Source organism: Phyllostomus hastatus, unplaced genomic scaffold (genome assembly GCF_019186645.2).
Source record: "Phyllostomus hastatus isolate PE091 unplaced genomic scaffold, TTU_PhHast_1.1 phas_scaffold_182, whole genome shotgun sequence".
Taxonomy (NCBI): Eukaryota; Metazoa; Chordata; class Mammalia; order Chiroptera; family Phyllostomidae; genus Phyllostomus; species Phyllostomus hastatus.
This window is the reverse complement of record NW_025334013.1, coordinates 9,663,906-9,725,557: the sequence shown is the minus strand read 5'-3', so window position 1 is coordinate 9,725,557 and position 61,652 is coordinate 9,663,906. Positions and strand designations below refer to the sequence as shown.

The following is a 61,652-nucleotide window of genomic DNA, read 5'->3' as shown; positions in this document are numbered from 1 at the left end:
GGAGGGAGAGAAAGAAGGAAACACCAATGCGTGAGAGAAACATCCATTGGCTGCTTCTCACACGCCCCCACTTGGGGACCTGGCCAGCAACCCAGGCACGTGTCCCAACTGGGAATCGAACTGGCGGCCTTTCGCTTCTCTGAACGACCCTCAACCAACTGAGCCACCCCAGTCTGGGCAAGACATATTAACTTGCCACAATGGTGAAGATTCAAAAGATTAATAATACTCTGTAGATTTGGGGGAGGGGGAACTTCCATTCGCCTTTCACGAGAACGGGAAATGGTGTCATCTTCCTTTGGAAAGCGACTTCTCAGTACCTACTGACAGATAAAATAGGGTAGAATGGCCAATCCTATTGTTAGACCTAAGCTTTTAAAATGGACATAATTCCAGACTAATAGGAAAGCTGCAAGAATAATACAAAAAATTCCAAGATACCCACCACCTAGATTAGTAGACACCCCAAACATTATCTTACTGCATTAGTGTTCTCTCTCTCCTCCTCCTCCCTCGATATTTTTACATATTTATATTTTATATTACTCGATATTTTATCTATTTTTCCCAAACCACTTAGTGGCAGCCACGATGTCCTTTACCATAAATCCTTAAGCACGTATTCCTGAAAGTATGGCAATCTCTTACACACCCACTGTACCATTAGCACTGATACGACGCTGCTATCTAATCAGCGGATCTTACTGAGGTTTCACCAGCTGTCAAAACAAGGTCAGGTACAGCCACAGAGAAGTCAAGGTCACAGGTTGCATCCCGCCATTGTGTCTCTTTAGATTCCTCTAATCCGGAATGGTTCCTCAGACTTCCTTCGTGTTTCAAGACACTGACACTTTTCAAGTTTTTTCGTAGAATGTCCCTTGAGTGGGTCTGTCCAGAGCTGCCTCATAATGAGGCTTGGGTGACGCAGTTTAGTAAAAACCTGTTTGTGTTTCTCTTCCTTCTGCCCTCAATGTTGTTATCTGGCTTTTTAGCTGCTTTCCTCTCCTCCTCCTTTGAGCCTTGCTTCAAACGTCACCTCCTCCAAGGAGCCCTCCCTGGTCACCCCTTGTAAATAGGTCTCGTATCTTTTCTCTATGACGGCATCCTGTTGATTTCCTTCACAACACTTCTAGTAACCCATAATTATTTTTACTTATGCATTTGTTTGCTTATCTACTCTGTCTCTTTGCAATAAAGTAGCTCTATCTGCGCAAAGATCTTGCCCAACCTGTTCCTTGCCTTATTCCAGAGCCTAACGCTGTACTTGGCATGCAGTAGGTTCTCAATAAATATTTGCTGAACAAATAAATAGTGATAGTGAATAAAAGCAACTTGTAGAATAATACATATGCTATTAGCACGATACCATTTTGTTGGAAAAATTCATTTAGAATTACACGTATTTTAGGGACGTTCTAGAAATAGTCACATGACAAGGCTAAAAATGGTCACCCTTGGGGAAAAAGATCATGGAGGAGGGTGAGCTTTCGCTTTTTTACTTTATAAAGTTCCGTGTTGTTTGATTTTCTACAGCAAACGTGTATTATCTTTGTGATAAGAATTTGTAAATGTTTCTGAATATAAAACAATGCCCTCCCTCTGGGAAGGGGTCCCCCATCCATTCTCCCTCTGGCCCCTCCCTGGGGGGCAGTTCAGGCCGTGCTGCCCAGAACCTGTGCATCCTCAAGGCTACCCCCCTCCTGCCCCGCCCGGGTCCTCTCCCGCCCTACTCTCCGAAGATGCTAAATACGTGCATGGCTAAATGAGCCGGGCTAGCCCACACCCACTCCGTGGAATCTCCTGGACTGCTCACGTGTCCCGACTGCACATGCCACCCCTCCGCCAGCAACACCCTTCTCGCTCTTCTGTCTGGCAAACCCCTGCTCGCGCTTGAGGACCTGGTTCAAACACCACCTGCTCTGGGAAGCCTTCCCAAACTCCCACCTGCTGTCCCTTCCTTGGCACTCCTCCCCTCTCCAGCAGGTACTAGTCGGAGCCTGTGCTGGCGTCCCCAGCCGGAGCTCCTTGCGGCTGTAAGCTGCCTCCCTGTAATTCTGGATCACAGGCCTCAGCCCCTGGGGGTCTCGGATCTTCTGCCAGCATCCGTGAAACTATGACAGGTAGCATCTTAGCTCCGAGGTAGGGGAAGATCTCTGACCCTTCACAGGGTTCACACAATGGCCAGCACAGGACCCAGCACACAGTAGGTGCACCCCCAGGGTTCGGCACAGAGCCCGTCAGAGCGTTAACCGAATGAACAAGTGTGCTTTGACAGTGATGATGAGCTGCACCTCCCAGGGAGGGGGAGGGGGAGCCACTCTGAGAAAGCAGACTTGATATTCTCCCGGAGTTCAAGAACAAGACGGAGAATGCCTGTCCCCTTCTTCCCCTCCCAGGGAGCGCTGCACCCGTGTGCATCCATGTCACTCTTAGGAGAGGCCGTGGGTCTAAGCGTCTCCGTGCCTTCTTATGGGGTTTCCTAAAGTGCAGAGTCCTGGCTGCTCCTCACCCATGCCGTTTCTCAGGGCTGGGTGTGAGGCAAGCAACCTGGGAGGGCGGGGTCACGTGGGCAGGCTCGCTTCCGCCGGCTGGGCCCCTCAGAATCGGGGTTTGTCCACTGCAGTGTGTGCCCCTCCCACTTCCTCTGGGACCCCCCTGTGCAGCCCTCCTACCCCCATTCCTCACCTCAGCTGCTCCTCCAACCACCCATCTCTGCCCTACCTTCAGCCAACTGGCTCTCACTGAGAAGGAACAAATAAAATCATTTACTCTGGGATGTCTGGCTCTGATAATTTCACAGCTGAGGCAGATGGGATTGGACTGGGAGGCCCAAAACCACCGCCCTGGAGAGGGGCATCCGTGAGCTTCTGCCCCCGGCATCCGAGAGTGTACACGGTGAAGGGCTGCTCGTTGGAACACAGCCCTGAGCCACGCCTAGCCCCTGAGTTCCTCCCCCAGGAGCTGACCTGGGCTGCAGCCTCCCAGCTGGCCGAACACGGAGATCCCCCGAGACTTCTGTTCCCTGAGAGAGAGACATCAGTCAGGCAACGTGGCACCTGAGGTGGCCCAAGTTCTTCCCTGCTTACCGGGAGGCAGACCGACTGACTGATCTAGAACAAACTAGAAGTCACCTCACCCAATGACGGGTTCTCCGAGGAAGCCATTCACCAGATTATGGAGAAGCGTCATGTTTTAGACCAGGGGCTGGCAACCTACAGCTTGTGGGCCAAATCCAGCCCATGGCTTGTGTTTGTGCAACCCGAGAGCTAAGAATAGTTTTAACTTCCTTAAGTGGCTGCGGGGAGGGGGCGGGGGTTGGGGGGAGGGGTGAAATCAAAGGGAGAACATACCCTGATACGTGAAAATTAAGTGAAATTCAGTTTTCACATTCACAAACCAAGTTTCATGGGAACATAGCCCCACCCACGTTCAGCGGCCGGCCACTGGCTTTCACCCCACGAGGGCAGAGTTCAGTGGTTTTGCCCCTCGTCACTCTGGTCACTGCGCACAGCTGCGCGGCGCACCGGCCGCAGTGGCACAGCTGTGTGTTGGCAGCGTGCACAGCACCGTGGTGCCGCCTTTTCGTTTATTTCTTATTGCCACGGCACGTCCATCGCGTCCAACAAGAAACGTGGGCTTCAGACGCTGCCGTTTTGATTGCGGCGAAACACACACGGGGCCCCGTGTGCCGTCTTCACCACTTTCGAGGAAGACGGTTCAGGGGCACCGAGTACAGTCACGCTGTTGTGCGACCATCGCCACCATCTCTTTCCAGAAACTCGGTCCCCATGAAACAACCACTCCCCAGCCCCTCCCCCCAGCCCCCGGCAGCCGCCACTCTGCTTTCTGTCCCGGTGAACCTGGCTACTCCAGGTGCCTCGTAGAAGCGGAATCATGTATTTGGCCTTTTGTGGCTTGTTTATTTCACTGAGCACAATGCCCTCTGACTGCACCCCTGTGGTCGCACGTGTCGGAATTTCCCTCCTTTCTGAGGCTGAATAATCCGTCCATCCATTGGTGGTCCAATGTCGCACTTGTATGGTACGGTGGAGTGGGAACTATCTCGTTTCCAAATCCAACTGCAAAGCGTCCCATCTCTTCTGCAGTGACACTCCTCTGTGCTGAAAGAATACATTTATTTATGTGTTGGTCCACAGCGCCTAAAATACTTCCTCTCTGGCCGTCTAAGGCTGGCTGACCCCCGATGTCGGTTCATCCTGGCTTCACCGCAGCCGTGGGCTGGACTGCGGGCCTCACCAATGTCGGCATGGCTTCCATTTCAAATGCAAGCTCCAACACTCAACATTTTATCTGCAACTTTGTGTGGGCTTCCCATAGTGCACTTGACTCCTTCCTCTTAACTGGGCCAGCGCGAGCCCTGCGCCTGGCCCAGAGCCACCCCTGGCCCCAAACCCCACCCCCAAGCCAGCCCTGTCCTTTCTTGTCCAAATAGTCAGTCATTCCGCAAATACTTCCTGATTCCTCTTCTGCACCCAGCCTTCGGGAAGTTGACATTTGAGGGGGGTGTGGGGGTGATGCTTATACGCCAGACCTGTCCCTGCCTTCTCCGCCTGCGTGCCCAGCGTCTCCTTGAAATTAATCATAGAATCTGCAAATGACAGGGCCTAAAACCAAAGGCTCCTCAGGGGCGTGAATTATAGAACTTCCGAGCATTTAAGCTCTTGGGTTAGTAGAATCTAGGGAAGACATGCAGGACACCGAACCATTAAAATGTTAGGATTAGGAAATCTTAATTGTTAAATTGTTTTTTTAAATAACCAGCTTGTGTGGCTCGGTTGGTTGGAGCGTCACCCCACAGACGGAAAATTCACGGGTTTGATTTCCAGTCGGGGCACCTGCCCAGGTTGTGGGTTCAATCCCCGGTGAGGGCGCGTGCGAGAACCCAGGGACGGTTTCTCTCACGTCCGTGCTTCTCTCTCTCTCTTCTTTCTCTTGCCCTCTCTTCCTCTCTCTCTAAAACCAACGAAAAAAATGTCCTCAGGTGAGGATAAAAGAGTAAAACTAAAAAAGACGTTAAAATGCTGACCTTGTTTAACCTGGGGATGTTGGAGCTGAGGTGCTTAGGACAGTGGAACACCAGAGTGTTCGGGTGGAAGAGACCTTCTAGAATCTACGGTCAGGAACCTGCTTCTCACTTGGGGCGGGAGCCCCTTCCCGACCCCAGCAGCCTTCCTCTCCCTGCCTGGCTCGGTCCCAGGGTCCCACTGCGCCGTCACTGTGAGCGGCCACCATCAGCCCTGCTTGCCACCCGCCCTCCGTGCGATCCGTGGGGACACCCCGAGCCATGCAAGTCTTCAAGCCTCAGTCACTCCGGGCCGCTGCCTGGCTCACCCTTCTCCTCTCTCCCTCCCTCCTCACCTCTCCCTCTTGGCAGACAGCCTCCCGTCAAGGGTCTCCGCAAACGCACCTCCACCAGGATGTGCCTTTCCGTTGCCCTGGGCGGAGGTCATGCCCCGCCTCCATCCCAGGTTCACCTCCAGCTTATAAGTCACTTTAATTCTCAGAGCCTCGGTCCCCACGTGTGCAAAATGGCAAGAATGAAAGTACCGCCCTCTCAAAGGGATGTTGTGGGAATGAAAATAGAGATCTCGGGAAACACTTAGCCCAGTGTCGGGCACCCACCATTAGCGGAAGGTCCCAGCAGGACACTCTGGCTTCAGGGCCCTTGCTGGGTGCTCCCGGCACCTGGCCTGGCGGGACAAATGCAGAGCCACTTGAACATGGTATTGAACCTGAGCCCAGGAGGAAGGGAAGAGTGCACCGGGCAGGAAGTGCCCATCCAGGAAGACTTTCTGACAGAGAGTGGCTTGCCTTTGCCAGGGACTACTCAGATGGCGGTGAAAGGTGAAGGTCAAGTGTGGGGTGACACACACCTGCTGGCATGTGATTTCACCCCAGCATTGGATGAGTGACAAGTTAGAGGGAGGGGCTGGGGCAGGGATGGGGGAGTGCTTTGAGCTGGTCTGGACAGAAACATCTGGGGGTACCCACCTGCCCCCCACCGTGAGCTTCCGCAGACATCTCCCCTTTCTCAACCAATGTTACCATTGGACCAGCGTTGTGGTCTCACTACAATTACAGGGCACCCTCAGCAGTAGCCATCAGGAAACTGGAGGGGAGAAAAGCAGCATTACTTACAGGGTCTGGAAGTTCCGGGGCATGCCTGGGGCCACCCAGCGAGGTCACAGGTACAGAGAGGGCGCGCGGGCCTGGGGAGCCTGCTTTCATTGGGGTGGAGGTTGAGGGCGGGGGCCTAGGGTTCACAGGCTCACTATTGGGGAGTGGCGTAAGAGTGGGGACTAGTTCATGGACACGGACAGCAGTGTGGTAACTTCGGGGAGCAGCGGGGTGTAAGGGGACGGATGGTAATGAAAAAATGCAATTAAAAAAGTTAAATAAAATAAAACATAAGAGTGGGGATTTAAAGTGCAGAAAGAGAAGCAAGTAGTCCCAACGGCCAGTGGTTGAAATCAGCCAAGATTTCTGAAACAAAGACGTCTCGGTGCAGGGAGGCACCCCGCTCCCTGTCTAGGGGTGAGGTGGGCTCTGTGTCTAGTCCAGACGGCTGTCTGTGAAGGGGGCTCCTCGGCCACCAAAGCTTCAGGCAGGCGCTCGCATCGCAAAAATGAGAAAACCTTCACTGACCGTCAGGGTTAGCCATGTAACCTGGTGGGGTGTAAAGATTTTAGCTCTGACAGAGGTCACTGCAGCAAGCAAGGAGAGGAACAGAGCATGGATTGAGCACTCGCTGTGTGCCTGGTGCTGTATGAAAGACTTCATGTGGGCCCTGGCTGGTGTGGCTCAGTGGATTGAGTACTGGCCTGCAAACCAAAGGGTCACTGGTTCGATTCCCAGTCAGTGCGTGTGCCTGGGTTGCGGGCCAGGTCCCCAGTAGGGGGTGCACAAGAGGCAACCACACATTAATGTTTCTCTCCCTCTCTTTCTCCCTCCCTTCCCCTGTCTCTAAAAATAAATAAAATCTTGTTTAAAAAATGAAAAGTGCAACAGAAGAGCCAAGTGGGTCCAAATCCATCTCTGCTACTCCGTGCTGTGTGACCTTGGGCAGGTCACGGCCCCTCTCTGAGCCTCAGTTTCCTCATTGGGAGCACAGGGATAATGCCCATAAGTTCAACCAAATAAATGTATCAATATTTGACCATTTTTGGCCTATAAAAATGACGATTTCACATAGTTTGACCTAAAATCTATCCTGGCAAGTTATTGGAAAAATTGAATAAATTAATTCAGTGAATTTCCTTGGCCCAGTGTCTGGCACATAGTACGTGCTCGATAAACAGTAGCTCGTCTTATTTCATTGTTCCCCCTCGATAGGGGGGTAAGGGGTAGAAGAGAAAGGGAGACTGTCTTTCTCTTTCTTTTCTTCTTCCTCCATTGTAGCCTTAGATGATTACTAATGGAATTGTAACCAATTATTCAAAAGGGTAGGTTTAACCTTACGTTCTGCCTGAGATTTACTTGCAGTTAACAGTTGACCAGGAAAGAACAAAGGCCCTTTTAACCCGGCCCTGAACCTACACGTCTGGTCACCAGGAATGTGGAGACTGGCCGACCGCACCCCAGCACACCGGGGTGGCGTGCACCAGCCCGCCGCTGGCCCGGCTCTGAGATCCTTATGGGAGCGTTGGCCACTCTGGGCCAGAGTCAGTAACCAGGATATTCCTCAAGGTCTCAACCCGCACAGAGACTCAGATGCCAAAGACTGCGCATCACCAGGACCCCTCTGTGCTCTCTTCCCCATTCCCTTCCCGCGCTTCCCCTGGAGAAACTTACCCCCGACACGCTCAGGGGAAGGTGGGTGTCAGGGTTTTTACCTGCCACGTTCTCCGATTTCCGGCATCTGAAATCATTAAACGCTCACTTACAACCCAATTCTTGTCTCTGCTTTTTGGCTGGTGGTGACAGGCAGTATAAGCCCCAGACTCGGTTGACCTCCCATTTCAAGATGACGACACTGAGGCTCAGAGAGGTTAAGTCACTTGTCCGAGGCCCCCCAGCTGGCGGGCAGCAGAGCAGACCCAAACCCAGGGGCAAACCCACTCCTCCCTGGAGCAGGTGGGACAGGGAGCAGTGCCCAGGTCTTCTCTGCACCCCCTCCAGCTGCCTCCCCACAGGGGCCTGAATCACAGTCGGCTGGCTGAGGCTGAGCAGCAGGTGACAGCCCCGGCCCAGCCCAGAGGGTGCCCTGGAAGAGCGTGGGGGTGGGGGAATCAGGAGATCTCAGCAGGCAGGGCTGAAGGGAGAGTGGGGTCAAGGCCAGAGCCGGCTCCTCTAGACTCAGCTTCCTTTCTTGGCACAAAGAGCATGACTCTGCAGCACAGGAGTGCCTGGGAGAGTGTGTGCGTGCATGCCTGTGCACACGCATGCATGGGTGTGGGCAGGCCTGAGCGAGGACGTGTCGTCTTGTGCAGAGGGACTGGGTGGGTGCGGCGTAAGCATCCACGGGAGCCTGTGTGTGAGCTGTGCATTTCTCCTGCGTGTTTCACATGTGTGTCCAGCTGTGTGCAGCTGTGGAGGTATGGAGGGCGTGCGTATGGGGCTACGATGGCAGAGCTGGAGTGCAGCTTCTGCAGCGGAAGGCCCAGGTCTGAACCCTGACTCTGCCTCTTGCCACCTGCGTGACCTTGGGCAAGTCACTGTCACATGAACCACCCCCCCCCCGCCACACGCAGACGTGGTAAGGAGAGCCAGTCTCCGAAGCACTGTTGCAGGGGAGGAGAGGGGCGGGGGCTGTGGGGGTGGGGGACCGCGGCAGGAGGGAGACCTCTCTGGCCGGGAATTCTGCAAGCATCATGAGAGTGGGCAAAAGCGGTTTTCTGTTATCGAGAGGAGTGAACCAGGCTGGGGAAATCAGGCGTGGGGAAGTGGGCTGAAAGAGTGACTGATGGAAAGGTAGACAAGAACTGTTTTACCCTAAGCCCCACCCCTATTTTCAAGAGGTGCTGCCTGCTGGCTCAGGCTAAGGGGGCCCTGGAGCTCGGGGCCCCGGAGGAAGGAAAGAGGCTTAAGATGGGTGAACAGGCATTTTGTTCTGATTGGCCAGTGGGGACAGCTGTTCAGCGAATCGTTCACCAGGCAGCAAGTGGGAGTTTGGAGTATCTGTGTCTGGCCTTGTCATGAGGACACTGGGGGGGCGGGGGGGGGCATCCGTGAGTCTCAGCTCACAAGGGGGGATGGTGTTTAACCTTCACTGACTGCCAGGCTCCCGGGACTCAGGCAAATTCACCACTACCCTCTCCTAACCGCTCTGTGCCTCAGTTTCCTCTTCAGTAATGGGAGGGCAATAGTAGCACCCACCTCATAAGCTTATTGAGAGCGCTCAGTGAGTTCACACCTGGCACAAAGTAGGTGCTTAGCACTTCACTTTGTTGCTACGTGGGGGCAAGGTCTCCGATCTTACCCTTCAGTCGATGGTTACTGAGCACCTCCCAGCCCCGTGCCAGGCGCTGGGGACAGAGATGGCTTCGAGGTCCCTGAGCACCAGGAGCTCACTGTCAGGGAGGGGGCAGACACACACACGCACACGCACACAGTCTCTCTTTCCCTCCCACACAGGTTCAAGCCCATGAACCCCGTGCTGGCCCGCCGGAAGCCCACTTGCGCCCCTTCCCCCAGGACCCAGCACCCTTCTAGGAGGGCATGCCTCACCCCGAACGGCAGTGGGGGTCTGAGAAGGCCCCGGGTGGGACTGGGAGGTGGCTCGTCCCCTCCCCCAGACTTGGGACGCACTCAGCCCCGCTCTGAGTGGCCGTCTCCTGGCCTCAGGATGTCAGAACCCAGGGGCTCCTGGGCCAGCATCCGCCACTGGTCCCCACCGTGAGGAGCATCAGAAAATACCACCACTCCCAATCCTGAATTCCATCTCAATACACTGGAGCACCCAGCACCAAACATGTGTCCAGGATGTACCTTTTGGGGTCACACCCAGCTGGGACTTAGGTGGGTCCAAGAAGAACATTCAGGGTTAGGCTCAGCCTGAGGGGCTCATCCCGATTTCTTAAGAGCTCATCCAAGGCCATCTCCAGGAAAAAAAAAAAAAGGGCCAGGCCTGAGTCCCAGCAGCTGCCCAGCCTCCGGAGGCCGCTGGTTCCTCCACCCCCAAGCAGAGCACTACCCTTGGGAAAGGCCAAAATCCACCTACCCTCCACACTCACACCCTTTGGCCCTGGCCCTGCCACCTGCCAGCCTGAGCAGACACCTGTCTGAGCTCCTTCATTCATCCATTCATTCATTCAGCACCTCCCATGAGTCTGGGCCGGTGCTGGGCACCTGGAACACAGCAACGAGCCAGCCAGGGGGGCTGAACCCCGCAGGTGCACAGCATAGTTGGGGCGAGGGTGAAGGACAGGTGACTACCAACAAAATAAGTAGGTTGGTCCGATTAAGTACAGGACACCCAGTTCAATGTGAAGTTCAGATAAACAGTGAGTAATTTCCTATGTGCTGAGCAATATTTAGGACCCAAGATCATAATTTGCTGCCTATCTGAAACTCAGATGTAATTGGTCCTTTGTTTCTATCTGCCGACACAAGATATTTTCAGCTGGTGACAATCGGAGGGAAAGAAGGAGGGTGATCGGTGTAACAGAGAGTGGGGGTGGGGGGCAGAGGGGGTGGTGCGGGGGCAGGGGGCGGGATCATGGACGCTGAGCCCCGACTGAGGAGGAAGACCCCACCCCAGACTCCACCTCTACCCCCACTCACCTGGGTTTCTTAAGTTTCAACTCATTGTCACTACAGAAACCTTAGAAGTATCCCCAGGAGCCAGACCAAAGCTGACTCAGCTGGGAGTAATTTAAACGTCTGCGCCAGGGAGGCCCCCACAGGAAGCCTTGGAGCGGAGTTCAGAATGGAGTCAGGCAGTAAACCCATCAGCTGAACCCAAACACTTTAGCCCCAAATCTGACTTGAAAAATCGGGGCTACCCAAGCTGAACCCACGGGAGACAGGCTACATAACCACACACTTTCAGGCGACGGGAAGTCTTGTCCAGGTCACTATAAACAGGATTCGTATCCCGTCAAGGTCATGGGCAAAGACCTACATCCAAGCCCGAGGTCTCTGTGAACATTAAGAAATACCAGAGCAGATGATAAGCCCGAACATGGCTCGGGAGGGTGACCCCCAAGTTTGCTTGGGGTGACAAGAGCATTGCCCATGGCTTTTCAGCTTCATAAGAACTGAGTTTTAAAAACTGTTTAAGAGAATCCAACTTTTAGTAGTTACATATTTGTGTTACAAAAGTCACACATGGTTGGAATTTTAAGCATTTGTGATATCTAAGAGAACATGGTCCGTGGGAAAAACAGATCAGCCGTCAGCTTCTGATTTAAAATGCACAGATGAATCCTTGATTTAGGCTTGTGATTTTTAAGTTGAAATCTCACTAAGTTTGTCAACAGCATTAGAAGAGTTCCGAGAATTCACATTCACCGTATTTGTAAGTGCCAAGTCGTTAGATCTCTAAGAACTATTCAAGTGCTTCGGAAAGTTATGTTTGTCACTAAGGCAAGTGAAGTATTTTAACAAGAAACTTAACAGATGATAACACAGTAAATGTATAAGTGCAGTTTAAAATGTTTCAACTCGTTTAAGTAACCAAGATTGTAAACAGACATTCATCCAATTCCCCTAAAAATTATTTTAAAAGTTTCTATATTTATCAAAAAAGTATTTTTGACCTGAAATCAAAGGCTGAAGTGGGATTATTGAATTTATAATTATAATAAATTGAATATTAAATTTTAAAAACCAAAGGAGACTCTTACTAACTCTCTCTAGACCCTGGCGGGTATGGCTCAGTTGATTGGGCATCGACCTGAGGAGGTGGCCAGTTCGATTCCCGATCACGGCACATGCCTGGGTCACGGGTTCAGCCCAGTTAGGACAGGAATGATGTTTCTCTCCCTCCCTTCCCCTCTCTCTAAATAAACAAACAAACAAAACTTTTAAACATCATCATCATCATCCTCTCTCGGCAGAACAGCTCCCCTCACAGGCACCAAAATCTCACGCTGACACGTAACCACAGCTGGGGAACTTCAACTCCGGTCCCCTGCTCCCACCTTCCCAGGGACTTGCAGGCTCCCCGGAGTCACGTGACTGGCCGCCGGACTGAGCGTCCCGGGGCAAGGCGCCGGGTCTCTGGCCTGCTCCCAGCTCCCTCTCCGGACAGCGCGGCCTCTGGGTTCCCCTCCTGGCCTCAGCCCTCAGGGGCAGTGGCTGGGTCCCGACCCTGCCCACCAGCAACCACGCCACCACCTACCTCCCGTTTTCTGAGCACCTGTACGGTGCCAGGGGGCTGTCTGGGCTCTACCTCATTGCATTCGTATCACAATCCCACATTTTACAGCTGGGAAAATCAAAAGGTAAAGCGACAGAAAGATAAAGGCAGTGCTAGGTTCCCAATCGAGGTGCACCCTACTGTAGGGCTCTTCTCCTGGCTGTGTCATGCCAGGTCTCACGTCGTCCCCTAGAGAACGGAACCCATCGACTACCTCCAGCAGAGCCAGCCCCTTCTCGCCTCCCCTGTGAGCGTGAAGAGGCTGTGAGCATTCCTTGTGTCTGTGGCGCCACCTGCTGGAATCTGAGCACATCGCACAGCCATCTCAGGCGCTCACCTGAGGTCTTCCCAGGGGAGGGTCAGAAAGAGCTCCAAGCTCCAGGATTCCTAGGACCCACCCCAAAAAGTCACTTAACCTCCACTTCGACTTACTCTAAGGTAAGTCCCACTGTCCCACGTGGGCCCTCATCACCTGCCACCTAGAGCACAGACTTCCCCCTGCTCTCAGGGACTCCTTCCCTCAGTTCCACCTTCCCGATGGCTCCCTACTGCCCCCCAAATCAGCCATAACGCTCTATGGCCTGGCACTCTAGGCTTCCTGGCTTAGCCTCGTTTTCTGGGCCCTAGCCCCCAAATATCCCCCCCCCCCATTTACCCACACTGCCTTCACTCCCATAATCCCCTTCCTTGGCTACGCTCTGCCTCCTGCCAGGAATGCCCTCCCCCACCTCTGCTTGTCAAACTCCTACCCCTCCCTCAAAGGTAAGCCCAAAGGCCACCTCTTCCATGAAGCCTCCCCTTCTTTCCTGAGCTTGAATTAACTTTTCCCTCCTCTGTTGAAGCAGAGGGCGTACAAAGCTGCCAGACTTCCAACAGCACCTGTATCTCTTTGCTGAAGGCAATAGGACAGAGGGGCCTGGAGAATTACCCCCATTTCCACCCAGGCCTAACCCTCAACCCATGATTCAATTGCATATAGAGGAAGCATGCCCAGCTCTCTCGCCCTGGGCTCGGGTAACTCTGAGCTCATGCTCCACACTGCCTCCCAGAGACCCCCGGGGGCTCGGCCGCCGCTGCGAGTAGCAGTCGATAACTAGTTACTGCTGTCCTCATGAACGCCCTGACCGTTACCGCCTCGGCTCCTCACTCCCCCGCTCTCTCCCGGGACTGCCTCTCGCTGAATTCCTGTTGCAGGGTCCATTTCCAGGGGGCCCCCCTCCAGCCTGTGCACTCCCCCGTGGTGTTTCGCTGATGCTCTTGACTGTAGCACTGGTCAGTGGAGGACTTGAGTGATGACCATTAAAGCAGAGGGAAGATAAGTCAAGCATTTTCGGCATGCCTGGCCCTTTATATTTATACCCCATTTAAATCTTGTGACAAGCTGGGAAGCAGGGGCTGTGGATGCCCCCATTTCACAGGTGAGAAAATCGAGACTCAAGTGAAATGAGTCACCCACGGTCTCCAAGGCCAGCAAGTGTCAGGGCTGGGGTTTAAAGCCGAGAAGACTGATTGTAGCGATGGAAAATTTGACCTTTTTGTGGATGTAGTAGGAATGATCAGAGCATCTGCCTCTCAGGCAGTTGTAAATGCCTGCGAGGTATTTGCAGAAAAGGGGTCCTGTGTGTGTGCACGCACATGCACGCACGTATGTGTCACCCCTGCTAGTCACTCGTAAGGATGAACCACGTCTCAGGGATCTACGCCCCTCCCCCTGCCCAGCCAAGTACCCGGCACATGCTCAGTGGTTGGGTACTCATCAGAACAAATCAACAACTCCAATCAACAACTCCGGCTCACGGGACCAAGGGGTTAAGGCCACAAGACAGGCATAAAGGGAGAGACTCAAAGAACCCAGCTCTGCTACCAACCAGCTGCGTGTCCTTGGGCAGGTCGCTGCCCCTTTCTAGCCCTCGCTCCCCCTTCTCTGGGCCTCAACTGCCTCTCTGTCCAGGGAGAGGGTTCCACTTTAAGGGACTCGACCGCACACAAATCGAGTCCCTGAACCCCGACCCCAACTACCTTGGAAAGGGGGAAGAGGTCCCAAAAGCTAAAGGAAGGTGCTAAGTGAGGTTGGACAGAGACAGAAGGCATCCTTGATCTCTCAGGATCATGCAGGCAAGTACCTTCTCTCCCGTGAGAAAACCACCAGCTTCACGGCTTCTGATTTGGGTATCTGGCGCCACCTTGTGGTCACCACCTCTTCCAGAGCAATTCCACACTCTCCACCAAGTATTTACCTACAATGCCCAGACATCTAGGCTCAGCCCAGGAGAGACTATGCTGAGCAAGGAGGCCACAGTCCCTGCCTAACAGTTTATGAGAGTCCGGACCAGCACTTCCAATAGAAATATAATGCAAGCCACAACCACGGAGTCTCCGCCAGGCCCTGTCCTGCTAAGCATCACACCGGCATCATCCCGCTATTCCTCTCCACCCTGTGGGCTGGTGCTGCCGGGGCAGGAGCCCCCTTATGTGCGGTTCCGCTTTCCACAGTTCCAGCTGACCACGGTCAACCATGGTCCCAAACCACTAAACTGAAGTTCCCAGAAATCAACAGCTCGTGAGCTTTAAGTTGTGCGCCATTGGGGGTGGTGCGGGAGGAGGATTTGCCATCCCCAGGTATGACTTGTCGAGCGTTTTGGGTGTGTTAGCTGGCTACTTGGGAGGAAAAAGAGACTCAGGAAAAAGCTTTCACCTTCCCTATTACTGCCTAAAAGAATCTAGATAGAGAACCTGCCTCAGGAAGGGAGTTATAATTACAGATAATGATCTGTATGTTTCATATGAACTAGGTGTCACAGGGAGGAACCCAGGCAGGCCTGTCGGAGCCCAGTCCTCTGTGGGTCCCTTCGTTAAAGGGCCCTGCCAACGCTGGTCTGCCAGCACCCGCCTCTCCATCTGCTTCTCTGTCTCCCAGTGAATTGCCATCCTGCCCTTTGAAGTCCCAAAGCACCACCCTCCCTTTCCCCCCAGGGTAAGGTGGCATCTGAGCTTCCACTGCCCCATGGTCTTATGGGGCCTCTATCTGTACACACGTAAACAAATTGTGTTATTTTCTCCTGTTAGTGTCTCACATCTGTTTGATCATCAGCCCAGCCAGAAACTAAGAGGGGAAATTCCCCCTGCCCCCTAGCACTGTGAGATAGAATCTCACACCAGCCTGTTCTGTCCTGCCTGGGACAGGAACCCTCCCTGGGTGTCTGTGGTACCTCCATCCCTGTGTCCGTGGTGCTCCCGTTCCCTGTGTCCGTGGTACTCCCATCCCCGTGTCCGTGGTATCCCCTCCCCGTGTCCGTGGTGCTCCCACTGTGCCCACTGCCCACCCATTAGTCACTTAGCAGTCACCCTGCTGTCAGATCGACTGTCACAGTATCACAATGCTTATGTTTAAGTAACCCTCGTTTTACTTCATAATGCCCCTTTCACATGACTTTTATTACAATATATTGTTATAATTGTCCCATTGTATTATTGTTGTTCATCTTTTACGGTGCCTAATTCATAAATTAAACGTGTCCTAAGGATGTATGTCCAGGAAAAATTATAGTACATACAGGGTCTTCTCCGTGTTTTCAGGTGTCCACGGGGGGTCACGGAACGTGTCCGCCGTGGGTAAAGGGGGGCTGCTGTGTCTCCCATAGGGAGGAAAAAGCCGAGGCCCCCCAGCCAGTGAGGGGCAGAGCCAGACCCGACCCCAGGTCTGCCAAGTCCAAAGACCGTGTAAGCTCTTCACCACCAGGCTGGCCACCGCCTCTGCACAAATTGGGGATAATAATAGCTCCCACCTCACAGGCGTGTGAGGCGGGATTAAGGGAGCTGAGAGGTGCGAAGCCCTGAGAGCGGTCCCTGGCACAGCCTCAGGGCTCAGCGAGCGCCGGTCGCCGGAGAAGCACCGACGTCTCTGGGTGGCCGCTGCCAGGTCACACTCGAGAATGTTCACAGTGGTCGTCGCTGGTCCCACGGTCACGGGTGATGAGATTTTTAGAGTCTTTCCACCAAGGTCAGGTATTTCTCGTGTATCTCTTTGTTTTTAAATTCTTGCTCACGTGACACCCTCAGTGAGCGGTCATGCTCCGCCAAGCAGGCCCGTGGGGTGTCGGAGTCACCCTCCAGGTTCCCCCAAGGCCTGGCCCCCAGAGACCCCCCGGAAAGGATCAGAGCAGGGGACAGCTCCAAAGAGCCCCCCCGAGCCCAGGCCCCCTAGTCACATGCTTGGCCGCAGCCAGAGCGGGGGTCTCGGGGCGCAGGTCAGTGCCAGGGACCTGCCCAAGCTAAGCCTGCCCTTCGCTGGCATTTCCCAAAAGGCACAAGGAGACGCCTCGGGTCTCTTCCAGGCCCCAGGGGATCGGAGGGGGAAGCGGCCGTGATGCCTGAGACCTCCGGCCCTGAATCCCCCGACAGCTGTGACCACTTCAGCTATTTTAAACCCTTGGCCTCAGGAGACTCCCGCCACACCCACGCAGCCCTGCAGCCCGACACTGCGGTTGCCCCGAGCCAGGGGTGGAGCCCCGAGCACTAGGCAGCAGGTCCAGGCCGGACTGTGAAAGAGAGGGAATCTCATTTTTGAGCTCTCGCTTTGCGCCAGACCCCGCACTGGCGGTTTCCATACATCATCTCATTTGAGGTCATCCTTACATCCATGCCGAGAGATTAGTGGTTCATTCATCCATGGGGGGCTGCGAATGGCAGGGTGAAGTGTCCAAAGGCTCCCCAAAGGCAGGGCTGGGAGTAGGACCTCCTCATCTGCCCATCAAGAGACAACATCCCTCCTCGGCTCTTACCCACTTAGCGCCCCACCGCCCCCGCCCAGCCCACCCCCATGGCCGTGCCAGTTCCTACCCTGGCTCTGCCACTCTCAGGAGCTATGGGCCAGAGATCATTCTTTAATCTTTCTGCAGCTTCCCTTCTTCCTCTGTAATGTGGTGGGGTTGTTGGGGGGTGTAATGATCCCATTCTGATACGGGAAAATTGCTCCCGGAAGAGAGTGTAGCACATAGAAAGAACGCAGTAAGGCTAACTTTCATTCCTCCCTCCTGCCAATCTCCCGGCCTTATCACTCCCCTGCGCCTGCGTGACCTTGCCCGGGCTGGTGCAACATGCAGTGTTCCACCCCGACTCTGGGCCCCCCTTTCCCAGGGGGGTGAAATAAGGCTTCTGTACTCTGTGATTCTCAGGAAAGTGGGAACCCTGGCTTATACCGGGTATCTGCCACATAGTAGGGGCTCAAAAGTAAGTCCTGGCAGAGCAGCGGCCACCGCAGGGGCCTCAAAGTTGGCTCTGAGCTGTACCGGTCTCTTTCCTCTTTAATGAGTGGCTGCTGGCTGGCTGCGTCCTCATTGGATGATGCACTCCACCGCAACCAGGAGCCAATCAGAAGTTACCAACACCTCCCTGGGTCTGATGCCTTTTGGGGCAGAGGTCCCCCCTAGCTCAGACTCAGCTTTCCCCCTTCCCCGCCCACATTCCTCCCAGATCCTGGCCACCCGCGAGCAGCTGGGCTCTTCACCCTTGGGCCACTGGGGTCAAGGGTGTGTCAGCTCTTCGAACTTCTGAGCCTCAACCCTTTAGGGCTCCCACCCCCGCCCCCAGAAGAGCTTCTGGAACATTCCTCACTTCCAACCTGCTCCTTCCCTCTTATAGCCTCTGCCCATTCAACCCCCCACTCCAGTTCCTGTCCCCAGCAGGGACCACTTGCTCGGGCATGGCTGAATTATCTGAACGGGCCCTGGCCTGGCTTCAGAGCTGGAAAGGTCAGGAATAGGGTTGGGGCTGGCTCAGGCCCCACCTGGACGTCGTCCTGCACCTCAGCCCCCAGAAGACACAAACTGATGTCTGCAGTGGCACCCGCCGGCACCCCCCTTTTGCCCAGTGACCCAGGCCAGAACGGTGCCCCCTCACTGTCCCTCCCCTGGAACATCAATATTTCAGCTCACAACCACTGGTCTGATCACCCCCTCCCTCTCCAGCCCATCCCAAAGCCCCAGCTGGGGTCTTCATTGACCCTCTCCAGGGGCACCTCCATTCACAGCAGCCGGAACGGCCCCTTTCACTCCCCCTGACCAGTCCTCTCTGAGGGAAGCCAAGCCGCGGTTCCGGTCGCCCACCCACTTGTGCCTTGGCTTGGCATCGTGGCCCTGTAGGCTGCTGGGTTCCCACTCCCCATTCTCCCTTTGCTGACACCGATCTGATTGGAGGGTGCAGAGGGGTGTCAGGCTGTATCTGGCTTCCTGCCCGTGCTCAGGCAGCTCCCTCTCTCCCCTTCCCTAGTTTGCAAACGCCTCCTTTAAAAAGGCTCAGGTCCCGGACCCCAGGCTGGGTTAGAGCACCCGCTCCCTCTGGGCTCCCACCACCTCCTGTCCTGGAACAGTGCGCATTTGCGTTATCTGCCCCTCAATGCTGGGGGCGCCTGGAGGAGATACTGGTCCTCCGTCCTGGCTCCCGACCGCTGGGAGCCCACTGAAAGTATGTTGAATGAATGAATGAACAAGTCAACCATGGAAAGGCCTCTGCTGAATCGCAATGCAACCAGAGGGCGGCGCTGAAGAGTTGAGGGCGTGGTCGTATTTAAAAGACAGGCCGTCAGCCTACTGCGCGACAGGGCCCGGCAGGCAGCCCCGCCCACGCCCCGCCCACCGGCCCCCGAATAAGGGTGCGTCAGGCAGCGGTCCGCGGGGGTTGCAGCAGGCTCACCTGCCTCAGGTGCTTCCCGCGGACCTGGACGAGCAAGCACTGGCGCTGCGGGAAAGATGCTGCGCGATCGGACGGTGCGGCTGCTGTACGGGAGCCGTGTCAAGGCGGTGTACGTGCTGGGCACGCACCTCTGGATCGACGTCTACAGGTGAGCAGGACCACGGCGTCGAACCGACACACGCCCCAGAAGCGAGGCTGGCTGGAGATCTCCGCCCCAGACATCCCGAGACCCTCCTGGGAGTCGGGGACCCGGACAGCCTTGCTCCAGCCCGAGTTGCCCTTCATCCCGCTCCCAGAAATCAAAGAAGCTCACCCAGAAACCAGACAGCCCCAAGCCTGGTGTCAGCCTCCCCGAAATCCCTGAGACGCCCCCAGACACCCTAACACAGCCCCAGCCCCCTCACCGCCTCTTTCCCAGGCCCCCTCCCCTCCACCCCAGGCTTCCCGCCGCCTAACCCTCTCCCAGGGCAACCTCAGCACCCCTCCTCTTCCCCGCCACCCTCTCCCCTTTCAACTTCCCCACCCTGCCCTCAGACCCGCCATCCTCCCTTATGCTCTCCCCTTCCGCTCAGCCCCTCCTGGTTCACCCCCACCCCCACCCCACCCCCACCTTCGCCCAGCCCCTCACCCCACTCCCAGATCAGCGGAACTCGTCCAGGATTTGCTGGGAAGCCGCCTGGAGGTGGAATCTGGCCCCGGGGGTTGCTCAGGCTCCGGTTTCACCCTGTGGGGGCTGCCGGTGGTTGCCCCATCCGCAGACACTGGCCGTGAGCGCCTTGTCCCCGAATGCCTTCCCTTGACTTCACCCTGGGGTCAGGGAGGGACCTGGCACCACCCAGCTGAGGGCTGAGGGCTGAGGGTGCAGTGCGGAGGTGGGATCTTTGTCTGAAGAGTGCCCCTTATTCAGGACCATTTCTCCACCTTCTGTCCATGCACTTGGTGGGGTGCAGGATTTCTGAGCCAGAGAATGTGGCTGGGGGGATTGAGGTCAGGGCCCCACCACTACCCCCAACCCTCAGGAGGTAGCCAAGTCCAGTTTGGAGATCCACCTCCCTACCGTGCATGGGCCGGGGCAGGGCGGGCCGTGTGGAGGTGTGACTGGTGTGAACGGGGCAGTGGAGAGTCCAGGGTAGGGCCATGCAGCCTTCTAGTCCAGGAATTTGAAATGTTCCCCGTTGACAGATAGGAGGGGTCTGCACTGAGAGGAGGGAGCATGTGGGACTGAGGGGGGACCCGTGCCAATAGCTTTGGGATGGTACCCTTCTCTGTGCGTTGAGCAATGCTGGAAGTGACAGTGTGGCTTCTTGCTCCCAACTCATGGTCACCTGGAGCACCCTGCCTCACTCAGTCCCCTGCCAAACTGTACCCCTGTGTCTTCCCACACTCCCTCCCCAGTCCATTCTCTCTGTCCCCTGCAGTGGCCCTGGCCACACTGCCCAGCCATTCTCCTGCCACCTCCTCAGCGGGCATTGGCCACCGCGAGGATACCATCAAGCCCCAGGCTCCCTCCCCGAGGGCAAAGGGCCGGCCGGCAGGGTCACAGCAGACCAGGAGCCTCTCCACTCATCTGCCCTGGCCTCAGTGTCCCACATGTAAATCCCGGGGGGGGGTTTTCTTAGGGTCATAACACCACAGTGATGTGTGGTCCAGTCCTTGGTGGCCCAGAGAGCTTCCCTTCTTCCCCCACCCTCCCCCTCATCCCGTCCTAAACTGGGCACTGCTAGGGAGCTGGCCAGGAGCCAGGGCGCTCAAGTCTCTAAGCCTCTGCTGTCACCATACCCGCCTGTTTATTCCCTGGGCGCAGCCTGAATAGCTGGCGGGGGGGGAGGGGAGTAATGGAGAGGGGCATCCCCAGGCCCCCTGCCCTCCCTCTGCCCCAGCAGAGAGAGGCCCAGCCCTGCTGGGGGCAGGGAGTGTGGGAGAGTGTCATCTTCCATCTAGCAGGGGGCAGAGATGTGACGAAACCCCTTTGTCCTTTCTCAAGAAACCAGTCACAGCCACAATGACCCACACCCCCCACTTGCACGTCACGTAAGACTCCGTACCACCCCCTGCAAGAAGAAGCGCGGTCTCACCCATCACTGTCCAACCGAAACAACTCGAGCCTCCATCAGAGCCCCGTGTCATTTGCAATTTTCCAGTCGCCATGTTTTTAAGGTTAAAATAAACGGGTGACATTGATTTTAGTCATATCTTTTATTTAACCCAATATATCCAAATTACTCGCATTTCAATTCAGAATCAGTATAACCATTTTTATTGGGTAGTCTACATCCTATTTTTCGTAGTAAGGCTTTGGAATGCAGTGGGCATCTTATACTGGCGTCAGGTCCCCGTGCGGGATGACCGCGGTTCAGACGCTCCTCGACCCCCGCAGCCGGCGGCCCCTGCACTGAACAGCGCAGGCCTGTCTCCTGTCCTCTCTCCGTGGACCCGGAGGTCCTGCTGGCATCCACCCTTTCCTAGGTGAGGGAAGCGAAGCTCAGGGAGGAAGCCGCTGGCCCTACCTCACAGAGGACTCAGGTCCAGCCTCCACTCTGTCCTGCGTGGCCCTAAGGCCAGCAGGTTGAACTGAAGGACCCTCAGCCTGTCCCTTCCACCCTCCACCTGGGCTGTGATCCCACTGCGCTGATCCCAGAGACTCCACCCACCTCCCTCCAACCCTCCACCTCCCACTGTGTCCATCCCTTCCTCAAGACCCCATGGGATGCCCCCCAGAGTCTCTGAAGGGACACCAAGGGACAAGACCTGGTAGGCCCTGGACCCAATTAGTTAGGGACGGGTATCTTGACCCTTCACTCCTTCCGAGTCACAGAGGTGACTAAACGGGCTTCACTCAGCACCCGCTCCCTTTCCCAAGGGCCCTGGCCCCCCTCTCCTGCGATGCATACACGGCTTCCCTCCCCTCCAGACACAGCAGCGGCCTCGCCTTCCTCATCCCCAGCAGACCCCATGCTGGGCCCACACACCTGCTCCCAGCTGGCCTGGCCCTTCGGGGATGGGTGCCCTGACCCAGCCACGTTCTGAGCGCGGGCCTCCTGCAGGCCGTGGGGAGCTGCACAGGAAGGGGAAGTACAGTTTCCTTCTGGAGATTTACGTTGTGATAGTTGCTCAGGACACAAACCGTCCCCTCTACCCTCATGTGTGTTTATCTCGGTCTGGCACATGTGTGTGCCCTGTCCACACAATCTCCGCCGCGGTCTCTTTCCCTGGCAGTCGCTTCTCCCCTGGGACTGGCCTGGGCCCCCACCCGATTCTGGCTGGAAGCTGGCGAGGAGGCTCGAAGTGAGTGGTGACCGAGGTTGGCTTCACCTCCCCTCTGCTGAGGGATGCTGTCCCTTCCCTGGAGCCAGGGACTCCCGTAGAGTTGGGAGAGACTGGAGAAAGGGCAGCCTTGGAGTAAAGTGACAGGGGATCACCCACTGGCCGACTCTCCCACTGACCCACAAACCGGCCGGCCGTAGGGACAGCTGCTCCCTCTGTCCAGGCAGGTGAGAGCTCCCGATGGGGCCGGCATCCCCCCTGACCCTAGCGGAGAGAAGCCAGCACCTGTATCCTGAGGTCTGCAGGCGCTGCAGGGCAGAGGTGATGCGAACAGCGGCCCCTTGCCTCTGCAGAGCAGTGTCCTGGCTACGTCCGACCCCATGATGAGCCCATGAGGCAGGAAGTGGGGGGGATCCCCACCCACTTCCCCAGGAAACTCCAAGACAGGGCTGACCAGCCATTTTTCTCAGCAGGGCCTTGCCCCTCACTCTCTGGCAGAGACGGGAGAGGGTACCAGGGCAGAAGTTCCCAGGCGCTGGCCCAGTAAGATCCTGGGGAAGCCAGGCATGGTGCAGACGTGTCTCGTGTCCCCGTCTCCCTCCCTCGACGCCCTCCCAGACTGTCTCCCTTCGTCTCTCGGTTGGTGTGTGTTTTAGAAAGCATGCTTGGGACAAAGGCCAGGGAGGGTCCACGGCCCAGTCTGAAGCAATGTGGACTTGGGGCGCTATGACCTCCCCTTCCCATCGAGGGCCAGGCCCCACCTCACTGATGTTTCTCCTGCCGACTCCCCTGTACACACTCCTCTCCGGCCCATCGGCTTTGGGACGCTGCTGGCCCTGGAGTGCGCCACGCTCACTCCCACCTCCGTGCCTTTGCCGGTGCTGTCCCCTCCGCCCGCCGCCCCGACCCCCAGACTCCACACGCCTGACATTCACCCACCGAGTCTCAGCCCAAATGTCACCTCCACCAACGTTCCATGGTGCCCCCTCCTGAGCTCCAGGCACTCTCTCCTTCATTAGTGGGTTTTTTTCTACCTAACATTTATTTTTTTTAAAGGTAGGACTTCCTTCCTTTTTTTTAATGATAATGTGGTTTTTTTAGATTTTATTTATTTCTTTTCAGAGAGGGAAGGGAGGGAAAAGGAGAGAGAGAGAGAGAGAGAAACATCAATGTGCGGTTGCTGGGGGTCATGGCCTGCAACCCAGACATGTACCCTGACTGGGAATTGAACCTGCAACACTTTGGTTCGCAGCCCGCGCTCAATCCACTGATCTACGCCAGCTGGGCTACCTAACATTTATTTAATACCTGTTTTGTATCAGGTCGCCTTCTCAGCACCTTGCATATTCATCTCACGTGTATTCAGTGACTTACATGTGTTTTAACCTCACAACAACTTTAATGAGTTAGGCACTATTACTGGCCCCCTTTTGCAGTTGGGGAAACAGAGGTAAGGAAGGTTTGTCCAAGGTGACACAGCTGGCCAATGGTGGCCGCACAGAGCCCAGGCCCCTGACTGCCCTGCCAGCCGGGCTGCCTTTGGGGACTTGTGCATTAGGGGTGTCCTCCTCCGTGTCACTACCTTCCTGTCCCTGTGCCCCTCATCCCTCAAGACAATGAAGGGCTTCTTGGTTGAGTGAATGAGTGAATGACCTGTGGACTGGCATATCAGCGGACTGAGCTCTCTGCCCCCAGCCTCAGGGACAGGCACCATTGGACGGGCCGGCCAGTAGAAGGTCAAGGGCATGTGGCCAGACTTGGCCAGAGCAGCACTTGCTGCTGAGAGAATGCCGGTAGCAGGAATCCAGCCAGGTCAGGTGGTCCCATAAATTAAAATAGCAGCCAGAGCCCTCACCTTTAAAAAGAGGCCCTGCCAGGAGCTGCTCGGGTTCCAAGCCAACTCTCAGTGGCAAGGCCCTAAGGAGGCCCGGGCACCCAGTGGTTGGAGCCCACAGCCTCCCGCACAGCTGGGGCCCCGAGCACCCTTCCTCCCTACCCGCAGGGCCCTGAGCCATGACAGCGGCAGGGGCCCACCCCCCAACTGGACAGGCCCACCCGTTAGACTTCAGGGCAGGCCAGTTTTCAGAGGCGGCGCCCTCCTACCCAGCGGTGCCTGACCCTGGGCTCGGGCATTTTGACTGGACCAAGCCTCAGTCATTCCCCCAAGAGCCCAGAGCCGGCAGCCCGCCTTTGCTGTCCCCTTCCTGGGCCTCTGACCCCACCTGAGAAATAAGGAGAGGGCTCTCGAGGCTCCTAGGAGCTTCTCATTTGACCCTGTCCTGAGCCAGGCTTGCCACTCGGTCACCAGGTGTCCCTTCCCAGAGGACCTTGAGAGAGCACTGTAGCCCATAGACCCTCTCCCAGGATGGAGCAGCCAGGCCCGAAGCTCACCTCACACTCTGCCATTACCGTCCCCAAGACGTGGAGCGAGTGTTTGCCCTCAACATGCTCATCTGTGAAATGGGACAACGTTAATGCAGGCCTCGTGGGGTCGTCGAAAGGATGGACTAAGATCATGTGGACCACGGGCTGGCTCAGGGCCTGGCACCTAAGAAGTACTCATAAGTAGTTATCATGAGTTAGTATTGGGTTCGTTATATGTTATTAAGACAAATAATAATGAGATATAGCCTCAAAGAGTTCATAGTGCTCATGGGAGAAAAATGTTGAACAATTTTTGAGTGTTGTTTGAGGCAACAACAAAGGGAGGAAAAATGAGTCCCTGACTGATAGAATCAGGGAAGACTTCCTGGAAGAGGTAGCAGCCGAGATGAGGAGTGGGCAGGGGTTCACAGTGTGACCAGGACATGCTATGCAGGAGCAAGTGTACCCAGCAGAAAAATTGGGACACGTGGGGGCTGCAAGGGCACAGTTGCAGTGTCCTGAGAGGTAAGACTAGAGAGCCAATAAGCTCAGACCGGGGCTTTGAATGCCAGGCTCAGGTAATGGACTTTGGTCTCTAGGCAGTGGGGAGTCATCAAAGGTGTCTGGGAAGAGAGTGCCCATAGTTTACATGGTTTCGTCCTTAGCAGAAGACCCCAGGCAGAGGAGGTGCCAGTGCCCAGTGCGAGAGGCTGCTGGGGTCACCAGGCAGGGAAGGGGCAGACGCTGCAGTTGCCCGCACCGACCCGTGTCTAGAAGCAGCCGCCTACCTCACAAAAGCAGGCACCACCACGCCAATAGGGAGGCCCGGCCTCCCGCCCCTGTTCCTCCCCGTCAGGGCACCCACGATGCTCCCCCTCCCCTGGAGGCTCTGCAAAGAGCGGAGGACAGGATGTCGTGCTCAAGCGCCAGAGATGGGGAGCCCGCCGGCTGTTAACAAGGCTCAGAGCAGGTGGACAAGCTGAGAGGGCCAGATGCCAGCGAGGAGCAAGCCTGTCATGCCCTCCGGCCCGGGGCAGAGTCAGCTGCCCCGCCTCTGCAGGGCCACGCTGGGGACGCTCCCCACTGGCTGAGTGACAGCCACCGAGACTGGATAGCTCCCCAGCGTCGGTGAGGCCAGGCAGATGTGAGGTCACAAAGCCCAGGATCCCCTGGGGTTGGGCTCCGAGAATGTCCCTCTTCTATGTCTGAGACTGCTTTCCAGTCTTGCTCAAAGACCCTTTGACTCCAACCACACGGCCATTTCCTCTCCATGGCCACGGCCACCACCAGGTCCCAGGTCGCCGTCAGCCGCAATCACCTTCTCACTGGTTCCCCCTCTCCCAGGCTTGCTCTCCTGAAACCCAGTCCCCACCCTGCACCCTGGTCATCTGTCTGCAGCGCAGACACAACCATGCCTCCCTGGTTTGAAGCCTTCATGCTATCAGGGAGACGGCCAGCTCCTCACCGCAACCCAGCCCTCCTCCCACCGACCCCTCCCCCTCGCCCACCAACTGCAGCCACATGCACCTCCTCCCAATGTCTCCAACGTGCTGGGCAAACGTCCACCTTAGGTGGTCTCCCCAGCTGCCCTTGCTGCTTGGAAATCTCTACTCTGCTCCCTCTCTAACCATGCTTCTCTGACGGTGGCCCCCAGACCAACAACATCAGCACCTCCAGGTGATGCTGATACGCATGCAAATTTAAGAAACACCAATCTAATTAACTCTTGTCTGTCCCTCAGAGTGGAAAGTTTAGATCTTAGCTCAGATGCCACTTCCTCCAGGGACCCTCCCTTGACTCCCTGACCAGGACCCCGTGGCACACCATGATGCCCCTCCTGTACAGCCCTTCCCAGCTGTGCGCGCACAGTTAGTTGTGTCATTCGTGGGAAGGCTTTCTCTTCCACCAGAACATAGGCTCCATGTGCCCAGGAAATACATTTTTCACCGATCTAGTCCCAGCCCCTAGAACCGTGCCTGGCGCATAGTGAGTGACTAACAGCAGAAGCAAGCCCTCCGCTCCCAGCCCGTCCTGCAGCAAATATTTATATTTACCATGTACTCATTCTGGGCCAGGTGCTGAAACAAAAAGGAAAGGCAGCCCCTACCTCCAATGAGCTACCTGCCACAAGGGAAAATAAACATGGGGACAAATGGACTGAGTTGCGTCTTCAAGTCGAGATGGACAGTCCCCAGTCAGAGAAGTCAGGGAAAAGTATCACGGGTAGAAGGAACAGCATGTGCAAAATGCACGGTGACTTAGACGATGCAGGGAGTTGAGCGGTTGGAAGCAGCTGCAGAAAATGAGGCTGGAGAGTCCAGTGGAGACGCAGTGGTTAAATGCCACTGAGTGAACACTAGGCTAAAGGGTTTGGATTTCATTGCATGGGTAGGCACTGAGGAGCCACTGAATAATTTCGATGAGGCAAGTGACCTGATTTTTTTTTTAATCATTCCAGCAATAGAGTGTGGGAAGCCAAGAAGAGAGACTTCCTTAGGTCATTTATTCGCCAAGTATATAGCGGGCATGGCCGTGTGCTGGGTGCTGGAGCACAGACGTGGCCCCAGGAACTGCAGCCTGTCCTTCCGTCCACACCGTCTTTATCTTTGCCTCTTTCCCAGAAGAAGGAGATCACAGCTACCTCCAACACCCCCACTCTCTTGCCCTCGATCCTGTCCCTGGGCCCCTCCCTGCGGCCTCCAGGGACAACAGAGGTGCCCACAGCCCCCGGCTCTGGCGAGGTTCTTCCAGGGGAGGGCAGGATCCGTCTGAGACAATGGGCGACTTTGTTGCTTCTGCCAGGGCCGCTCCAAGAATAGCTGTTTGCTCAGCTCCAAGCAGGGCTGGTGCTGGGCGGTGGGAGGGTGTGGGGCCCTGGAGCTTTCCTGTGGCCCAGGCATTAACCCCCTGAGCCTCGGGGCCTCCTCCAGTTTCTCCCTGGCGGGGAGCAAGGAGGGCAGCAGGAGGTATCCCTTGTAGCACTATTGTCAGAGCCTGGGTCGTCAGCAATCACCCTGCACTGTGAGTTTGTGAAGCATTTTTTTTCTAAATAGAATTGTATGCAGAAACCCAACATATAAAACCAGTTGTAATAACAGGGGCTCTAGCTGAAGTGGGGATGCAGCTTTTCAGCACCTCCTCCCCACCCCTTAGCCCAGGACCTGCCCCCTCTGTCCTTTCCAGACTCCGGCCACCTCTGACCTGGCCCCAGGCCCCCATGTGCCCCTTGATGAAACAGACAGAGCAGAAGCGCCTTGCTCGAGGCCACCCAGCAAGTTGACGGTCAAAGCCGGGACTTCCACTTAATGTTTCCCAGCTCTTACGATTTTTTCTCCAAACTTCATTTCACCTATATAATACTATCAACAGTTTTCTTTAAATCAACTCACATGTTCCTTCTAACTTCGTTATAAATGGAGACCTTACATCATTGCCATAAATGGCAGGTCTTTACAATTGCCATAAAAGGATAACACATTTAATAAATACATACATCTTTTAAATTGTTCATCCGCATGCCACTTAAAAGCATCTTATGCGTGTCCCCACACCTGCCTTTGGGAACTGCTGCCTAGTGCTTCTAAAAGGCTCACTGCTGCCCTGCTCAGCCCCACACTGACAGCCCCCTTAGTAAATAGCCCCCAACAGCATATTGGGCTCAAGGCACATCTGCACACGTGCCTCTAATCCAGGGTTTTTGCTTCGACTCCTGGTGACGGATGTGGACACAGGGCAGCAGGCCCCGCCCACAGGTGTGTAGCCTCAGGTCAGCCCGGGGCTCCCCTGGCAGGCTGAGGCATTTAGAAGGGCACAGACAGACGAGAATCTGCGTGGTGCTGGAGCTCCCCCATGGAGCTCCCTTCCCAGCAGTGGGCATGCGCTGCTGGGTCCCTGCCCACACACACTCTCCCTGCAAGGGCCCAGAGCCAGTGAGTGGTCTGTGGCCTGGATCAGAGAGACCCTGCGTGGTGGCCTCTACGGCTTCACACTCACAGCCTTGGCCTCCCCGGGGCTCTAACCCCCAGGGAGTACGGCTGAATGTCTGGACCAGGGATTCTCACACTGTAGCCTCTGGGACAGCAGCTCCAACAATTCCTGGAAACGTGGTAGGAATGCCAGTTCTCAGGCCCCACCCCAGACCTACCACATCTGAAACATCTGAAACCCAGCAATCAGTGTTCTAACAGGCCCTCCAGGTAATGCTGCTGCTGCTGCCACTGCCGAACTTGGAGAGCCATCGGTCTGACGCTCTTGTTCCACCCTGGCTCCTGCCCACATCCTCGGCTGCCCCAGCCGCACCTCGGTCCTGCCAGCCAGACTCTCCAGATGGGGTCCGCACATCTGGATCTTTAAAATAAACCCTGAAGGTTTAAACGACACCCCAAGGCTTGGATGCCCGGCCACAGTGGAACACTGTTCCAGAACCCGGGAGCATCAGGCCATCCAAACAGCCGACACGCCCTTGAGGCAGACACGTGTGCCTGTCTCAGTCCCAGATCCCCTGGAATCCCACCTCAATCCCTCTTTGGCCTTGGGAACCTTCGGGCCAGAGCCGTGGGATTTAGCAAACCCACGAGCCTCGGCCGCGTTCTCCCCTAGCCTCTCTGTCCTTCCTGTTTGCTGCCTCCCCTTAAGCCGGTGTCTTAGGCAGCTCAAGCTGCTATAAAAAAAGGATCATGGCTGGGTGGCTCAAACGCAGACTTTTATGTCTCAGTTCTGGATGCAGGAAGTCTGAGGTCAGGTTGCAGGCACGGTCAGGTTCTGGTGAGGACGCTCTTCCTGGCTCGCAGCCAGCCGCCTCTCACGCGGCCTTCCTCGGGGCACGCGGACGGAAAGATCTCGCTCCCTTCCTTGTCTTATAAGGCAACAAATCCTATCAGATCAGGGCCTCATTCTCATGACTTCATTGACCCTTAAGTATCTTCTAAATGCCCAGTCTTCAAATATAATCACATTGGGCATTAGGACTTCCATATGTGAATTTGAGGGTGGGGGGAACGCCAGAAAACTGTACTTGAACAATTTAAAAAATGTGGAAAAAAATTTTTTAAAGATTTTATTTATTTATTTCTAGAGAGGGAAGGGAGGGAAAAAGAGAGAGAGAAACATCAATGTGCGGTTGCTGGGGGCCATGGCCTGCAACCCAGGCATGTGCTCTGACTGGGAATCGAACCTGCGATGCTTTGGTTCACAGCCCCAGCTCAATCCACTGGGCTACGCCAGCCAGGGTGAAAAAAAATTTTAATAAAGAATAAATACATAAAAATAGGTGAATTGGGGGAAATACAAACATTCATGCCACATCACCGGGATCAAATCTGGTTTTTTTTTCCCCTGCCCCAAAATCTTGAGGGATTTTCAAGAACTCCGAAAGTGTCTGCCTTTCCAAAGAAAGCCACTGTGGAACCCCAAGGCATGACTCTCCGAGGAGGGGATTCCAAGCTGCAGCGGGAAAGGGGGAGCTCTGTGGCGGAGCCGGCCCACCCCTGCCCCTTCAGGACCCGAGTTCCGGCCTCCACGCGCCCGTGCAGATCCAGCCCTGGGGTGACTGCCTCCTGCCCTCCAGCTGCTGGGTCCTCCTGCCCTCCCGCTCAACACCAGGCGGGAGGTGGGACACGGGGTCTAGGCTGAGCGTGGCCTTGGCAGCGAGTTTGTCCCTCTGTCTGGGCCTCCGTCGTCCACCCTACGGTACCGTGTATCCCCGAGAGCTGGCTGCCCATCAGAAACACCAAGAAGCTTGTTAAGAATTCCGATTCCCAGGCCCCGCCCTCAAACAGCCTGACTCAGTAGGTGCACGATTGGCCCTGGAATCTGTATTTTCACAAAGCGCCCTCTTCACTACCAGGTGATTGCAGCATAGCTAGGTCCTTCGGAGTCCCCCAGGCCAGACAACCTAGGAGGAGCCTTGCAGTTTTCAGGGGTCTCCTCCTGAGCCTCCTTGCCCCACCTGCCCCAGGGACCCCCCTAACCCGCTCCCCTCTCTCCCTACAGTGCCGCCCCCGCCGGGGCCCAGACCTTCAGCCTGAAGCACTCGGAGCTCGTGCAGGTGGAGGTGGTGTGCGACGGGCAGGCCGAGGAGGTGGTCACCAACGGCAAACAACGCTGGCCTCTCTCGCCCAGCACCACGCTTCGGCTGACCATGAGCGAGGCAAGCACCGAGGCCAGCAGCGACAAGGTACCACGGCTGGGGACGCCCCCCCGCCCCGCGGGCCCTGCCGGAACCCAGGCAGGCTGGGCCAGAGCAGTCCCACGGAAACAGAGTCAAGCCACATGTATCATTTTCAGTTTTCTAGTAGCCACATTAAAAGAGAGAGAGAAAAAAGAAGCAGATGGACTTAATTTTAATATCTTTTACTTAGCTACACATATCAAAATATCACATAGACATGGTGTCAACATAAAAACTACTAATGAGACAGCTTACACTCTTTCGTTACACCGAGTCTAAATCTGGTGTGCGTTTCACACTCACGGCACACCTCAGTTCGGACGCGCCACATTTCAGGGGTCGACAGCCACCTGTGGCTGGTGGCTACTGTGCAAGACGACTCCGTGTTAGACCGAGGAATGATGGCTGCGTGGAAGGTTAAATCTCGGGCTGCTGAATGAGGGAATATTAGAATCTCTGGAAGTTACAGCTACCGGTGCCCTTGTTTTTGTCATATACAAAACGGGATGCTGGGTACCCGTGCAGCAAAGGGATTTGCCCAGGTGGTAAAGGCAAGGCCAGACTCTCCTCACTGGGTTCTCTAACTGTGAACCTCAGATGCCCCACAGCAGTGATGGGCTTTATCCAAAAGTAACAACCTCAGCCCTGCTCTGGCTGCTTGGTGGGAGCTAGACTATGGCCGGCCAGTATGGGGCCCGGTGGCAGAGTACCCCAGGGGTACAAGCAGGCAGTCGGCATCCTGGATGCACTCTGCGAGGATGGGAGTCCCCTGTCTAGTCTGATCATCTGGGTGAAGTGGCCCAGCAACCCAGGAGTGCTTCCTGGAGGAGAGGGTTCAGCTACCAGGAGAAAGCTGGCCTGACAGGCTGTGAGGTGAAAGACAGGACAGGTCATCACCCATCACAGATCTTCCTGCCTGTGATAAGTGACCTCTGCTCTTCTTTCCCTCCCTACCAAGGTCACGGTCAACTACTATGAAGAGGAGGGGAACGCCCCCATCAACCAGGCTGGGCTCTTCCTGACAGCCATTGGTGAGTGGACAAGGCCATAGGCTGGGTGCCTTTGTCCCCCAGGGCCTGGCCTCGCCACGTTTCTCAGTGGCACTTGGACTGTTTTCAATGCTGCGGGCCTGGCACTCACAGCGTCCTCTGAACAATGCAGGACCACGGAGGGATGCCGCAGGTGCAGGTGCCCGGGCCCTTCTCGACGACGGTGGGGGATGTCGTACAGGGGGAAGTGTGCCTTGGTCTGCAGGCAACTCACCGCAGTGTCAGGGTCTCCATCCCAGGCTCCGTGGGTAACAGAGGAGAAGGGGCAAAGTCTGCCCCTCCCCCACCTGCCCCCTGCAGCCAGGAGAAGAGCTCGCCTCTCAGAGTGAGGGGGAAGCCTGTGCTGTGCCGTCCAGCCAGTCCTAGCTACGCCCTGCCGTTCCCTGGACCCTTCTGCTCCCTGGGCCGGGAGACGCACACAGCCTGGGGCCTTAACTCATGCAAGCCCTTCATTTAACTCGTGAGGGTAGTGAGGCCAAGAGAGGTTAAGGAACTCGTTTGTAGTCACACAGCGGAACTCAGGATGATTTCTACCCCCGCCCCAGGCTCTTCCCCTCACACAGCAGTTCCCCGCCCTGGTGGAGCCAGCCTGGCTCAGCAAGGCCCAGAGATGTGGTTTCCTGAACCTTCTGTCATTCAGCTCTTCTGTAGTTAAGGTGTTAATTGTATATGTGGTTTTCTTTAATGTTTAATCGTAGAATGTGGTTATATTTCAGAGGATGGTTAGTCCATCCAGCCTTAGTTTAACATTGACAGTTGCCATGTGGTTGGGGGAGGGAACTACCCGTTACTGAGTGTTGACTACATGCTGAGTGCTTTAAAAATGATACTGATATCTCCCCTTTACTGAACACCTACTCAGGGATCAGGGTTGTGCTGGGTGCTCTGAGAGTGTCTTCCTGTCGGATCTCAATCTGTTCTTGCCACAGCTCCAAGGATAGACACTACTGCTGTCCCCATTTTACAGATGAGAAAACTGAGGCTCAGGCAAAGTAAAACAGCCCTGACTGGTGTGGCTCAGTTAGTTGGGCATCATCCCCATATCCCAAAATGTAACAGGTTCAATTCCCGGTCAGGGCACATGCATAGGTTGCTGGTTTGATCCCTGTTCAGGAGACAGCCAATCGATGTTTTTTTATTCCCTCTCTCTCTCTGCCCCCCTCCCCCTCTCTCTAAAATCAATAATCATGTCCTTGGGTGAGGATAAAAAAAAAAGTAAAAGAAAACCTTGCCAGAGGCCACACACCTGGAAAATGGTTTGTGAGACACCAAGTCATTCCAGTCCTCTCATATCCTCGGGGGTCTTGGAAATCCCCTCCCCCCAAAACCCGGCTAGTTCCAAGCCAGCCCCTCCTTCTCCAGCCCTGTGCTTGCAGCGGCCAAAATGGACTCAACAGCAACGCTCTTCCGCTTCTCAGCTTATTCCCAAAGGGCTTGGTGGCTGGTGCCCCTGCTCCTCCTTCTACAGGAGGGGGTGCCCAGCCCGGGGCGGGGTCCCCAGGACAACCTGGGGGGCCTTCAGAGAGGAAACCAGAGCCTCCCGAGCTGCAGCCAAGGGCTGGCATGGGCTGGACCTCACGTGCACACCCAGCCCCCAGGTCATCTCGGGTGACGACTGTCCCTGAGGAAACCTGATCCCACAGAGACGGGACACCTGAAGACTTGAGCAGGAAGGGCAGCGGCCAGAGGCCCGGGATCACCGAGGGTGATCGCCGAGGGCCGGCTGTACCCCGGGAACAGGAATTCCACAGAAGCCAGCCAGACTTAGGGTAGATGGCAAATCCCGCACTGTGAGGTGGCGAGACCAGACGCCCCCCCACACCCCGAGAAGACAGCAAAGCTGGTGCCGAGTCCCCAGAAGAGACCAAACATGCCGTGGGGAACGGCCAGGCTCCGCCCTCTGAGGCTCAGCCGTTGTGCGTTCCCTGGACACTCACTTAGTGAACTGCTACCCATTCCAGATATTTAGGTCCCATGGACCAGTAAAATGTCCCGCCCCCACCAAAAAATAATAATAATAAAATTAACATCTTTAATGCTTGGCCCCAAAACAGACATCAATAATTTATCATCAATTATCACCATCTGTCAACATTCACGTACCCACAAAGTAGGCGGGGCATAATCTCAGAGTAAAAGACCGTCTTCACGTTGCGGAGATAGAGCTTTCTGGAAATCTCACCTCACCGAACTCTCGATTCCTGTCCCACCGGGGTCCCAGGTGGAAATCTGATTACGTTGGGGGCCTGTCTGACTTTTCCGGGTCTTGCCTTTTCTCACGCATCTGCCCCAGGAGCACTTGAGGCCTACATCCCTAAAACCCCTCCTGGCAGCGCCTCGGAGGCAGGGACACCCCAACATCCCAAGATGTGGGGGCTGTGCCCTGAGGACAGCTCTGTGAGTCTGTCTCACCCAGCTCTGCCCTGAGCCCGCACAGAGCAGAAAGAACCCTGGCTTCAGAGTAGACACAACCAAGTGTAAGTACTGGCTCTGCCCCTGCAGCCACATTGTGACCATCACCCCCCTGCTCCTCAGTCTCCTCATCTGCAAAGTGGGTTCACAGTGCACGGTACTTGCAAGGATTCGGCGGCACGCGGTGTGCAGAGAGCCTGGCTTGCAGGAGGTGCTGGGGCAACACTCTCTCTTCTCCCCTCCTGGGGGCTGTCTCCTCTCTCCGCCCGGGTGGAGTGGAAGAACTCTACTGCCCTCAGGCTTCTTCTTGGTGTTTGGGAACAAACCCGTGGTGCCCTTGGCCAAATCAGGTTCTAGGTCTGGGTTCTCAGTTCTGCCAAGGACTTGCTGTTTGGCCTTGACCAGTAGCCCACCCCCTCTAGACCGCACATTTTCGCAGCTATAAATGAGGGGTTTGAGCTCATTGGCCCCCGAGAGCTTTCAGGACTCCAATTAGGGCTGACTTGCAGAATTCTCCTGTTAAGGGAGAAAGTGGGGATGGGGAGGAGGGAGGCCCAGAGTCCCAGCCTCTTCACTGCAGACCTGGCGACGGGAGCAGTGCACCCACCCAAGCCTTGAGAAGTTTCAGCCTCAACCTGGGGACCTCGCCCCTTGTGGCCCCTCCCCAGCACCTGGGGTGGCTGTGGGGGACAGAGACCTTCTCCCCCACCACGCCCCAGGCCGCCCAGTGAGTCAAGAAGGCCAGGTACAACGTGGTCACTGTCCACGGGGGCTGGCGGCCCACCAAAATGCTTGAGGCTCCGTGTCCAAAGCTGAGGCCTCGGCGTCTGGGTTCTCACTCAGGGCGGGCTGCCTTGAACCCAAGTTGACATTTCCCGTTAATCTGCCCCACACCCCAGGCGCCACCCGACACCTTGGGGCTATTCCCAGGAGCTGAGGTAGGACTCAGAGCCTCTGGGACATGTAGAGCCCTGTGGCCCCGAAACACGTGTCCCCTCCTTCCTTTCCAAGATGACACAGACATCCCAGCAGGGCGGAGCTCTGGCCCGGTCACACCAGCCCTCCTGTCCAACCCAGGAAGGAGCATCCCATTAGAACCCAGTTAAACTGGACGTTGGGAGAAACTTTGAAGGGGAGCAGTCCTCGAGGGATGGCTCATAGCTTGGGGCAGGGGGGACCCCTGCTGGGGAAGGGGGATCCCGAGGGAGGGAGGAGGGGAGGGAGGGCCATTTGCAGTTGACTTTGGAGACAGCTCATGAGTCAGAAGACAGAAAATGTGCAGCCCTGGGGGAGGTTGGAAGGTAGGTGACAGAGGCGCCCAATTACGTAATGCCCGAGTTGCGTAGCAGGAAGTCAGTGAAACCTACCCACGTTTCCTAAGTCAAGGAAGAGCAATAAATGTATCCTTTAGTGTTCTGGAGGTTGCTTTCAGGCAGGTAAGGGGACAGGCCTAACAGGGAACTTAGTACCAGACAGTTCCTTTAGGACTGTCTGGTACTCAGCGACTTCTTGTGCACGATGTGCAAGCGTTTATAAAAGGTTTAAATGTAACAAATCGTAATGAAGGAAAGCCCAGTCAAGTGCTTATAATTGATCTCAGGGACACACCACAGGAGCCACAAAGCCGTGCCAGCTTGCAGCCCGGAGACAAAGGCCACGGGGCTGCTGCGGGTGGGGGCCAGGGGGTCTGTGGCCATTTCCTCAGGGGATGACGTGTAGGGGAGCAAGTCTTAGGTTTCTGAAGGTGAGCTTGGCTTCTGGACGCAGCAGCCCAGGGCAGAGGGCAGCCTGAGTCAGCGGAGGGAACGGCCGGGCAGGGGGGGCAGGGGTCTGGAGTGGGGACCCTGTGGGTTGTTGCCTGGCTTCGCACTGTCTGAGGACTTCCTGCTCATTCCCCTGAGGGGTGCCTCGGTTTCCTCATCTGCATGGAGGGGGCGGCTGGGCGGGGGGAGAGCACCCCCCTTCTGGCGTGACAGGAGGGCATGCGCAGGACGTGCCTGCCGCTGGCAGCGTAAACTCTACACACAGGGGACATGATTGTCCTAAAAAGCGAAGGCGGCAGCTCCTTAAGGAGGCTGGGTCCGTGGCTGGTTCCCAGGGAGGAGCTTCCGTAGGGAGTGTCCAAAGGAAAGGTCGTGAAGGTCTGGGAGCCAAAACCAACACGGTTCTGCCATCGGAGCCTCCTGCCTCTTGAGTGGTGGCTGGTGGTTCCCCCTCTCCCGCTTTCTCCCCGAAGACCTTAGTGGGCTGCAGCCTCCCAGATGCCCAGCCCCATTTTCTGACAGGGGACGTCTCTGAGACTGGGTTTGCCCACCTCAAAGAACGGGAACAGTACTATTTATCTCACAGGACTGGGGATTCCTCGAGAGCAGGCTGTGCACCCCAATACCCCACCACTAGGTCTCTGTCCCCGGTACGGTGTGTGCGACACAGCAGATGTTCACCAGTGACTGGCTGAGTGGGCGGGGCCAACGGGAGGAGTGACTATCATTACGCCTCGCAGTATCTGACAGCGGGGCTGCAGAGGGGGGACGCGGGGGTGCTGCCTCTCCCAAGAGCCAGGTGTCCTCAAAGCCTCCCCTCTCCTGCCTCCTTCCGGACCCAGAAAAGCCACGTTCAGGGGTGGGAGGGAATCGGACTGTGCACAAAGGGAGGACTTGAACATAATCCCCAGACTGAGGGTGAGCGGCCTGAGGGGGGGTGACATCAGCACGCTCCCTGAGCCAGGATCCTCTTCCCCACCCAACCCCGGGAGAGGGCATGCCTGCCAAAGGGACTTACCAGGAATCCATTCATTCCCACCCAACTCCCTTCTCAGTCCAAGTCATGCCCAGCGTGTGGCTGAGCCACCGGCAGTTCCCGGGCCTGGACCCGGCTCCTCTCCGTCTGCGTGATGCGCTCCCATCACCTCCCAACGACTCCGCTGCCCCGCCCTGTCAGTCTCTAATGCAAGGGGTCAGGTCACCTCCCAGGGACATGTAGCAATATCTGAAGACATCTTGGTTGTCACAGCTGGGGGATGTCACTGGCATCCAGGAGGTACCACTAAACACCGTACGAGGATGCCCAGGGCGACCCCCTCCACACAGAAATGTCCGGTACAAGCCTCCTGTAGTGCCCGCTGTTGCAACCGGTGCATCTCCTCAAACGGGAAAGGGCCCCATTGTGCAGGCAGAGAAACTGGGGCTCAGAGATGCCGTCTAACCTGCCCAAAGTCACACAGCATGTCAGTAGAGAACCAGGGTTTGAACCCAGCACTGCCTGATGCTGAGTCTTGGGCTCATTTTGCCGCACAGTTTCCATGAAGCCTGTTCCCACGGCGGGCCTAGTTCAGCGAGGACACCAAAGGTCCCTTCCCCAGGAGGAAGGGTAAACAAGGACCCCGCCCTGCAGCCTCTCTCTCACAGCCTGGCCTCCCAGGTACCCTCAGGTCCAGAAGGGTTGGAGACCCAGTTTCCCGCCCAAAGTAAAGCCTCAGTCCTTGGCGGTGGGACGCGGGCCACCGACAATTCTGGAAGACGCACGTGCTCAGACTCACGGGTGCGCAGGTGCCCCGGACAGACGGGCTGGGAAGGCAGTTCGGGAGCCCTCCGGCAGCTTTCACAGTAAAACCTTTGAATCAGACCAGCTGCAGTGTGTGTCCCAGGTCGCTCAGGACACCTACGTGGCCCTGGGCCTCTCTGACCCGAGGCTCCCAGGTCTGCACAGTGAGAGGCTTATCCCACTCGCCACCCGGGACTGCCCGAGGAACCAGGAAGCGGTGCCTGATCGGGGCCTAACTGGCAGCACCTCTCAAAGCCCTAGCAGCAAAGTCGGCAGCGTCCCCGAGTTCTCCACCAGGAGGTGGGGTATTGAGATAAGGGAGCTGGATAAGAGGACCTCCTCCAGGCCCTCTCCTTCTGGGGACCCAGCAAGGGGCGAGCCCCACCCTGCTCCCACAGGTCTTCCTCCTGCCCCTGCCCCACCCTGTCTGGCAGGCTCCGCAGCTCACCCGTGTGTCTGTCCCCAGAGATCTCCCTGGATGTGGACGCAGACCGGGACGGCGTGGTGGAGAAGAACAACCCAAAGAAGGTACCCAGCTACCGGGGCAGAGAAACAGGCGGGGGGGGGGGGGGGCATCGAGAACAGAGCCCCAGGCTGGACCCGGGAAGCAGCCATGGCCCTCCCCGCAAACAGAGGTGACTCTCAGACTCAGAGGGGGAGATGGGGACGCGAGACAGGCTCCCAGGCCCACAGCGCGAAGTGACAGACCCGCAGAGGAGACAGACCCCCTACGGGAACAACCTCAGAACAGGTTCCCAAGTCTCAGCCCCACCCCTCAGGATGGGGGCCCCCCAGTTCATAGAGTTGTTGGAAAAACTAATGTCCTGCCGCAGAGGAAGTGCTGCCAAGGTATTTGCTCTTATTATTTTGCCTTTTTAAAAAAACGTTTAAATCTGAGTGGGAGAGACCACCAAGGGGCAGAGGCTGCATTCAGCAGCCGCAGTTCAAGGCGCGTGAGCTTGAGTGGTGCGTGCACAGCCCCTCTCCTGCTACTTATTCATTCACCCATTCGTCATTCATTCATTCACTCATTCATTCATTCACTCATTCATTCCTCCTCTTCTGTCCTGCATTCCCCATTCCTATTCTGCTCCCCCACAAAGGACCGTGCTAATGGGTTTCATGTGTCTCTTTCGGTTCTTCTGGTTCTTGCAACGCCTGTGGTCCGGCTGGTATGCAGGTATTTTTAACCCGTGCAGAGAGCACCGTGTTCCCCATCTCATTCCGTTCTGTGCTTTTTGCCTCCAACCCAGTGTTCAAGCTCCTCTGGCTTTGCTCTGTTACGTCCTCTAACTATTTCCCCGTAACAATCTAAAGCCTGGTTTAAGTTACACATGCGTGGATGCTTTTACAAGTTAAATAAATACGCCAGTGAGGAGCCTGGGTACTTACTAGCCGCTGGCCGCAGACTCCCTGCCTGTTGCTAAGGGGGCCTCAGGGAGCCCTTTAGGGAACCCTTTCTCCCAGGCTCCTCAGTAGGTCCCGGCCCTGGCCCTGCCCCTGCCTCCCCGAGGCGGCTGAGTCAGCCTCACACATCCATTCTCTGTGCCGATGGCCCCAAGATGTGACAACAGATTGCACACAGACCTCTGAGGCATCAGCCCCGCCCAGGGAGCTCCGCAGCCTTGGTGAAGTCACCCGGTCCCTAAGGGCCTGAACTCACCCAGGCCATCTCCATGTGAGCCAGTGACACTGTGCACCGTATTCACACCATCTCATAGATATTTGTTGAGCATCTTTCATACTCCAGGACTGGGTCCGGCTGTGGGGACACAGCTCCTGCCCTCCGGGGGCCCACATTAAACAAAGAATCACAGTTACGGCCTTTTCATCACGGTCATCCTAAATCCGCTCCAGAAAGAACATGTTCCGTGTCATGAGTGTGGACCCAGGGAGGCCGCTCTGCTCGGGAGGGTCACAAAGTGGTTCGGGGCAAATGGGACAGTTTTGCTGTGACCGGAAGGAGGAGTGGTGTCGGCCAGGTGAAGGGAGACAGGACAGCGTGCCAGACGGAGGGGCTGGTGCAGGCGAAGGCCTGAGGGCTCGGCACCCTGGGGAGCAGAAAGGCAGCGGGTGTGGGAGGAGCTAGAAGGAAGGGGAGGGGTCAGCTGGAGAGGGGGGCAGGTCTCCCCGGTCAGCAGGGAGCCCCGACCAACCGGGATGAAAGTGGGAAAGCAACCTGACCTGGTGGGGTTCATTCTAACCACTCTGGCTGCAGGGCAGCCAGTGGGTCGCCTTGTGGGTCCCGTTTGGAGCACTTGGAGGGTGTCTGGGAACAGCTGCGTGTCTGTCCATCCAGGTGTCTTCCCCTGAACCTCTCTGGGGACCACGGAGCCTGCCGCAGAATGTCTGTCTGCTCCTTTCTCCGGCAGCCCTCCCATCTCCTGTCTCCGCCCCTCCCCCCGTCACAAGCACACCAGACACGAGGCTCAGGAGTGCCTCACCCAGTCTCTGTGTCTCTCTCTGCCACCATCTGTCCCCCTCCTGAACTTGCCTTTGTTGCTTACACTGACCACCTCTGGGCCTCAGACGTGGGATTCACGATCTCCAGGTCACAGCTGCCCCGGTGGGCGGTGGCTGTTCTTTACTCTCCTCCTGGGGCTGTCTCTCTGGTGTCCGGTGAGGTCTGGGGCCGGGAACATCCGCCAGAACGTAGAGAAGAGGGGACTGACCCCTGTCCCTGCCAACGCAGGCATCCTGGACCTGGGGCCCCGAGGGCCAGGGGGCCATCCTGCTGGTGAACTGTGACCGCGAAACACCCTGGCTGCCCAAGGAAGACTTCAGGGACGACAAGGTCTACAGCAAAGAAGGTACCAGCAGGGCCCACCCTCGGGGCTGGGGCGGGGAGGGGCAGTGCAATCACTCGCCTAAGTCCCGGGCTGGGCTGAGTGTGCGGCAGGAGTGGCCTTCGGTCTCCTGGAGGTGGTGGACTCGCACCTCTACTCTTGCTAAAAAGGAGAAGGCGAGACTCCTCATACAGTTCAACTGGAACCACGCTTTAAAAGGAGATGCATATAATCAGGGGGTCCAACCTTTGGGCGTCTCTGGACCACCCTGGAAGAAGAAGAGTTGTCTTGGGCCACACATTAAATACATGGTGGCACACAAAAATCTCCTAGTGTTTTAAGTAAATTTATGATTTTGTGTTAGGCCATGTTCATAGCCATCCTGGGCCCATGAGCCATGGGATGGATACCCCTGAAAAGAAAAAAGACTGGAAGGAAATTCCCAAAAGGCTATTGGTGTCTGTTGTACTAAAGATGCCAGCCAGTTTTTATACTTTTTTACCACTTCCATAATACACATGCGTGGGGTTTTCTCTGTCCTGATTGTAAACGTGACATCAGTCCTTTGCAAGCCAGCATTCCAGCCGCGGTCTCTTAATTCTAACCTCCTCCTGCGTCCCCGTCCACCCCCAGACCTCAAGGACATGTCCCAGATGATCCTACGGACCAAAGGCCCGGACCGCCTCCCCGCGGGATACGAGATCGTCCTCTACATTAACATGTCAGACTCGGACAAAGTGGGCGTGTTCTACGTGGACAGTGAGTGACCGCAGCCCAGCCCTCCAGCCATCCCATCCACTCACCACTCACTGAGCTGCCCCTGCAGGGGCCCAGCTCCGCCCTCTGAGGCTCCCCAGGCCCCTCCCCTCAGCAGTCGTGGCCCCTCAGGTGCAGGCACAGGAGAGACCCAGGACTGGCCTCTTAGTAAGCAACTGGGCCTCAGTAATAGTAAGGATTACTACGTTACATCACCGGTCATAGTAATAGTTGTCCTGCAATGCCAGGAAGCCCCACAGAGCAGATCTCTCCTTTCTCAAAGGGGGCAACAGCGACTCCGGTGTTTGTAGGACCCGGAGGCCCATCTTCCCCACAAACCAAGGGAGCGAGGGCTTTGAGGTCCATCTTTTCAGAAGTCACGTCTCCTTCGTGATACCTGAAGCAGGTGCCCCTCGGGGAGGCGGGGGGTTGCCCATCTCAGACTTCCGGGAGCTGAGAACTGCCTCTGACTTTGAAAGAGCCCCCGACAATGCTGTGGGCACGCTGGGGGAGCTGACCCCCTCGTTGCTCTGGACAGAGACAGGACATCCTGGGTCCCCTCTGTGCAGGGAACACGCTTCCGCTGCGGAGCTGCCCACTCTGACTCATTCTTTCTATCAGCGTGTGCTGAGCCCCCTCAGTGCCGGGGGCTGTTCTCAGCTCGGGGGTCCCCGCAGTGAGCTCTGCAATCACACCCTGCCCCGGGGGAGGTGACGGCCAAGTGAGGGAGATGTAGTAAGTAGCGCAATTGGAGAAAATGACACGGACCACGTAACAGAGGGTAGCACAGGCCGGGGTAGGTGCTGCTGGCCTGAGCAGGTGACATCTGAGCTGAGACCCACACCAGCGACGAGAAGCAGCCACGTACTTATGCGCTGACGGAAGGGGGTCCCGAGCACAGGGAACAGCACGGACCAAGCACAGGGGAGGGAACCAGCTTGGAGGAGCAGAAAGAAGACCAGAATGAGGGGACGTGTGGAGTCAAGGGCAGCGAATAGGGCAGCAGCCAGGGCTTGCAGAGAAGGCCTAGCTTTGGTTCCGAGGGCAGTGGAAAACCATTAGAGGGCTTTAAGCAAGAGACTGTCAAGATCTGATGGATGTGTTCGAATGCTCTCTAAGCAAAATCGTTAGCTTTGCAGTCTGCCCTGGGTGCAGTGCGGGGCTTCCCCTGCGTGCCCCCGCTGTCTGGGGACCCGAGATCTCTGGCCCACCTCTGGAGGCCCACTCCAGCCGGGACAGTCGGTCATGGGGACCCTGGACCCTCATCTCAGGGAGTGGTTTTGTCAGGACAGCAATGGACAGCTGCCACCGGAAGCCGCTCCTCCTTCAGATCCACCCTGGGCCCCGGCAGTGACCTCACCCAGGTCGGAATGTCCCCAGAGTCAGGCCGGCTCCATGCCCCAGGGGGCTGGGGATGTTGATATTTACCCCGTCCAGACCAGGGTTGCCCGGGACACAGGGCCGCCTGCGGGGACTGGAGCCGTCCAGGCAGGACCTTCACCTGGGCTTGCCGACCATGGCATTGAATTGTGATGAGTGGCCCTTTGCTAACAGTGATGCCTGGATATTACCCAAAGGGTTGTTTTTATTGGTGGGAGCGGACTGAGGTCTGGCCCCATAATCACATCCCTCCTTCCTCACTTGCCATCCGAGATGGGTCCCGAGCAGACGGGAGAAAGGGGGATCGCCAGTGCAGGCACTTTGGACGCCAGTCCCCAGTCTGTTATCTGGGCCACTGTCCCACAGGGAGGTGGCCTTCCTGATGCTGCGGTGGCCCCAGAGTAGTCGGTTTCCCACCGCGTGCTGAGCCCTGGGCGAACGCTCGCTGTCACGGTAAGAACGGGAGGAAAACCGCCATCCGTGACAGTGTCCTTTTCTTCCTTTTCTTCTGTGCAAACACTTTGGGGTTTTGTCAAAATCCAAGGATTCCCACCTGAGAATGCCTTGTGTTGCAGGACTGTCACGTGTCACCTGTATGACCCAAGGGCGGAGGGCTGGGCTGGAGGCCGAGGGACTCCGAGAGGGAGCCCCGAAGCCAGGAGATTCAAACCCCAGATCTAAGCAAGTCTCACCAGGCCACGCGTGTGTCCCTCAGATGGGATGTGACCTGGGGGCAGCAAGAGGCCTGACTGTCCTGCTGGTGACGGGAGTTAACCAGGAACGTGGGTCAGGCATGCAGTGCCGCAGCCGGTCTGTGCCGCGCTCTCCCCGGATGGCACTTGTTGCTTTCATTGGGACTGTTATTATGACTATTAACTGTAATCATTAGACGTCTCCAGTGCTGGTTGGAAGGCCCAGGTGTCTGTGCTCCAGCCTTCGCTTCCACCCCAGGACCTGGAATTGAGGTCTGACCGCTTCCTGCAAGGATGCAGGGACCAGCCTGTCCGCTAGCCCAGGGCCTTCCTGGGTTTGGCCCTGAAAACCCCTCAACCCAGGAATCCGCTCAGTCCCAGGCAAACCGGGACAGCTGATCACACTACCTGAAGGTGGAATGTCTCCAAAGTGACCAGAAGGGTTGTGCCCAAGCATTCCACTCGCCCAGTGGGACCAATGCCTGGGGCTAAGGGGAGGGCAGGGTGGCCAGCGGGCCCAGCAAGAGGCATGTGGGTCGCTTAATAAAGGGGCTTTGTTGGTCCCTGCAGGGAGAGCCAGCCACGTGCAGTCAGGCCTACACCCAGCCGGAGACAGGGGACAGGGCCAGGAGACTCCTCTGGACAGTGGCTGGATTGTTCCCACCGAGGAATCTATCTGCCTGGAGCTGGCTCGGGCCGCCAGAAAGAGAGACATAAATGGAAGGCCAGGGGAGGGAGAAAACCGCGTGCAGATAGGCGAGATCACGTCCATCCACCTGAGCGAACTTTCCTGGCCGGGCCCCTCCCCTCCCCAGACCCTGGCGGAGCCCCTCCCCCACCGTCTTTGGCGCTTTCTGCAAAGACAGGTCAGCTGCCAGATGACATCTCTCCCCTGAGCGTCAGTTCAAGTGCAGCCTGGGTGTGTGGGCGTGGAAGAGCCGGAATGCCTGGGGGGGACCTTTTTAAACTGTGCAGATCCTTCTGGGTCCACTCGGTGACTGAGACACGGGCACACGCTGTCGTTTCTCAATGAGAAGGACTTCACCTTCGGGTTGAGCTCCTTGGAACATCTGGTGCCTGAGTATCTAGGCCTCGTTTCCCGGGCCCCTCCAAGGGAAGGCGATGTGAGGTATCTATCACTCCTCTGCCTCCCGTTCACGAGCCGTGTGATGAAAAGGCCGTGAGTTTTGCCGTCGGGGTGTGCTGACTCGTTCACGGGGAACGGCAGCGGGTCCCAGCTGTGTTACCGATGGTCACCCGTGGTTCCCAAGTTCACCGAAGTTACGGGAGCTGTGTCATTTTATCTTGCAGTGACCGTGTGGCACGGGTCTTATTATTCCCCCCATTTAATAGATGAGCAAACTGAGGCTAGGGGAGGATAGGTGAATTCCCTGAGGTTTCCCAGCTTCTAAAGCCAGCGTGGTATTTAACCCGGGCCTCTCTGATTCTGTTAGCCATCACCATGCAGGTGACCGCCCACAGTGAACAGTAACAGGGTGAGGCAAGAGTAGGTTGACAGTTGTGCATATGTGAAACACAGTTTATTCTCGTATTACTTATTAATTATTGTGTTGTTATCCACACGAATAACTGTAAACTTGCTCCATCGTGTATGACCAGGAGCTAGCTGGGCACGCCATCCTAGGTGAGGACCCACGCTAAACCTGGGCCTCAGCGGTCCCTCCGTTCCTTCTGCGAGCTGTAACCAACCACCCCGTTTGTGCCGGGACTGTCCTGGTTACCTGCTCCAGCCCTTGGACGACCGGTCATTAACCATTACCACTGTTGTTGACAGCAGCACTAAGCTGAGCCTGATTCTGCCCTTCCAGCTCTGCGGGGCATAAAGAAACTCCTCTCGGAACTGCGTAGGGTCCTACCTCCGCGCCTTGGGCAGTGCAAGTATCTTTTGTCCTCTCTGCCACCCCGCCTCTGCCACCCCGAAGGACATCTCCAAGGCTGCCCTCCTCTGCTCCAATGCTTCCTGCCCTGCCTTCCCCCACCTCATCCTCCCCACCCCGGGACCCCCAGGGGATCTCTCACCCGTAGCTCTGTTATGACGCTTCCCATCTCTGCTGTACTTACCGCCCGCTGAGCGCGGACACTGCGTCCCTGTCTCTCCCACGGTCCTTGCCCGTGCTGGTCACAGAGTAATGATTCAGTACATGTGCTCTGAGCTGGCCGACAAACCCTCCCCTGGGGGGCCGTGTGGGAGCCGCTGGTCCATCGGTTCAGTGGACATTTATTACGCACGACCATGTGCCAGACCGGCTGGGCCCGTTTCTGCCCCCACAAAGGTGACAGACAGCCTCTCGGAGCCCACAATAAACGCTGAGATCACGCCAATTCAGAAAGGCTGGGAGGCAGAGGGCGGGGGCTGTGGCAGCTCCACGCAGAGCCCCTGGCTTGGTCTCCGAGGGGTCTGGGCCTCATTCTCCGCAGTGACACGTGTCAAGGCCTGAAAGAGGAAGGACAGGGAATGGCACTGTGAGGGCTGGGGACTTCAGAGGCGCAGGAGCACTGAACAAACCTGCCTGTCCTCCCAGCCACGAACATGTGTAGCCAGAGACCCCCGCGTGGGACGTCACGCCAACACGGCTTCTATCACATGGAAGGGAATTCTGATGCAAACGGGCACACTGGTGTTTTATTTATATAACGGGGAGGGGAGCTTGGGCTTTGGAATTGGCCATGACTTTGAGTCCCAGCTCAGCCGCTCACTGGCTATGCAACCTCGACAAACCGCTTCTCTTTTCGGAGACTCGGTTTCCTCCTCTGTAAAACAGGGGCAATAATATCTCTCCTCGGGGTCACTACCGCTCAGTTACCCCCCCCATTGTTCCCCGCACGCCGTTCCTGGGAGAGCCGGCTCCTCTTACAGCTGAGGAAGGCCCATGAGTGGCCTCAGAGCCGCGTGGGTAACACCCGGTGATGCTGGGGCAATGACCAGGCCACGGCCCCTCTGGTGGCATTTTCTGCTTGTGCTTTTCTCTCCTCACCTGGAGGACAAGTCACTCTGCCATCTTGTCCCCCATTGGTGACCCCGCCCCACTGACCTCTTCTCGTGGGCCCAGGGTCTGACATCGGTCCCTCTCCCTCCAGACCCGTTCTTCGGCCAGCGTTACATGCACATCCTGGGCCGGCAGAAGCTCTACCACGTGGTCAAGTACACGGGCGGCTCTGCGGAGCTGCTGTTCTTCGTGGAAGGCCTGCGTTTCCCCGACGAGGGCTTCCCAGGCCTGGTCTCCATCCACGTCAGCCTGCTGGAGTATATGGCCGAGGTGAGGGCTCCAGGCCGCCATCCGTGGGGGGCTGCCCCCGGGCTCCACGTAGGTCTCCTTCTGGGGGGCCACACCCAGGACCCCCCACTATGCTCCTCTCCCCTCAGAGCGCCAGGGGAGAGTCCAGGCTTGGAGATCTAGATGCCCCCCACCCTTCACATTGAGGTGAGGCTGGATCTGTCTTAGATTGATGAGCGTGGGCTCTGGAGTCAGACTGCCCACGTTCAAGGCCATGAGAGCCTGGGCCAATGAATTGACTCCCTGTGCTTTGGTTTCTGACAAAACTCCCACTTCCTGGGGTGGTTATGAGCATTTGAACTTGGAAGAACTCATTCACAAAGCACCCTCGAGTCTGTGGAAAAAGCGAGAGGCTAACAGCACAGGTAGGGAGGGGGCTTTTCCCAGGGGTGCTCCAGCGGGCACCGCAGAGACGCCAAGGCAGGCCTGGGCAGGAAAGGCCAGCACCCCCACAGCCCCGCCTCCGCCCTGCCCGTCAAGGGTAAGGTCCGGTTTTCTTTAACTTTTCAAAGCCACTCCTGCCGAGGGACCCGGGATCATCTCTCATTTACCCTCAGGAGCCAAGCAAGCTTCCTGAGTCTTTCCTGAGAACAGAGAGCAATCTGGACGCAGCGAAATGTCCCCAGTCAACACTAAGACGCTCATACACGGAGAAGGGCGAGGTGCTCAGAGTGAGCACGGGAGCAGGCCGTGGCTGGCCCGGCCCTCACGCGGGCCGACTCCAGGCACAGAACCCCGACAGGGCAAGATCAGAAAGTGGTCCGGAGGGCGCTCAGCTGCCGGGCCACCTGGGTTTAAATCTGGGCTCTGCCACTTGCTAACCGTGTGACCTCGGGCAGCTACATAAGAGTTCTGTGACTCGGAGGCCTGTGTCTCGGTTTCCCCATCTGTGAAACACGGGTTACAGTGCGTCCGCCCCCTGGGGTAAGGCGGAATGCATTGGTTCGGGTAAAAGCACCACAGGGCCTGGCACACAGTACGTGCCCAACGAATGTGCCATTGTTACCGGTTTCGCCCCCTTGGGGAGGCAGCAGTGAAAAGCACCCTGACGAGACTTTTCGATGCCCCGCCCCTTCTCTCCCGCGCCCAGGAGATTCCCCTGACGCCCATCTTCACGGACACCGTGGTCTTCCGGATTGCTCCGTGGATCATGACCCCCAACATCCTGCCTCCCGTGTCCGTGTATGTGTGCTGGTAAGCCGTGGCCGCGGTGCGGAAGGGCTGTGCGGCCGGGTGGCTAACGCCGGGGCTTCGGGGACAGGCAGACCTGCGTTCGGACCCTGGCCCTGCCCCTTCCCTGGGTGTGTGACCTTGGGTGACTCACTCGGCCCCTCCATGCCTCCATTTCTCTGAAACGCTGACATCACAGAGTCACTGGGAGGATTAGAGGAGACAGAGCAGGCAAAACGCTCATCCGAGGGCCTGGCACAGAGTTCGCGCTCTGAAAATAGTAGTTACCATTTCTTTTCTTATTCTTGGCCCATGCTATGGAGTCAGGAGCCTCCTGTGCAGTACTCATCTCATTCAGTCATCAATTTTTTTAGTGAGCATCTATTTTGTGCTAGACAGCCACAGCAAGGTGAGAAGCAGGGGAAAGAAGCGCCTGCAGCTGGATGCTGGCCACACCCAGAGGGCCCTGCGGTCCTGGCCCATCCCCCACCTCCTTGCTAAGAAGAGCTCCTCTTTGAAAATTAGGGAACCAGAGACAAGTCTTTGGGACAGATGGGGGTGAGAGTTCCCCTCCTCATTTTATTTGTTCATGACCTTGGCAAACACCGCACATGTGGGTATGTTCTCCTGGCCCCTGAGTCCGGTGGCCTTTGCAAAAGTAACTGTGGCCTCACCTACCTAGCGCAGCCTAGAGGTGCCAGCTGCTGTCGCCACCTCAGCGGGCTGGCCCTCCCCCATCCTCACCCTTTCTCCCGGCCTTCCCCTCTTCCCTAAACGTCTCAGCATGAAGGACAATTACCTGTTCCTGAAAGAGGTGAAGAGCCTGGTGGAGAAAACCAACTGCGACCTGAAGGTCTGCTTCCAGTACATCAACCGAGGGGACCGCTGGATCCAGGTGAGGAAGCCCAGGCTGGGAAGGACCCGTCCCAGGGCTCAGGCCAGAGCAGTCGGCTTAACGTTAGCACCCCGGCCCCCAGCAGCTCCAGGTGTGGGAGTTCTGCTGTCAGCTCACACCTGCGCGTGTGCTCAGAGGCATAGAGGAACAAGGCAGCTAACTGTAGCCGAAGTAGCAAAAGGCTGTAAAACACCCCAAATGTCCACCCAGCGGGCACGGGGTAAGCCTACATACGATACAACAGCCTTGTGGTGGCGCACTATACAACAGCTAAGAAGAAGCCAACCTATAAATACAGAATAGGCTTCAAGGTACGGTGTTACCTGCAGGCAAATGTACACAGGGTGTTACCGGTTATGTTTTACAAAACGGGGTTGGCATGCACACACACACGTGCTTGGGCCGTGCAGGGGCCGTCTGCGGAAGGATACAGCTGTTGGGCAGAGGCCGGCAGGCTGGCCGGTGACCACGGGCGGTGCTCAGCCCTCCTCCGACGGCTCTCCTTGCTGTCCCCGCAGGACGAAATCGAGTTTGGCTACATCGAGGCCCCCCACAAAGGCTTCCCCGTGGTGCTGGACTCCCCGCGAGACGGAAACCTGAAGGACTTCCCAGTGAAGCAGCTGCTGGTGAGATGCGGAGGGCCGCCTCGGTGTGGGCGGTGGGCACAGGCCTGGGGACCCTTACGGGGCAGACTGCTCAGGGGACCTCGGGCGCCTTTGACGAATGTGCCCAGGGCCTTCGTTTTCCGTGGGGACAGTGACCTCTGAGGTCCTTCCCTGCTCGGTTCGTGGATGCTTTCCCGAAAAATGGAGAGTTTTCTGTTAAACGAGAAATGGGACCTGTGGGAGACAAAGGCAGGGCGGGGGCCATGCCTTCTGCCACTGCGCCATGCCCAACGCGCAGGAAAACGAGTTTCAAAGAGGAAAATTACAGTTAAGCAATTGTCAAAAACCATGGTTCCAACTTCAGAGTTCGTGAAAGCTGGGGTTTTCGGTGCCTGTGGTTTTTTAACACAACCGGCCCCCCCCCCTCCAATTCCAGAGGCCATTTCCACTCCCCATAGAGGCGACCCCTTGCCAGGCTCACACCTGCTTCTTCGCTCACCTAGCCGCCTCATCACGCAGAGGGGGTGAAGCCCTTGGTGTGTTGGTGTGAGCACAAAGCTCTGGAATGGCAGGCGGACCCGGCCTTGAGTCGAGGTCCTGACCTTAGCTAGAGCAGCATTGTGACCTTGGGCAAGCAGCTCTGCCTCCCGAAGCCTCCACTTGCTCCTCTGTGAAGTGGGGACAGAAACGGTGCCCCTCTCACAGGATCGGCGTGAAGACTGGGGGCATCCTCTAGGGCGTCCGTGCTGCACCCGACATGATGCCCGCCACTGGCTGTTGTTCCAGTTGTCCTTCCACAGCCCTGCCACCGTCCTCGGTGGGGACAGTTGCTTCCTCCGACACTGCAGAGTCAAACTGGCTCGCCGCGGGCAGAAGGATCGAGGCCTCCCAGGCCCTGCGCTCACTCTCCCCGGGTCACCGCCTGCCTCCAGTGTCCCAGGCTGGCCTGCTCCCGAAGCCCTGGGCCGCACCATTCCTGGGGCTGTGCCAAGCCCAGCTTTGTGCCGCGTGCCTGCCTGCCTGCCTGCGTGTGCAAGGCCGTGAAGCCCCAGCTGCCCCGGCCCCCGGCAGATCACACCCTGCCATCTGGGGCTCCCAGGAGAGAATGTGCTAAGCCGTGGCCATCCACCCCACCTGCCACAGCTGTCCCTGGAGACTCTCGCTCGGCTGGGCCAGGATGAGCCACATACCTCTCTACTCCACATTTTTTTTACAGGATTTCTTGTCAGACAAGCTTAGTCCCAGCCCCAGTGCAGATTCCCAAGCAAGATCTCTACTTTTTTTTTTTTTCACCAAAAAAAATCATAAAAGGAACCTTAAAATCCAAGGGGGTCACCAAGGTTATCTCAACGGGGTTATGCCGGCTGCAGTCTGTTGGAGCTCTGTGCTAAGAAGGGTTCTGAGGCTCCATCTGGGCTCCGTGACAAGAATGGCTGCTTGGGAAGAGGTTGAAATGTCACAGAGTTTACGCATCTGCCCTTCCTGCATGTATCGGTCAGCTTTCACCAGGGAAGGCTGCGGTGACAAACAGCCCCCACATCTCAATGCCTGGCAACAACGAAGGACTGTTTCTGGCTTGCACTCGTGTTGGCCGCCGGGTGGTTGTCTGCAGCTCTGCTTCCTCATTCCTTCCTCCTTCCAGAGCCCAGGTGGCGGGAGCAGCCCCAGCCTGGGAAATGCCATTCTCCTGGCGCAAGGAGAGGACAGAGAGAGTTGGCAGGCATACACAGGGAAACTTGGGGCTTCTGCTCTAAACTGGCATGTATCACTTCTGCTCACATCTCATTGGCCAAAGCGAGTCACATGATCAAGTCTGATGCTGAGCAGGGAAGTATATTCCTTCTACAGGGAGATGCCAGAAGTCACACAGCAATAGCTCAGAATGCTGAATCCTCTTACGTAGAAGGGGGAAGTGAGTTCCTGGGACCAATAATACAAACTCCATCCTTGCCTCAGGTTGTCTAACCCGACGCCTCTCCAGCAGATGGGGGCACTGAGGGTCAGAGTAATGAGGAGACAAGCAGGGGCATCCACAGCACAAGAGGAGGACGAGTCCTGAAGTCAGTGATGTGTCCTTGTGTTCGGGGAACGGGGGCACGTGCAGAAGCTCAGATGCACGCATCTTAGATGCACGCACACACACACTTACATGCCACGTGCATCCCCAGCTCACACAACGTGCTAGAAACTCAGCCTCCCTCTCCCAGATCTCGCTCTTTGGTGGGACTGAGAACACCACGGATGACCTCCCCCTGCCCCCGGGAGGCTAAGTGCCCACAGTGCCAGACCAAAGGTGGTCAGAGTGGTCATCAGAAGGTGGCTACGGTGGGGCGAAGGACTCCTGGCTGCAGGACACTAATGATGGGTGTGTGCTCCCTACCTAGGGCCCAGATTTCGGCTACGTGAGCCGGGAACCCCTCTTTGAGCCTGTCACCAGCCTTGATTCCTTTGGGAATCTGGAAGTCAGTCCCCCAGTGACCGTGAATGGCAAGACATACCCATTGGGCCGGATCCTCATCGGGAGCAGCTTTCCACTGTAAGAGAAGCCAGGGTAGGGGCTGGGGGCGGCCAGACGGGAGGTTTGTGGGTCTAATCTTTAGGAGTGGCCCAGGTTGCTAACACATGGAGGGAGTGCGTGGCTGGGAACATTAACCCCTCCCATGACTCTCTGATAGGATACAGACATTCATGGAAAGAAAACCAAGTTAGCCTGTACATCTTAGCATAAATGAGCATCAAATATAAAACTAAATAAATACCTCTCTTCTCCACATGGGAGGGTATCTAATGAGATTCTAGACCAGGTAAGGAAGGGATGAAGGAGTCCAGAGAAGGAAAACTGAAAGAGGATGAGGATGAGTGGGAGCATACCAGCAAACCCTTTAGGGTGCCCACACACAAAAGTCAAGAGGAGACACGGCCCTGCCCCAAAGCGTGAGTCCCTGGCTGCATGGACTGCCCACAATGCCCTCATTCCACCCCCAGAGGACCCACCAATCAATAAAAAGGCAGAGCCTTCCTTGGTCAGGGCAATAATGGGGAGATTGGAGACCTCAGGGAGTCTAGCAGTCAGGAAGGGCTTCCTGGAGGAGGTGCCAGTTGATTAAAAATGAATTCAATGGAAGTTAATGTAGCAAAGAGACACAAGGGCTAGGGCAGATTTAGGAGCCATGCCTGTGCCCTAGCCCCCCCCACTCCAGCAGTTTAAGCAGGACCCCTGAGCACAGAAGCTGCCCTCCTCACACCTGCTGACACCATCAGGGACTAAGCGGTGCTCCAGGCCCTTTGCACAGGCCCTAGCTGCAGCCAATGCTTCCTTCTTCCCCCTTCCTGCCTGCGCCAGGGTCTCTCAGCCCTGCAGCTCAGCCTCCTTCCCATGACTCCTAGGCTGACGCCACCCTGGCTTCAGGCTGGGTTCCAGAGGCCGCAAGCCTGTGGTGAGACAGACGCAGGCAGAGCTCTGAAAAGCCGCCTCCTCCCCAACCCCGCCCCAGGTCCGGAGGTCGCAGGATGACCAAGGTGGTGCGGGACTTCCTGCAGGCCCAGCAGGTGCAGGCACCCATAGAGCTCTACTCGGACTGGCTGACCGTGGGCCACGTGGACGAGTTCATGACCTTCATCCCCATCCCGGGCACAAAGGTGAGCCGGCTCCTGAGGCTGGAGCGAACAGGGTAGTGGAGAAGCCCTGCCCGCCGTGTCAGCAGAAGGTGGGGTGCAGAGGACGTGGGAGAAGGAAGGAGGCTGAAGCTAGTTTGTATGTTGTCGCTGCAGCAGGTCAACATTTAACCCAATATTCCCAGAATATTACTAGCATTTCAACATGCAACCAATGTAAAAGTTATCCATGACAGATTTTGCATTCTCCTTTTTTTTTTTTTGGTAAATCTTTAAAATCTGGTGTGTCTTTTCCTCTTAATAGCACATCAGACTAGGCACAATCCAAATGTCCAATAACCGCACAGGGCCAGGGGCTGCTGTGTTGGCCGTGATGCTGTAGGGAGTGTGGGGTGTGGGCCTGGGCCTGTGGAAGAGGTTCTTTCATTTTCTGAAGTGAGAGGAACGGCTGCAACTTCGTACCCTGGAAATTTTGTGCACGTGGTCTGTCCTCTTGGCAACGTGACGAAGCCCTTCCCCACCCCCCCTGCCCAAGGTCACCTTTGACTCTGAGCTTTGACTCAGTGGCACTGGAGGTGGAGGAATTCCCAAAGCAGGAAGGGCGGGAAGTGGTCCTCGGAAAGGGGAGAACCCTGCCCAGCAGCCTCTGCCCCTCGGCATGGGGAGGCTGCGACCCAGGCATGCAGGGCTCTGGGCCCTCGGGGCGGGGGCTCCCTCGTGCTCCTTGGCCACTGCCCCTCTGTGGACACTGTCCCTCTGGCCGCTCTCCCACAGCAATTCCGGATGCTCATGGCCAGCACCTCGGCCTGCTACCAGCTCTTCCGAGAGAAGCAGAAGGAAGGCCATGGCGAGGCCATCATGTTTAAAGGTGAGTGCCCACAGGGCCCTAGAAGGGAGCAGAGGGCTGAGCCCCCAGAGAAACCCTCGGGAGGATGGGCTCATGACCTCTTTGTCCCTAAGCACCCAGTTCCACCTCTAAAGGCGGCTGGTCCACTCCATGGCTGTCACCAAGGTGGGAAGCAGCCCTGGCTTCTGGTGACCCGCACTGTGGCCAGCTGGACCACGGAGCTGACCGCAGCTCCTTATTACCATCAACAGTGCCACCCACGTGCCTCTTTAGGAGCTGGAGTTTCCTTTAAATGGTACCAGACCCACAGGAGGGTTAAATGGTTCAAAACTGCCGTACAGTCTGCTCTCGAGGAGCTTGTGTTTCAGAAAGGGAGGAAGAGAGAAACGTGCCTTCGTTGGAGGGGCAGGAAGAAAAGGGGGCGTCCAGGGGCCTGGTGGGTATACAGCCAGGCACCATCCCTGTGGGTCCCAGAGGGAGAGAGTACCACACCTCCATCACTGAGACGTCCCCGTAATTGGGACACACACAGACGGGGATGAGGCTTGCTCTTCAATTAACCATGAAAAGAGGGAAAGCTGATCAGGCCAACACAGTGAGCCAGGTTAGACAGGACATGCCAGTTTCTTCGGTTTTTCTTAAGTTACTTTCTGTCACTTTCAGCTGGTTTCTCCGGTCTGCCTGCTTCCAAAACTCTGCGTCCCTAAGGCCGGTTGATACTCACACGCGTCACTGCCCTCCGCGTCCAAAGGCAGCGGCGTCCGGGACAGACAAGCCCAGTCTGAGACCCCCGTCCTTGTTGAATTCTTCGCCGACGGGAATTAGTTTTCTTGAACTGGCAGGCATAGGTCTTGACTTTCTGGAAGCTACTTGCTAGATTAAGCCTACCTCCAAAGCTACCCATAGATAGGACCTAGGAACCAGTATCTTTGTTCGAATAGGTCCAAGGGGCGATGCGGAGACAGCTCAGGGACAGGGCGAGAGCCCCCCTCTCTCTGCCACTGCCGAGCTGGAAAAAGCTGGGAGGACCAGACACTCCTCCCAGAGCAGGACGTGCCCCTGGCGCTATGACCTTGGACAAGTCATGTAACTTCTCTGTGCCTCCACCTCCCCGTCTTTAATTCTAGCAGCTCCCTCATAGAAATGTGGGGGAGATGACTGAGTTAATCCAGGTAAAACATCTGGAAGAGTGCCTGCCACACAGTAGGTGGTCCGTGAGCAGTAGGTGTTACGCATCAGGGCAGAAGCCACCTGGGCTCTCGCGGTGGACCAGGAGGCAGATGCCGGCACAGACCAGGGCAGGGGCCAAGCGTGAGGCGGGTCTGGAAAGCCGGAAGGTGACACCTCTGGGCATCCTGCTTCTGCCACACTCGCCCTGGAGGGCTGCTGGTTCCTCAGAAGCAGCTCCAGGTGTGAAACGCAGGTGGCTAACTGGGCCACCCCACCCTCTGGCCAGAGAGGGAGCAAGGCAGCTGCCACCCCGTCCGTGGCCCAGGCAACGTGGGCAACCCTGGGGAAAGGAGCGTGGGCTGCCTTCCTCAGGCACAGGGCACCTCCTTTCCCCTGGGAGAGCTCCCCTGGGCCCCGCCTGTTCCCCGTCTCCCTCCTCCTAGCAGTTAGCCCAGAAGCTGGCATACCTAAGGCTGAACGGTCCTCTTCCTCTGACCCCACAGGCTTGGGCGGGATGAGCAACAAGCGGATCACCATCAACAAGATTCTGTCCAATGAGAGCCTCGTGCAGGAGAACCAGTACTTCCAGGTAAGGGTGGGGCTTTCATGATTATTCATCCAAACCCTGGTCACCTGAACTCTCACCGCGTGGGGTGGACTGAAGAGTCCACGAGATACCGTGTGGCCAGCACTTAGCGCTGGGCGTGATTCATTTGCTGAGCACGTACTAGTATTCTTGCTGGATCTTCTCCCTCGCTCTCTCGTCACTGCTGTTACTGAGCACTGCTGGGGAGAGGGGTTCTGGGGAGGGCCGGGGTCCTGGGTCTGAGGCTGCCGACAGGAGTCGACCTGACAGAGGTGGCGGGGATGTCCTCTCACTTGTCCTAGCGCTGCCTGGACTGGAACCGTGACATCCTCAAGAAGGAGCTGGGGCTGACGGAGCAGGACATCATCGATCTGCCCGCTCTGTTCAAGATGGACGAGGGCCGCCAGGCCAGAGCCTACTTCCCAAACATGGTGAGGCGCTTGGGACCCCAAAGCCCATCCAGGCCCATCACAGGGCAGCCAGGCCCAGCAGGCCCCCTGGCCAGATGCCGTCCAATCGGAAGGCCCGGGTCCCGGTCCTGGCTGACATGCTGTGTGGCCTTCCCCACCCACCCTAAGCTCTTGCCCTCTCTGGGCTGCATTCTCTCTGAGGGCAGACGTGCTGGTCTCAGCTGCCTCACTGGGCTCCTGGGAACCTTTACCTTAGAGAGATGGGAAGGGCTGTGTAAGTGAAAAAGGCCCTTATGGACAGGGGATGGGCAGGGGGATTCTTGTTATAGAGGGGAGTCTTCTATGAGACAGAGATTAGAACACACATGTAGATACATGCATGTACATGTGAATACACATGTGTGTGCATGCACACACTGGTGTGTACACATATAGCCATGTGCACAGGTGTGCGCATGCACATACATACAGAAGCAGGCCGTCTGCTTTTCTGCTTCTGCCATGTATAAGCGGCTTAGCCCCCTCTGCGCCTCAGTTTTCTCATCCGTAAAGTGGGGATAAATCACAATACCTGCTTCACAGAGTTGTTGGGAGGGTCCCCTGAGCTTAGCATGGGGCCAGGTGCATAGTAGGTGCGCACTGAACAGGGGCTGGTGCCCCGCCCCCCACCGCAGGTGAACATGATCGTGCTGGACAAGGACCTGGGCATCCCCAAGCCCTTCGGGCCGCAGGTGGAGGACGTGTGCTGCCTGGAGACGCACGTGCGCTCCCTGCTGGAGCCCCTGGGCCTCTGCTGCACCTTCATCGACGACATCTCTGCGTACCACAAGTTTCTGGGCGAGGTGCACTGCGGCACCAACGTGCGCAGGAAGCCCTTCCCCTTCAAATGGTGGCACCTGGTGCCCTGACCCTCGGGGCTGCCGCCTGCCGGTGTCCGCCTGCCGAGACCGCGCTGTGGCTCGGCCGGCCCTGTGGCTCTTGGGACTGCGAGGAGCCCGTCCGCGATGACCACCGAGAACCTGCAAAAAACAAAACCAAGAAAGTGTATGACTCCCAGGACCTGGAAATTACAAAGCTCACGGGGGCCACACAGCGAGGTCTCGGGGAGAGAGAGAACGCCCAGGCCTGGGGTTTTCTGCTTTTATCGGGGTCGAGGGTGGGGGCCTAGGTTCCCCGGGCTTACCCTTTATGGGCAAATCTGAAACACAAGAGGGGCATTTTAAAGCATGGAAGAGGGGAAAACAGGCTCCCCATGTGGTCAGCCATCAAACTCCACCCAGAGCTCGACCACGAAGGAGATCTCTACAGCGAAGGAGCCTGTGGGGAAGGGTCAGGTGTGGGGCTGGCAGTGAGACTCTTTGAGAAAGCCGTCTGGGAGGTGGACGCTTCAGCCAGGTACATGCATTATATTAAAAAAGAAGAAGAAAACCCAGCTCTCAGGGCTGCATTATAGGGGGCTTGTCACTTCCCTGCTTTCCTGAGCTCTCCCCTGGGGCTTCCGCCTGCCGGACCGGACGCACGGGGAGACCTTCAGGAGTTGAGGAGGGATTTGGGGTATCTGTGCCTTGCCTTTCCTCAAAGACCCTCAGCGTCCACTGAAGCCGCCCCCAATGAGCCTCAGCTCTGTCCTCCCTCAAAAGTAGCTGAGCATTTGGTCAGTAGCAGTAAAACCCTGACATGAAAAGCAAAACAAAACTTCATATGCCCGAATCATTCCCTAAAGAAGCCTTGGTCTCCTGCCCAAAACTGAATGAAGGTGAAGGGAAGGAGGTTCTGAGCTCGCCAGTTCTCCTCGTAGCCATGCCCCGAAGGTCAAGGTAGATCACGTGGAAAGGGACCCTGGGACCCTGATGTAGCTTGACCTGCCATCATTTCAAACTCACCTCCTTTGGGGTTGCAGGTGGTTGCCCCAGCCATTCACTCCTTGCCAGCCTCTCCCAGCCCCTCCCCCTTGGCCTTCTCTCTGCAGTGTTGACGCCACTGCTAGCCTCCCTGTTCCCTGAGGGTCCAATAATGTCGCTTAGAGCCTCCCCAGGAAGCAGATTTTATCAGAGCAGCCTTCTCCATTTTGGAGATGCTCCTTATGCCCCATCTTTCTCATGGACACAGGCTCTCCCAGATGCTCGGAGATTTCTCCCCAGACCAGCACCCTTGTGGTCTGAGAATTCAGTGCACAAAGAGGCCCTGGGGTCAGCCACACCCATCTTCTCTTGCCTGGTTCTCAGTTCCAGGGCCAGTCTCTAGCCCCCTCCTCTCACAGGGCCCCTGCTTCCTATTCCGGACACCGGCCCCTCGGGCAGCTAGGGAAGGGGTCTGGACTTCTTCATCACTCAGACTCTCCCTGGGGATATAATTCAAGGCCTCCTGCCCAGGCGTCAGACCCAACAAGAAGGACCTGGCCCAGCCTCCAGCCAGAACAGCCGAGTCTGGGCTAGCCACTGGCCTTAGGGATGGACTGGTCATCCCACAGAAGTGCACCAGTGAGTCTGCTGGAGACCCTCTCCTTGGAGCCTAACCGACTGAAAAGCCCCAACCCCAACTAACAAAAGCTCCTTCAGGGCCAGCCGATGCCAGGAGAATAAATGAATCCCAATTCCACACTGAAGGTCAAAACGAACTGATTTATAACCAGTGAAAGGATGATGACGCTGTATTCTCGGGAGAAAGGGATTTTCTTCCCAGGCTGTTTCGTTCAGTCATTGCATAAACATTTGTTGTGTGCCTACTAAGTGCCAGGCACAGTGCTGGCTTCTGAGGATTCCGTGGTTAGCTGGACACGCGGTCCCTGCCTCGTGGAGCCCCTCAGTTCCCAACGTGCCACACACACACTTAAATGGCCAGCATTCACCCTTTCCCGCAGTGCCCTTTAGAAGTGCCAGGCTGCTGTGTCCAGGAAATGCGCAGGTCACGGCACTGTCTGCAGTCACGGTCTCAGTGAAATGGGAGGCAGAGGGTCTTCATCAAACAGACCTCCTTCCCGTCCAGCTGGGCCCGGACCACCCACCAGGTGACCCCAGAGCCTTCAGGACATGTTGTGCCTGCCCCCATGGGGACAGTGGCCCCTGCCTCAGGGGGACAAAGCCCCAGATCTTCTCTCCAACCCCAGGGCTGGAGACACCAAGTGCCTATTTGAGGGTGTTTTTCTGGAGACTTCGAGTTTGTCGTGTGTGTTTGGTTAACGTGGGTTTTCAGGTTTGCTCTCATTTTTTTCTGGTCTCTCTTAAGGGGAAGTGAGTGCCTCCCATGTGGAGAGGGTGTGTGTTTATAGATCTTTCTAAAGCTCCCCCCGTCGATAAGTCAGTAATTCCTGGTGACGCCGGAACCGTTAGGGCTCCGACACCCACTCCCATTTGTTCGCCCGCCTGTGTGGCTACCCGCGGCGTGGACCCCCCTCTGCCCCAGCACCGTGGACTCACTGCTCTTCCTCACCCCCTCCACCACTTCCTATAAATGTAGGCCTAGAATATACTGTGTTGCAAAACTCAGCAAAGTTCCCGTTTCGATCTTTATTTCGAAATACTTCATGTAAGAGGGCAGGGCTGTCATGAAGATGGAACGGTTTCAACCCTCTGGACAAGAGGCCGTGAGTCAGATCAAAGACGAGGAGAGAGCATTCAGTACAGCAGCAATGACATGAAATGAACGGTCGGAGGGGAAGTCACGTGGCTGTGGGTGTGACGTTTGCCGCCGTTTCATGGGCCCAGCCTAGAGTGAGGCAGACCGTGCTCTACGACCTCTGACCTTCTGGGCACAGGGTCAGGGCTCTCAGTGGGGTACCTCAACATTGGAGTGTGTGGATTCCCCACACACTCAGGGGATGTGTATCACATGGCCACCACCCAAAGTCAAGACCGACACCCACACTAAGGTCTGACTGTGATTTTGTGGCATTCCCCAGAAGCAGACCCCGAGATGAACATTTGAGACCAGTGCTCATTAGACCAGTGCTTTATTAGGGAAGTATGTCTAGGAGAAACCGGGAAGGGGGTAAAGGGAGCAAGATGGAAAAAGAGAAGGAGCCAAACAAGAGTGTGATCTCAGCCGCAGCCTCAGCCTGCGCAGGGGAGAGCTCCCGAGCCCACGGGGCAGCTCAGAGTTCTGGCACCTGCAGCTGGAGTTTTGTGCACCTGCACCAGTCGATCACTGGCTGTGAAAACCTGGCTCTGCATGGGCACAGGGCACTGGAAATGCACAGGCAATTGTCTAAAGAGCATCACAGCTGTAGTGATTTAGCAGCAAAGTCCCAGGAGCTGGGGATGAGCTCACAAACCCAGGAGAGGATCGGGGTCGTGCTCCGAATGTATCCACTACTCTGGGTAAAACCATGTTCTCATAATACGGAGTCATCACTCATAGGTGTTTATGATTTGACCCATGGTATAAAAATCCATACAACATAGCCATAGCATAACAGGATTTTTGTGAACAAACTCCTGGGGCCCTAAAATAGAGCCCCCCATTTGCTTGCTAGGCCTAGAAGCCACTTCCAAGCCCTTTGGGCTGCACCTGGCAGCTTCTTCCCCCCTTATCCCCCTCGTGGGCTTCTGGATGGATGTTCTGCTGCAGCCACTGCAAACAAAACTCACTAGTTCTCTTACTCCCAGACTTCATTCATGGGTCCAGCCCCCTGAGGTCACACTTCTCTTTTATACCCAACTCATGTGGCCCAACGCACAGCAAGGCCAGTCTTCCATGGGGTCTCCTGCCCCACCTGTTCCTGAGAATCCCCAAGGGATGCTGGTGTGTGAAACCCACACGGGTGGTGTCTTCACACGTGGCCACTCATCTCAGAATAGGCGAAAGCCACCCAGAGACTTCCAGAATAGTAGTTCCCACGAGAAACATAATGCAAGACACATAGGTCATTTTAAACTTTTTAGTAGACACATTTTAAAAAGTAAAAAGCTAGCGAAGTTCATTTTAATAACATGTTTTATTTAAACTAATATATCCAGATTATTGGCATTTCAACATGAGATAAAACTTTTTAAATATTTTTAATCCTTGCCTGAGGATATGTTTATTGATTTTAGAGCAAGAAGAAGGGGGTGAGAGAAAGAGAGAGAAGCATTGGTTGATTTCTATACATGCTCCAATCAGGGATCAAGCCTGCAAACTTGGCATGTGCCCTGACCAGGGATCGAACCTGCAAACTTTTGGTGTATGGGACAGTGCTACAACCAATTGAGCCACACAGCTGGGGCAAACTTTTAAATATTAATAAAATATTTTACATATTGTTGGTAGTAAGCCTTTGAAAGCTGTTGTACATTTTACACATATCACATCTGTATTTGGACTAGTGAGATTTTAAATGCTCAATAGCCACAGGTGGCTACCATACTGGAAGGCACAGTTCTGGAAGTCTCTCTGCCAGGCTGAGCCCCAGTTGTAGAAATAGGCACATTTCTTAAAGCCCCAGAGTCCAGCTAGACTGGCTGCAATGACCAATAAAGGTTTGTCATTATAATACCAAAAAGAGAAGTATAAAGTAAGCACTGGTTCTCTCCACCCTGGTGTGCAGAGCTTTGCCCCTCTAGAAGGTTCTCTTGCCTAAACCATGGCTGCCGCCATGTCACCTGGCCTGGCTTCCTTCTCAGCGAGGGGCATGCCTTTGGCCAAGTCAAAATG

General features: G+C 56.4%; 1 protein-coding gene across 1 annotated transcript; it reads left to right on the top strand.

The window, feature by feature from the left end:
- The first annotated feature begins 18,960 nt into the window (after window positions 1–18,960).
- Window positions 18,961–57,449, top strand: PADI2 (peptidyl arginine deiminase 2). Its single transcript, XM_045859657.1, has 16 exons — window positions 18,961–19,160; window positions 30,632–30,815; window positions 31,768–31,840; window positions 38,280–38,341; window positions 40,506–40,623; window positions 41,233–41,358; window positions 46,527–46,705; window positions 47,814–47,917; window positions 48,677–48,788; window positions 49,307–49,414; window positions 51,778–51,929; window positions 52,888–53,032; window positions 53,783–53,876; window positions 55,529–55,614; window positions 55,914–56,042; window positions 56,696–57,449. Exons 1-16 carry the CDS (start codon window positions 19,069–19,071, stop codon window positions 56,927–56,929), a joined length of 1,998 nt encoding a protein of 665 aa, XP_045715613.1. The 5' UTR covers window positions 18,961–19,068; the 3' UTR covers window positions 56,930–57,449.
- Window positions 57,450–61,652: the final 4,203 nt, after the last annotated feature.

What these genes read in the sequence shown, in the direction of transcription:
- PADI2 (XM_045859657.1), top strand. Translation starts at nt 19,069, where the DNA reads ATGCTGCGCGATCGGACGGTGCGGCTGCTGTACGGGAGCCGTGTCAAG. An exon ending in GTGTCCGTGTATGTGTGCTG is followed by an intron (nt 47,918 to 48,676) that starts GTAAGCCGTGGC and finishes TAAACGTCTCAG; the next exon opens with CATGAAGGACAATTACCTGT. An exon ending in GAGCCTACTTCCCAAACATG is followed by an intron (nt 56,043 to 56,695) that starts GTGAGGCGCTTG and finishes CCCCCACCGCAG; the next exon opens with GTGAACATGATCGTGCTGGA.